The sequence below is a fragment of the Staurois parvus genome, unplaced genomic scaffold (assembly GCF_062004578.1).
Source record: "Staurois parvus isolate SC_StPar_1 unplaced genomic scaffold, SC_StPar_1.0 ptg000897l, whole genome shotgun sequence".
Taxonomy (NCBI): domain Eukaryota; kingdom Metazoa; phylum Chordata; class Amphibia; order Anura; family Ranidae; genus Staurois; species Staurois parvus.
The window spans coordinates 1,654,719-1,725,781 of NW_028318693.1; the positions used below are offsets into that span (position 1 = coordinate 1,654,719).

At 47.1% G+C, this 71,063-nt stretch overlaps 9 protein-coding genes and 2 pseudogenes across 9 annotated transcripts; 4 read left to right on the forward strand and 7 right to left on the reverse strand.

The window, feature by feature from the left end:
* The first annotated feature begins 11,571 nt into the window (after window positions 1-11,571).
* Window positions 11,572-12,406, forward strand: LOC149442317 (histone H1.01-like). The gene has a single exon (XM_089656263.1). The coding sequence runs from the start codon at window positions 11,572-11,574 to the stop codon at window positions 12,241-12,243; it is 672 nt and encodes a 223-aa protein (XP_089512389.1). The 3' UTR covers window positions 12,244-12,406.
* A 5,971-nt stretch (window positions 12,407-18,377) lies between these two features.
* LOC149442318 (histone H3) lies at window positions 18,378-18,788 on the reverse strand. The gene has a single exon (XM_089656293.1). The coding sequence runs from the start codon at window positions 18,786-18,788 to the stop codon at window positions 18,378-18,380; it is 411 nt and encodes a 136-aa protein (XP_089512419.1).
* A 3,732-nt stretch (window positions 18,789-22,520) lies between these two features.
* LOC149442319 (histone H4) lies at window positions 22,521-22,832 on the reverse strand. The gene has a single exon (XM_089656294.1). It carries the CDS (start codon window positions 22,830-22,832, stop codon window positions 22,521-22,523), a length of 312 nt encoding a protein of 103 aa, XP_089512420.1.
* Window positions 22,833-24,754: 1,922 nt separating this feature from the next.
* Window positions 24,755-25,228, reverse strand: LOC149442320 (histone H2A type 2-B-like). The gene has a single exon (XM_089656264.1). It carries the CDS (start codon window positions 25,203-25,205, stop codon window positions 24,813-24,815), a length of 393 nt encoding a protein of 130 aa, XP_089512390.1. The 5' UTR covers window positions 25,206-25,228; the 3' UTR covers window positions 24,755-24,812.
* A 268-nt stretch (window positions 25,229-25,496) lies between these two features.
* LOC149442321 (histone H2B 1.1-like) lies at window positions 25,497-25,902 on the forward strand. The gene has a single exon (XM_089656265.1). The coding sequence runs from the start codon at window positions 25,522-25,524 to the stop codon at window positions 25,900-25,902; it is 381 nt and encodes a 126-aa protein (XP_089512391.1). The 5' UTR covers window positions 25,497-25,521.
* A 1,607-nt stretch (window positions 25,903-27,509) lies between these two features.
* On the forward strand, window positions 27,510-27,920 carry LOC149442322 (histone H3). The gene has a single exon (XM_089656295.1). The coding sequence runs from the start codon at window positions 27,510-27,512 to the stop codon at window positions 27,918-27,920; it is 411 nt and encodes a 136-aa protein (XP_089512421.1).
* Window positions 27,921-28,922: 1,002 nt separating this feature from the next.
* Window positions 28,923-29,667, reverse strand: LOC149442323 (histone H1 pseudogene; annotated as a pseudogene).
* An 18,790-nt stretch (window positions 29,668-48,457) lies between these two features.
* Window positions 48,458-48,801, reverse strand: LOC149442324 (histone H4). The gene has a single exon (XM_089656266.1). It carries the CDS (start codon window positions 48,784-48,786, stop codon window positions 48,475-48,477), a length of 312 nt encoding a protein of 103 aa, XP_089512392.1. The 5' UTR covers window positions 48,787-48,801; the 3' UTR covers window positions 48,458-48,474.
* A 3,613-nt stretch (window positions 48,802-52,414) lies between these two features.
* On the forward strand, window positions 52,415-52,893 carry LOC149442325 (histone H3). The gene has a single exon (XM_089656267.1). It carries the CDS (start codon window positions 52,423-52,425, stop codon window positions 52,831-52,833), a length of 411 nt encoding a protein of 136 aa, XP_089512393.1. The 5' UTR covers window positions 52,415-52,422; the 3' UTR covers window positions 52,834-52,893.
* A 694-nt stretch (window positions 52,894-53,587) lies between these two features.
* LOC149442326 (histone H1.5-like) lies at window positions 53,588-54,318 on the reverse strand. The gene has a single exon (XM_089656268.1). It carries the CDS (start codon window positions 54,309-54,311, stop codon window positions 53,643-53,645), a length of 669 nt encoding a protein of 222 aa, XP_089512394.1. The 5' UTR covers window positions 54,312-54,318; the 3' UTR covers window positions 53,588-53,642.
* A 1,892-nt stretch (window positions 54,319-56,210) lies between these two features.
* Window positions 56,211-56,326, reverse strand: LOC149442327 (U2 spliceosomal RNA; annotated as a pseudogene).
* Between the last annotated feature and the right edge of the window lie 14,737 nt (window positions 56,327-71,063).

Consider the following 71,063-nt stretch of genomic DNA (forward strand, 5'->3'; position numbering starts at 1 on the left):
TTGTTACTCAGGGACAGACACAGAATTGTTACTCAGAGACACAGAATTGTTACTCAGGGACACATAATCATTACTCAGGGACACAAAATCGTTACTGAGGGACACAGAATTGTTACTCAGGGACACAAAATCGTTACTGAGGGACACAGAATCGTTACTCAGGGACACATAATCGTTACTCAGGGACACAGAATCGTTACTCAGGGACACAAAATAGTTACTCAGGGACACAGAATTGTTACTGAGGGACACAGAATAGTTACTCAGGGACACATAATTGTTACTCAGGGACACAGAATAGTTACTCAGGGACAGACACAGAATTGTTACTCAGGGACAGACACAGAATTGTTACTCAGGAACACAAAATTGTTACTCAGGGACACAGAATTGTTACTCATGGAAAGACACAAAATTGTTACTCAGGGACACAGAATCGTTACTCAGGGACACAGAATCGTTACTCAGGGACACATAATTGTTACTCAGGGACACATAATTGTTACTCAGGGACACATAATTGTTACTCAGGGACACAGATTTGTTACTCAGGGAAAGACACAAAATTGTTACTCAGGGACACATAATTGTTACTCAGGGACACAGATTTGTTACTCAGGGAAAGACACAAAATTGTTGCTCAGGGACACGTAATTGTTACTCAGGGACACAGAATTGTTACTCAGGGACACATAATTGTTACTAAGGGACACATAATTGTTACTAAGGGACACAGAATAGTTACTCAGGGACACATAATAGTTACTCAGGGACACAGAATCGTTACTCAGGGACACAGAATCGTTACTCAGGACACATAATCGTTACTCAGGGACACAGAATAGTTACTCAGGGACACATAATTGTTACTCAGGGAAAGACACAAAATTGTCACTCAGGGACACGTAATTGTTACTCAGGGACACGTAATTGTTACTCAGGGACACAGAATTGTTACTCAGGGACACAGAATTGTTACTCAGGGACACAGAATCGTTACTGAGGGACACAGAATCGTTACTCAGGGACACAGAATCGTTACTCAGGGACACATAATTGTTACTCAGGGACAGACACAGAATTGTTACTCAGAGACACAGAATTGTTACTCAGGGACACATAATCGTTACTCAGGGACACAAAATCGTTACTGAGGGACACAGAATTGTTACTCAGGGACACAAAATCGTTACTGAGGGACACAGAATCGTTACTCAGGGACACATAATCGTTACTCAGGGACACCGAATCATTACTCAGGGACACAGAATCGTTACTCAGGGACACAAAATAGTTACTCAGGGACACAGAATTGTTACTGAGGGACACATAATAGTTACTCAGGGACACATAATTGTTACTCAGGGACACAGAATAGTTACTCAGGGACAGACACAGAATTGTTACTCAGGGACAGACACAGAATTGTTACTCAGGGACACAAAATTGTTACTCAGGGACACAGAATTGTTACTCATGGAAAGACACAAAATTGTTACTCAGGGACACGTAATTGTTACTCAGGGACACAGAATTGTTACCCAGGGACACATAATTGTTACTCAGGGACACAGATTTGTTACTCAGGGAAAGACACAAAATTGTTACTCAGGGACACATAATTGTTACTCAGGGACACAGAATTGTTACTCAGGGACACATAATTGTTACTAAGAGACACAGAATAGTTACTCAGGGACACATAATAGTTACTCAGGGACACAGAATCGTTACTGAGGGACACAGAATCGTTACTCAGGGACACAGAATTGTTACTCAGGGACAGACACAGAATTGTTACTCAGAGACACAGAATTGTTACTCAGGGACACATAATTGTTACTCAGGGACACAAAATCGTTACTGAGGGACACAGAATTGTTACTCATTGACAGACACATAATTGTTACTCAGGGACACATAATTGTTACTCATGGACACATAATTGTTACTCAGGGACACATAATTGTTACTCAGGGACACATAATTGTTACTCAGGGAAAGACACAAAATTGTTACTCAGGGACACAGAATTGTTACTGAGGGACACAAAATAGTTACTCAGGGACACAGAATTGTTACTGAGGGACACAAAATAGTTACTCAGGGACACAGAATCGTTACTCAGGGACACAGAATAGTTACTCCGTGACACAAAATAGTTACTCAGGGACACATAATTGTTACTCTGGGACAGACACAAAATTGTTACTCAGGGACACATAATTGTTACTCAGGGAAAGACACAAAATTGTTACTCAGGGACACATAATAGTTACTCAGGGACACAGAATTGTTACTGAGAGACACATAATCGTTACTGAGGGACACAGAATCGTTACTCAGGGACACAGAATAGTTACTCCGGGACACAAAATAGTTACTCAGGGACACAGAATTGTTACTGAGGGACACATAATTGTTACTCTGGGACAGACACAGAATTGTTACTCAGGGACACAAAATTGTTACTCAGGGACACATAATTGTTACTCAGGGACACAGAATTGTTACTCAGGGACACATAATTGTTACTCAGGGACACACAATTGTTACTCAGGGACACAGAATCGTTACTGAGGGACACAGAATCGTTACTCAGGGACACATAATTGTTACTCAGGGACACATAATTGTTACTCAGGGACACATAATCGTTACTCAGGGACACAGAATTGTTACTCAGGGACACATAATTGTTACTGAGGGACACAGAATTGTTACTCAGGGACATACACAGAATTGTTACTCAGAGACACAGAATTGTTACTCAGGGACACATAATTGTTACTCAGGGACACAGAATCGTTGAATTAAAGAGTATGTCAGACAACACGCAGAGGAGTGGCAGAGGAGGCAATGTTTCAGGAGCGAGCAGACGTGGCAGCAGAGGAAGGGGTCGAGGCAGCACTAGTCGCAGCCAGAGGCCAGTGCTCCCAGTGTCATCCAGCGGTCGTGTCTCCACCAACAACCCTGCCATCATCGATTGGTTGGCTCGGTCGTCTTCCTCTTCCCAGATCACCTCTGACACCTACAGCCAATGATCGGTGGGTACGTCAGACACAACCGTTAGTTGGCATGGCCCGGGAGCAAGTCCACTGAAATCACGTGTCCTCTACCTGCCCCTGTCCTTTGGTGTTCCCTCACCAAGCGAAGTATTGCATGCTGTGGGCTCAGCCCCACTGTACAGTGAGGAAGAGCTAACAGAGGGCGGTCAGGAACGGGGGGAGACATCCGCCTCTTCAGCAGCCAGGCGAAGAAGTACTGGCGAGGAGAGTGGCTCGGTAGCCGGTCTAGAGACAGGTCTGTCTCCTGACCCACACGCAGCCGAGGGGGCTAGTAGTGAGGCGGAGACCCTAATTGATGATGATGAGGCTGATCGCACTTGGCAGCCTCGTCGTCATCAGGCTATTGCTTCCGCATCATCAGGAGAAGAGGGTGGCCGCTTGGCAGCGAGCAAAACAGTCGGTGGATTGCCCAGGAGGCAGCAGGGTCGCAGCAGTGTCAGTGGAGGCAAACGGCCATGGAGTAGAGCACCAGCTCCACTGCAGCCTACCACCACGGCCAGTAGTGGTGCCTGTGTGCACGGAGGAAGTAGCAGTCAGCCAGTGAGGAGTAGCGGGGGCAAAGTTTCCTACTCGGCGGTGTGGCAATTTTTCGTCAAGCCGCCCGAGGAAGTAAACGTAGCCGTATGTCGACTATGTGGCCAGAAAGTCAAGCGTGGCCAGGGGGCCCATGGTGGGACTACAGCGTTGCGTCAGTATATGCAGCGTCGCCATTCGGTGGCCTGGGAAAACCGTGATAAAGATACGGCGGTTCTGCCTGCCACAGCCATGTCATAGGGTGCTGGCAGATTACGGGCCTCCCATTGCTGCTGCCAGGCCCGTAATCTGCCATGGGCCCCCGTACCGACTCCTCATGCTGCTGCCAGGCCCGTAATCTGTCATGGGCCCCTGTACCGCCTCCTCATGCTGCTGCCAGGTCCAGAGTGTCTCATGGGTCCCTGTACGGCCTCCCATTGCTGCTGTCTCCATCGCCACACTCTGCCATGTGCCACTTTCAGGTCTCCTCACACTGCTGGTGGGTTCCATTTTGTCATAGAGTGCTGGCAGATTACGGGCCTCCCATTGCTGCTGCCAGGCCTGTAATCTGCCATGGGCCCCTGTACCGCCTTCTCATGCTGCTGCCAGGTCCAGAGTGTGTCATGGGTCCCTGTACGGCCTCCCATTGCTGCTGTCTCCATAGCCACACTCTGCCATGTGCCACTTTCAGGTCTCCTCACACTGCTGGTGGGTTCCATTTTGTCATAGGGTGCTGGCAGATTACGGGCCTCCCATTGCTGCTGCCAGGCCCGTAATCTGCCATGGGCCCCTGTACCGACTCCTCATGCTGCTGCCAGGCCCGTAATCTGTCATGGGCCCCTGTACCGCCTCCTCATGCTGCTGCCTGGTCCAGAGTGTGTCATGGGTCCCTGTACGGCCTCCCATTGCTGCTGTCTCCATCGCCACACTCTGCCATGTGCCACTTTCAGGTCTCCTCACACTGCTGGTGGGTTCCATTTTGTCATAGGGTGCTGGCAGATTACGGGCCTCCCATTGCTGCTGTCAGGCCCGTAATCTGCCATGGGCCCTCGTACCGACTCCTCATGCTGCTGCCAGGCCCGTAATCTGTCATGGGCCCCTGTACCGCCTCCTCATGCTGCTGCCAGGTCCAGAGTGTGTCATGGGTCCCTGTACGGCCTCCCATTGCTGCTGTCTCCATCGCCACACTCTGCCATGTGCCACTTTCAGGTCTCCTCACACTGCTGGTGGGTTCCATTTTGTCATAGGGTGCTGGCAGATTACGGGCCTCCCATTGCTGCTGCCAGGCTCGTAATCTGTCATGGGCCCCCGTACCGACTCCTCATGCTGCTGCCAGGCCCGTAATCTGTCATGGGCCCCTGTACCGCCTCCTCATGCTGCTGCCAGGTCCAGAGTGTGTCATGGGTCCCTGTACGGCCTCCCATTGCTGCTGTCTCCATCGCCACACTCTGCCATGTGCCACTTTCAGGTCTCCTCACACTGCTGGTGGGTTCCATTTTGTCATAGGGTGCTGGCAGATTACGGGCCTCCCATTGCTGCTGCCAGGCCTGTAATCTGCCATGGGCCCCCGTACCGACTCCTCATGCTGCTGCCAGGCCCGTAATCTGTCATGGGCCCCTGTACCGCCTCCTCATGCTGCTGCCAGGTCCAGAGTTTGTCATGGGTCCCTGTACGGCCTCCCATTGCTGCTGTCTCCATCGCCACACTCTGCCATGTGCCACTTTCAGGTCTCCTCACACTGCTGGTGGGTTCCATTTTGTCATAGGGTGCTGGCAGATTACGGGCCTCCCATTGCTGCTGCCAGGCCCGTAATCTGCCATGGGCCCCCGTACCGACTCCTCATGCTGCTACCAGGCCCGTAATCTGTCATGGGCCCCTGTACCGCCTCCTCATGCTGCTGCCAGGTCCAGAGTGTGTCATGGGTCCCTGTACAGCCTCCCATTGCTGCTGTCTCCATCGCCACACTCTGCCATGTGCCACTTTCAGGTCTCCTCACACTGCTGGTGGGTTCCATTTTGTCATAGGGTGCTGTATGGCCTCCCATTGCTGCTGCCTCCACCGCCACACTGTGGCTCCATACTCTGGTTTTGGCCCCGTGACTGCCCAAATGAGTGAAGTGTGCGGTGATTCTAAGATCGACGGCACTCATCTGCATGTCATACTGACTGACAGTATTATTTCTCTTCCCCAGCAGACTCCAATTGCATTTAAATTAAAGGAACAGTGTTCTGCACTAATATAAAGGCTCTCTGAAGCCTAGAAACACCCTTTTTATAAGTTAAATTTGCAGCGAATATATTCGCCTCGAATCAAATGTATTCCTCGAATTTGCCGAATCAAATTTTTGAATACTTCGCTCATCTCTAATTGCCACCAAATATCTAACAGGGAGCCCTCAGCTGATTCACAGCACCAACATAGGCCTGACGTCTAGGGGAAGCACCTCTTTAACCGACCCGGTGTAGCATAACATCTTGTTAACAATTTATAGGAGGTTTCTTAAGTCCTAGTGCTGATGGAGCATTTGTGAGAAAAATTCAGGCTTTTCTCCATTGGCACTTATTGATCTGCCATCCTGGATGAGCTGGACTGCCTATGGAACCTCTGTAGGGTCCAGGTATCGCTTCATGCCATGTCCTCATATCAGTAGTGACACTGACCCTAGCCAAGTGCAAAACTAGTGGCAAACAGAAAAGATGCCAGTGGCCTCCACCTGCAACACCATTTCTGTTTTGGGGATCACCTCATTGTTGCCCATCTAGTGCACCTGTTGTTAATTTTATTATCACAAAAACAACTGAAACTGATTAGCAACCCTCTCAGCTACTTAACTGACCAGATCAATATCCCAGGAGTTTAAATTACTTGAGTTTATACTTTGATTAAAAAAGTTTTCCCTGTTTTGAGCAGTGTATATCATTATACACACACACACTATATTGCTGAAAGTATTGGAACACCCCTCCAAATAATTTGATTCAAATGGCCACAGGTGTATATAATCAAACACCTAGGCATACAGACTGCTTCTACAAACATTTGTGAATTATTATTATTCAGGATTTATATAGCACAGACAGTTTTCTTAGCAGTTTACAATATAAAGGGAGACAATACAGCAAGGATAGAGTTTAATACATTAGGGTTAGCAGGGCCCTGCTCCTTAGAGTGACCCATTCTTTCACAAATCTTTTAGACTGTAAGCTCTAAGGAGCTCAGTGAATTCAAATCAGGCGTGTTACCGTGATAAGTTGCCACCTGTGCAATAAGTCCATCTGTGACATTTCCTGGCTACTAAATATTCCACGCTCAACTGTTAGTGGGATTATAAGTGGAAGCAATGCAGGGGCGGACTGACCATTTGGAAACTCAGGCACTGCCCCAGGGCCCAAGGTCAGTAGGGGGCCCCATGAGATGCCCCTGGTACCTTTTTCATAGGCTTTTTTGAGTTTGGGCAAGGACACAGGGGCCCCGTGATCCCCTATTCCCCGGGGGGGGGGGGGGCAATGAGTTGTCAGTCCGCCCCTGAGCAACTGGGAACAACAGCAACTCAGCCACCAAGTGGTAGGCCACCTAAAATGACAGAGCTGGGTCAGCACATGCTGAAGCACACAGTGCGTAGAAGTCACCAACTGTCTGCACAGTCAATCGGTAAGGACCTCCAAACTTTTTGTGGCCTTCAGATTAGCACAACAACAGAGACGTCTCTGAGTTTGGAAGTTGCCAGGAGTACGGTACTTGCCTGATTGTTTTGTGTCAAGTTTAATGTTTGGTGGAGGGGGGATTATGGTGGGGGTTGTTTTTAAGGGGTTGGGCTTGGCCCCCTAGTCCCAGTGAAGGAAACTTTTAAGGCGTCGGCATACCAAGACATTTTGGACAATTTCATGCAGCTGCAGGCATCATCCTGGTATAACCATTCAAAGTCCAGTGATGTACCAGTACGTCTCTGGTCCAAGATTGTACAAATGTCTAAATAGTGGCACGTTTGAATAAATATTTTCCATGTGTAAGTGGTACCCCATATGGAAAAATTATGACACCAAGTCCCAAACTATCTTGCCACTGCTCTCCATTTAGTCTGGGCATTCGGGGGGCTCCACATGTTTTTTTCCCTCTTAAATCCAAAACTTATATGTATAGTATGCTGCCCTCTCACAGGTCTTCTACATCTTGAGCCCTTATCTGGCACGCTTGCTGGGGAGAAATTGTTTGAATGCAAGGCGGCCAGAAAAATTAATGAGGACTCATAAACGCAGATGTTTTGCTGGGGAGTATAGACATCTGCAAATTTTTGGTTAAGATGATTCACAAGTTATTTCTACTATAGGATGGCGTAGAAGCAGTTCAACATGTCCAGTAAAATAAATAAATACAAATAAAATTTTGTCATAAATGTAGGCCAAAATGTATTCTGCTCCATGTCTTTTCCAAAAAAAAATCCTAATACATGTAAAATAACTGGTTTATGGGAAAGTTATGGCGTTTACAAATGGCGGTATAGATACTGGAATTTTTTTGTTTTTGATTTAACAATAATGTTGGTGATCAGCGACATATAGCGGTACTGCGGTGGACATTCTAAAAATGGGGGGGGGGGGGGGACTGACTTGGTGTCACTGACCTCCCCAGTGACAACAATACAGTGATCAGTGCTAAACAAAACCCCACTGATACTGTACTAATGGCACTGGAAAGGAGGGGGTTAACATTTGGGGGCAATCAAAGGGTTAACTGTGTGCTGGATGATTTTTTTTTCTCTAGGTGGTGGGGAGGGGGGTGCTTCACTGTAAAGCACACTGCTCTAGATCGCTCTGCTCAGCCATCCAGTGAAGTGTGCCCAAGCTGACAGGGAGGAGGGATGTTGGTAAACAAAGCAGCCCTCCTCTCCGTCAGTGATCCTCGGCAATCAACATGCACTGGCAGGTAATCACCAGCCGGGACCAGGTGACTGACACCCGGGCTGCGATCAGCGGAGCGGGTAGGGCGGTCGCACGCCTCACACGCCCCCCACCCGGAAATGCAAAAAAAGTATATTTACATAATTTTGCGCACCTGTACCGCCATGTAGCAGTATATCAGTTATATGGCAGTGGGTATTAAGACTTGTCAAAAACTGTTGTTTTGTATTCAATTAAAGATGCTAATGAGCCTGCCTGCCCGCAAACCCCCATAATCACCGGCCCAGGGTTGTGTGGAAGAGTCCCTTGTCTCCCCCCCCCCCCCCCAAAGCTGATGGCTCATGGCCTGGTAAGATGCAGGGGAGGTCGCTCAATTCCCCTCACCCTCCCCCCTTTCCTGCCCATCCAGGCCTGTGCCCGGATCAAGGGTCCAGTCGGAATTTAGGAGGGACCCCACACGTTTTCCTCCCATTTGTGTTTTTTTTTTTTCATGGAGAGTATTCTCCCCTCTGTCTTTGGCTGTGTCAAGCAACACATTGCATAAGGAATACATGTGATACAGAGGAGCTGTGATGCAGATGAGAACTGACATATTTAGAGGGCATGAGCCTCCCAGGATTCTGGTGACAACCCAAAACTGGGCAAATTCCTTCACTTTCACTCTGCCTGATAACAGTAAACAGGAAAAAAGAGAAGGTGAACCTAATGGGGCACAGGGAGCAGGAAAAACTGTTTACCCTTTCTCCTCTTTATCCAAAACTGATTTTAATTTTGTACAATAGTTTGTCGATTGTTCCTATTATTCTATTCATTTCTTACAAAGGCCGAGTGTGCAGGGGGGGTGGGGGTGGGGGGGGGGTCTTGGTGTCTGTGAGCTTATGAAAATGCAACACTAGCTGAGGTACATCTGGGGATGGGGGGGGGGGGATATGCCAAAGCAATTTCCAGGTAAAGCTTTTGATGAATTCTTTATTTTCTCCAATCAGTTTATTCCTCGCAGTTATTACCTTTTGTCCCACCAGCCCCTCTGTACTAGATTGTAAGCTCCCTGGAGCAGGGCCTCCTAACCCTCTTGTATTGAATTGTATTGTTGCTGTATTGTCTCCATTTATATTTTTTATAGCACTGCACAAAGTGTTGCACTTTTATTTTGTAAATAATATTAATAATACGATTCCCTTCTTCTTGGTCTGAGTAAAAGAGGGACACCCCGATCCACCACATGGCAGATAATATTAGGATTTCCAGCAAAGGTCTCATTACTGAAATGATCTCTGGGGGAATCGAATGTTGATAGATTGCAACAATGTATCAAGCAGAGAAGAAAAGTGAAACATATTTAAAGTAACAAGAAAATCCTTCCCGTCTATGTGTGTAAAATATAGTGACACCTAATGGGAGTGTTGAGCATTGCAACCAATCATCCCATCCCCCCAATGTGCAGGTTAGTCCGTCCCGGATAGAGAGGAGCCGTGCTTTGTGGATAGAGAGGAGCGGTGCTCTTGGGGGGGGGGGGGGGTGGATGGCGGGGGGAGGAGCGTTGCATGACAGCTGACATATTCATCAAAGGGGTGAAGTCTCCCAGGTGATGTATTTAACTCTTTATGGTCATATTCTGGTGACAACTCAACATTTGGCAATATTCCTTTACTTTCCCTCTACCTGAGAACACTAAACAGGACAAAGACCGAAGATGGAGCGCAGAGAGCAGAAAAAACGCTGCAATCCTCTTCTTTTACGAAAAAGAAATTGTTTTTTGTCTGTTTTGTTTTTGCTTTGTGCGTTTATTTTTTTTTTTTTTTTGTGTACTTCACACAATTTGTACACTTTTATTTCTGTCCTCAATGCCACATGAAAACAAAACAAAACAGTCTTTTAGGTATGGGGGGGGGGGGTACATGTCTCCCTGTCACTTATAGGGCACTAGGCCATGGCTTATCTGGGGAGGGGATTGTATCCGGATTGGAATCATTGTAACAAGTGATTCCTGTCGGCGATACTTTGTTGTTTTCAGGTCCATCGTTTGGTGTATTCCCTTCTTGTCGGTGCAATTCTTTCTCCTTGGACTGAGGAGAAGGGAACACCCTGGAGGCTTTTACATGTTAGTACAAAGAAAAGAAGTGTCAGGGTCAGTAGACATGTGTTGGTCTTAGAGGAACCCCACCGCTCATTCCCCTCCAAATAGCCGACATTTCCTCTCCACATTCCCCACATGATAGACAAGAATGGGATTTGCAGCAAACTTCCTATTCCTGAAATGATCTCTCAGGAAATCCAAATGTGATGGATTGACTTCCATCACTGAAAGCATCAAATCCTATTGTAGATCCGAGGATTCCGAGCAAACCTCCCCCCTGAGCAGTCTATGGAGCTGTGGAGTGAAATGCGGCAATCAAGTCATTGGCAGGATTTGGCTCTCAATGTCCATTTGTGATGATCATCCAATAATGACCCCTAGGCCATGACACCTGACACCCTGTAATGGGCGGAGCCCTTTGTATGTCTCCCAATGTCTGCCATGACAGGACACAAGGATCTCCTGTGATCGGCCGATGTTTTTGTTCCCGGCTCCTTGTAGTCAGCTAGAGATGAGCCGAGTTGTGTATTAGAGGGAAATGTTTGGCGATCTCCCCTCTTCCCTCGTGTAATGTGAAGCGGATTGTAGTGGGGGATGGGAGCAGATTGTTTTGTGGGTAGAATGTGTCCCCCCCAAGCAGGTAGAAGGCAGAATGGGCCCCCCACTCCGGAGGATGGTTGTGTTTGCAGCCTCTGTGTTCAGCCTCGTGAGCAGCTCCTGACAGCTGGAAGTGACCCCCGATAAGTGACAGTCCAGGGAGCAGATCGGCTCCCCGGTGCACATCGGACATCGTTCTATTTCGGAATAAAATCGGTTTTATATCTACCGGGAAACACATGAAGGGAGAGAATATACTCCAACACTGGAATGACAGCCAGTGGGCGTGTCTGATGTGTAACCAATAGCAGGACAGAGTGGAGTTGTGTGTCAACCAATCGCAGTGTTAGAAGGTCTGTATATAAGGCGGAGCGCCGTGTGATTTGTAATGAACTATTGTGGAAACATTTCCTGAGTCATGACGGAGACTGAGAGCGCCCCAGCCGCCGCTCCTCCAGCGGAGGCCACCGCCAAGAAGCCGGCCAAGAAGGCGTCAGCCGGAGGAGGAGGAGCCAAGAAAGGCATCAAGAAGGCGTCCGGTCCCGCCGTGTCCGAGCTCCTCGTCCAAGCCGTGTCCGCTTCCAAGGAGCGCAGCGGGGTGTCCCTGGCCGCCCTGAAGAAGGTCCTGTCCGCCGGAGGATACGATGTGGACAAGAACAAGAGCCGCCTGAAGATCGCCCTCTTGGCGCTGGTGACTAAGGGGAGCCTCGTCCAGGTCAAAGGCCATGGGGCCTCCGGATCGTTCAAGATCAACAAGAAGCAGCCCGACGGCGCCAAGGCGAAGCCCAACAAACCGGCCGCCGCCAAGAAGAGCAACAAGAAGCCATCGGCTGCGGCCAAGCCCAAGAAACCGGCCGCCAAGTCCCCCAAGAAGAAGGCGGCCAGCAAAGCCCCCACCGCAGCCAAGAGCCCCAAGAAGAAGCCGGCCGCCAAGAGACCAGCAAAGGCTGCAGCCAAGAAGGTGACCAAGAGCCCCAAGAAGAGCAAAGCTGCAGCCAAGCCGAAAAAAGGCGCCAAGAGTCCCGCTAAGGCCAAGCCGGCGGCTAAGAAGGCGGCTAAGCCCAAGAAGGCCGCCCCGAAGAAGAAATAATGGGCGGCGACCTCCTTCATCTCCACCCCCCAAAGGCTCTTCTCAGTGCCCCCCACCTCCTCCCAACAGAGCTCTCCATACATACACCGACATCGCTGAGTTCTCCACATGTCATCTGTTCCAAATTTTAGAAGATTTGATAGAAATAAATCCAATTCCCAAACACTGCCCGAGAGATCTCGGGGGGACTAAACATTCATATTTCCTCTTCTAGTCGATCATTTTAGGATTTCATGCGGCCATTCTGAACATTCTAAGGAGAATCCTTCCAATGATTGGGAGACACATCATCCTCTAGACGGGTTAGAATGATCAGCAACAAGCTGTGTGAGCTCAGTTTCTGATTGAGTTTGAGGAAGTGGAGTGACATCCATGCCAATGTCACTTAGTAGGTTAGTAATGCGAGAGGAGACTGAAGGGGTGAGGTGAGGGGTAGAAAGATAGATTTTTGTGTCATCAGCATAGAGATGGTACCTAAAACCATGGGAGTTTATCAAGTGACCAAGGGAGGAGGTGTAGATGGAGAAGAGAAGGGGTTCAAGGACAGAACCTTGAGGGACCCCTACAGAAAGAGGAAGTGGAGAGGAGGAGCCAGAGTTATAGGTAATGCTAAAGGAGCGTTGCGATAGGAGAACCAGGAGAAATCAGAGTCCTTTGAGGAGGAGGGGATGGTCAACTGTATCAAAAGCCGCAGAGAGGTCAAGTAGTAAGAGAACGGAATAGTGGCCATTGGTTTTAGCAGTTAGTAGATTATTAGTGAGTTTTAGTTGGGCAGTTTCAGTGGAGTGAGCGAAAGCCAGACTAAAGGGTCAAGAAGGTTGTTGTCAGTCTACAATCGCCTGAGCTCCTTCCTCACTATTATTATTACCGTATTTGCCGGTGTATAAGAAGACTTTTTACCCCTTAAAAATCTTCTCAAAAGTCGGGGGTCGTCTTATACGCCGGTATACGGCATACTGACACTTTTTAGGGGGGCGGTGCCGCCGCCCTCCCCCTTCCCCTAACGGAAGGGACACTAAGTACAGGGGTGGGCAGGGGCTATTTCTTACCTGGTTCTGGTCCCACGACGATCCGGTCCAGGAAGCGCGGCTGCGCCTTCAGTTCGGCCACTGGATGTTCGCGCGGCTGCTCGGCTCCGCCTCCTCACCAGCAATTGGCCGCCAGAACTGTAGCTCAGGAAATGCACACAGGCAGCCAATCACCGGCGAGGGGGTGGAGCCGAGCGGCCCCGCGAAAATCGAGTGCAGGACCAGCAGGTAAGTGGTCAGTGTAGAGGTGCTGCTGCAACCACATATGCTGGCTGCAGCAGCACCATACGAGAACAGAGTCAGCAAGTGTCAGTGGGAAGAATAGTGCCCCATCATTGGTGTCACTGATACCAATGATGGGGCACTATTCCTCCCACTGATACCTATGATGGGGCACTATTCCTCCCCCCCACTGACACCAACGATGGGGCACTATTCCTCCCCCCACTGACATCAACGATGGGGCACTATTCCCCCCCCCACTGACACCAATGATGGGGCACTATTCCACCCCCCACTGACACCTATGATGGGGCACTATTCCACCCCCACTGACACCAATGATGGGGCACTATTCCACCCCCCACTGACACCAATGATGGGACACCATTCCTCCCACTGACACCAATGTTGGGACACTATTCCTCCCACTGACACCAATGATGGGGCACCATTCCCCCCACTGATACTAATGATGGGACACTATTCCTCCCACTGACACCAATGATGGGGCACTATTCCTCCCACTGATACCAATGATGGGACACTATTCCTGCCACTGATACCAATGATGGGGCACTATTCCCCCCACTGATACCAATGATGGGGCACTATTCCTCCCACTGGTGTGCATTGGAAGAGGGGTAGTCTTATACGGCGAGTATAGCCCAAACACTACATTTTAGCAGGAAAAGTAGGGGGGTCGTCTTATACGCCGGCAAATACGGTATTATACAGTATTTATAAAGCACCAATAGTTTGCTCAGCGCTGTACATTACAAAGGGGGACAGAACATGTGACAGAACAATACCAACACAATGCAAAACATGAGGGGATCGAGGGCCCTGCTCTTTCAAGCTTACAATCTAGGAGGGAGGGGATAGTGGTACAGGAGGAGATTGCTGTGGGGGATGGAGTGGTAGGAAGAGTGGAGGAGGTTGGCAGGTTAGCAGGGGGTGGGGTAGGCTTCCCTGAAGAGATGGGTTTTCAGGGTGCGCCTAAAGGAGAGGAGAGTAGGTGATAATCTGATGGGTTGGGGCAGGAAGTTCCAGAGGATGGGTGACACCCTGGAGAAGTCCTGGAGGAGACCAGGGAACTAGAGAGAAGGAGGTCTTGTGAGGAGCGGAGTGTGCGTGCTGGGTGGTACTTGGATATTAGGTCAGTGATGTAGTTCGGGGCAGTATGGTGGACAGCTGTGTACGTCAGTGTTAGGATTTTGAATTTGATCCGTTGCGCAATCGGAAGCCAGTGGAGGGATTGGCAGAGGGGGGTGGCAGAGATGGAGCTGTTGGAAAGGTGAATGAGTCTGGCAGCCTTATTCAGGATGGACTGAAGCGGGGATAGCCAGCGGCGAGGCAGGCCAGTGAGGAGGGAGTTGCAGTAGTCAAGTCGTGATATGATGAGGGAGTGGATGAGCTGTTTAGTGGTTTCTGGGGTTAGGAACGTGCATATTTTGGTGATGTTGCGGAGGTGGAGTCTGCATGAGTTTGTTAAAGATTGGACTTGGGGCTGGAAGGATAGGTTGGAGTCCAGAATGACACCCAGTACTCTGGCCTGCGAGGCGGGTTTGATGTGACAGAGAAGTCAATGGGGGGTGGTGTGCAGGCTGGGGGGGAAGACAAGAATCTCGGTTTTGGAGAGGTTCAGTTTAAGGAAGTGGAGCGACATCCAGTCTGATATGTCGCTCAGCAGGTGTGTGATTCGGGCGGAGACCGAGGGGGTGAGGTGGGGGGTTGAGAGATAGATTTGTGTGTCGTCGGCATAGAGGTGGTAGTTGAAGCCGTGACAGTGTATGAGTTGGCCAAGGGAGGAGGTGTAGATGGAGAAGAGAAGGGGCCCGAGGACAGAGCCTTGAGGGGGAGGTGGTAGCATTGTAGGTAATGCTGAAAGAGCGTTGTGACAGGTAGGATGAGAGCCAGGAGAGAGCAGAATCTCTGAGGCCGAGGGAGTGTAGTTTTTTGAGGAGGAGGGGGTGGTCTACTGTGTCGAAGGCCACAGAGAGGTCAAGAAGTAGGAGCACTAAATAATGGACATTAGCTTTGGCGGTTAGCAGGTCGTTGGAGAGTTTGAGTACGGCAGTTTCGGTGGAGTGTAGGGGACGGAAGCCGGATTGTAGGGGATTGAGGAGGTCGTTTAGGTGAGAGCTTAGGCGGGTGTAGACTCAGCACTCGAGGAGTTTAGATGTAAATGGGAGCAGGGAGATGGGTCTGAGGTTGTTCGGGACATTGGGGTCCACTAAGCGTTCTATGAGTTTAGAGGGAAATGGGTCTTAAGTTCAGGTTTGTGAGGTCCAGGGAAGGCTTTTTAAGCATGGGAGTAAGGATGTGCCCATGCTTCAGAGGGATGGGGAAGGCACCGTTAGAGAGGGAGAGATTGAAGATGTGAGGGAACATAGGATGGAAGAAGAGGGTGATCGTAGTAGTTGTGAGGGGACAGGATCCAGGGGGCAGGTAGTGAGACGGACTGAGAAAACTTTAGTGACCTACGGTAGTAGCAACGTCAAAAGTGGAAAGTGTTGAGGGAGGTTTAGTATAAGGTATGTTAAGGGGGATGGATGTCTGTGTAGTGGAGACGCCCCTACAAATTGCATCAATCTTGTTTTTGAAATGATTTGCAATCTCGTAAGCAGTGAGTAAGGTACTGGGTAGAGAAAGTAGAGTTAAAAGTAGAGAAGAGACGAGGACTGGATGACAAGGTATTAATAAAAGTGACAAAGTAGGCTTGTTTGGCAGCATGGAGGGAGGCATTGTATGTTAGGAAAGCAGATTTATATCCGGTGAATGCTTGCTGAGATTTGGTTTTATGACACAATCGCTCCAGTGCACAACTATGTCGCTTCAGATTTCTGGTGTCAGTCTGCTCGGTTGTAATGGTGCAGCCTGATGCTTCATGTTGTTAGGGGAGCAAGTGAGTCTAGTGTGGATGAAAGCAAACTGTTGTGTAAAGCAGTGGCCAGGTCACGGCTGGACAGGGGAGAGATTCTGTCATAGAGTCGGTCAGTTGCAGAGTGGAAAAGAGAAGGGGTAAAGTTGTGAAGGTTTCTGCAGGTAATTGCTGTTCAGAGGGATAGGTGTTTGAAGATGAGGACACTGAAGGTGATGAGAGAGAGGAAAGGGGGTGTTTGTGAGGTTGTAGGGAGTGCAAAGATGGGAGAAAACAAGGTCTGTAATCCCATCAGAGTGAGTGGAGGACCGTGTCCATTGTATTAAGGTAAAAGATGAGGTTGGGTTGAAGAGTTGGGATGCAGCCGGGTTGTTCACATTAATGGGGATGGTACAATCTCCAAGAATGATAGTGAGTATTTCAGAGAAGAGAAAGTAGGGTAGCCAGGCAGAGAAGTCATCAAGAAAGCAGGAAACCGGTCCAGATCGTCGGTAGATCATTGCAATCCTCAGAGAAATAGGAGAAAACAGCTGAAAGCAGAGAGTCTCAAAAGAGAAGCATAGAGGGAGGATTAGGGAGGACTTGAAAGGTGCTCAGTGGGGATTGAAGCAAATTAACTCCACTATCTTTCCTACCACTGGGTCTGGGTGAGTGAGCCCAGAGAAGGCCTCCATAGGAAAGTGCTGCTGGAGAATCAGAATCTGTTGCTTGAAGTCAGGTTTCTGCAATTGTTTGGAGGTTAAGGGAGTGGGAGACACAAAGGTCATGGACAGAGGTGAGCTTATTACAGACAGAGCGGGCATTCCAGAGTGCACATGGAAAAAGGGAGGGTGGTTTCTAGGAGCATGGGGATTGAGATTAAATGGAGTGGATTGCAGCTATTTCTGGAGGAAGGAGGGTGCCTGGTGTGGGGGTGAGATACTAGAGGACCAGGATTTGGGGACGTATCCCCAGAGGTTAGGAGAAGCAGGGTGAGGAAAGTAAATTGGGAGCTGGATGTATATCAGTGCACATGCCTTCCTGTCCTGGTGTTTGGGTCAGCTGGTGAGTAAAGTAAAGCAGGAGATGAGAGCAGTACTAGGGAGATGGTAGAAGGGAGGGTGAGATGTATAAATCGAGGTGGAGAAGAGGGATAAAGGAAGGAGATTTTGAGAGCAAAGGATAGTAATATGAGTAGAGGTGGCATATTAAACAGGTACATGGAGTGGGAATCAGACTTGTAGACGTTTCTCAGGGTGTCTGTTTGCAGCCCATCCAGCGTGCAGTAGAGTTCTTCCTGCTGCGTTCAACTGAAAATGCCCTCACAGGACAGAGCCATCTGTGACTTCCCCCATAAACTGGTCTATATTTATAGGGAGATGATCAAATGTGCAACTCTACTCCGCCCCAATTAGGAATTGATAAGGATCATAGTAATTTTTTTGGGAGATTATATAATCCAGACCAGACAGGCCAAAGTCAAACGATGGATTGATTCTCTGATCACAGAAAAGGCAAAAATAGGTGAGAATCAATCACCACAAATAGATATAGACTAATTATCCTGAGATTTGCAGGAAGTCAATGCATTGCAGGGAGACAGCTTAAGGTGGAGATGAGACAGCAGCATTTACCCCAATTTACTAGCTGCTGGCAAAAGAACCACCCATGACGTCATTGATAAGGACATGGGGCCCCTGCACAGCATCCTTGCCTGCTCGTCAGCAGTGAGGTCACATTAGCCGAGACAGAAACCCGGCAAGTGAAGGAGAACAGAAAATATTTGCTTTGGAAGGAAAAAAAAATCCCCCCCCATCGGGCGCCCCCCATGTACAGACGGCGCTGCGTTGTGTAAACCGGTTTGGTTCCTTACATGTTGTAATGGGCGCCTCCAGATTGCGTTGAATTGTAAAAGGCGCCATGAGGGGGAAAGGCGGAGAAGTCCCGGTACAGAGCTCTGTGTGGGGGGAGGTTGTGGCTCTGAGAAGAGCCGTTGGTTGTGTGGAATGTCTGTTGCGGGGGGTCTAGGCCCTCTCTCCGCGGATGCGGCGTGCCAGCTGGATGTCTTTGGGCATGATGGTGACCCTCTTGGCGTGGATGGCGCAGAGGTTGGTGTCCTCGAAGAGTCCGACGAGATACGCCTCTGCGGCCTCCTGCAGAGCCATGACGGCGGAGCTCTGGAAGCGCAGGTCGGTCTTGAAGTCCTGGGCGATCTCTCGGACGAGGCGCTGGAAGGGCAGCTTGCGGATGAGCAGCTCGGTGGATTTCTGGTAGCGGCGGATCTCTCGGAGAGCCACGGTGCCGGGCCTGTAGCGGTGAGGCTTCTTCACTCCGCCGGTGGCCGGGGCGCTCTTGCGGGCGGCTTTGGTGGCCAGCTGCTTGCGGGGAGCTTTCCCTCCGGTGGACTTGCGGGCGGTCTGCTTGGTACGAGCCATCTCTACTCCTCTCTTGCCGGGAACTGCGAATGTAATGCGCCTCCGCTCTGCACAGCTATTTATACACATCCCTGCCCTCTGATTGGACAATGAACACACGCCTCTGATTGGTTTACTTAAAAAGCTGCAGTTTTTACAATCTCCGCCCAGACAGGCACAATATCTTTGTTAGATCGGCCATGGTTCTCTGGGATCTCCTCACCACCAAATGAGGAAACATCGATAAGAATTATGTGTCTAATGAAAGATTACAATTCCTTATTGATGAAAGAATTAGAAGCTCCGAGAGTGGACTATTCTGTCCATAATTCAGTAAATTACATGAAGGAGGGGGAGGGGATAAAACGGGACAATGCTGTCACGTGTTTGTAATGACAATTCTAAACGGTAGAAACAATAGAAAGGCTTTCAGGGTGAGATTCTGGGGAAATGATTATCTACAATCTTTATCATCCACTTTCTGATGATCAGATCATTTCTTCCCAAAAAGATACAAAAATATTTATTTTATCTGAAAGAAAAGTATAACTGTCATTGCTTCATCTGTAATTACATTCTAATCTCCCGCCGGAATTCTATGTGACGTCACAGACAATCCGCCCTCTTACCGCCAAATCCGATACGGAGAACAAAGGAGATCATCAGATGAGACATTTATCGGCGAACAATCACCAACACTTTCATTCCAAGCAGATTTATCGATTAATCAGGAATGTCTGATGATTACTGAATCGCGTGAAACATTTCTATAAAACATTATATATTTCACCCTCAGATCTGTATACGATCATGTCACAATGACCGATGTGTGCTTCTCTCTCTTTTAGCCATGTAGCAGTCACTGACCCCCCCCCCCCCATATATCACATTCAGAATATTGATAATACGAAATGTGAAATGACTGGCAGAAATAAGAAGTGATCATGACACCGCCAGATAAATATGTACAATGAATCGGTAGAGAAAATCTGACATGTCTGAAGAACCAAATCGGTTTCCTCTTTGTACCTAGAAATCAGCAACATGTTTACAGAATAATACACCTATCATTGCAACAATTCTGTGTTGCTATTCTGTCTCAGTGTTACAATACACATAACATTCGATTTTTAGACCGATAATTTCTTTGTGAGGGGCGAACATTCAACATCAGCCGGGGAGCAAATACTTATTCCCTTCACTGTATCCTCTGTCCCGCTCTGCATCCAGAACCACCAGATTCTAGCAAAGATTCTGCCTTGTTCTTGGCATTGAATGGGACATTGTGAATACCTCGTGTTCTACAAAGACTCCATTGTGCCATGCATCGGTCCAGTTGGGGGCTTTTTGTTCCTTTTTGCCCACCTTATCATAACCGGTTGGGTTATGTCTTTCTAAACCTTTTGATGAAATCTCCCACCATCCCTTCCAAATAGAAATATGAATATAAGGATCAACATCAAATGGAAACCTTTATAGGGCTCTTAAAATCCCAACCTTCCTGCTGGACTGAATCTCTTTCTCTGTTAGACGTCTAGCCTTTCCATTAACAAAGGAGTCTCTTTATTTAAATGCTTGAGACTATCGCACATCATATATATTTTTTTTACTCAGTTGTCATGATTTTTCCAATATTTTACATAATATGTTTATTTCCTGTGTCAGCCCTATCTAGTGGCCACGATGTGGTATTTTCTTGATAGATGTAATTCGGGAAAATTCTGCTTTATGGCCACTAGATGGAGCTGATGATCAAAGGAGATAAATGCATTAGACCAACATGTGTTTATTTATGACAGCTGAACAAATGTCTGAGACATTCTCACAGCACATTTACTATAAGTAGGCTCATAGGCTGTGTGTCTCAAGCATTCCCTCAGCTGTCATGAATTATCCCGCATTTTGCTTTCCACCAGTGTATTAAGGTTTGAAAATGAGCCCAAAAAAGGAGTTTGTTTTGAGATGTTTGGGTTTTTGCCCACAAATGGAGGAATGTGCATTCCGTCAAGGCTCCTCCTGGGGAAGATGTTGCTGTTGAGGTAGAGTATGTGGGTGTGGACTCTGGAAGCTCATGTCCGGGCCGGTCACCTTTGATAAGACAACAATCATTTTTGGAACAACAATTCTCAACAAATTACAATTGTATCCATGATGTCATATATAGACCCCAGATGGTTTAGTCAGATCAGGGAAAGCTGCATCCCAACATATGCTTTGGAAACTAACACAATTGGCAGATGTGTTGATATCGTTCAACTTAATCCAGAACTCCAGGTTCCTTTTCCCCGTTAAGTGATACTAAACCCCCCACTGTTCAATTTGCGTTATTCCTTCTCTTCCTGCATATGGATGGCGGCAACTCCAACGCTTTTGGGATACAGAGTACAAATAAATATCAATAAACGGTTTTAAGATTGAGTCATAACAGCTTTGCATTATTGTGATCACATGATCACCGGGTCCTGATTACCGGGATCGCACAGCGTCCCCTTGTGTTGGTACAGTCACATCGGCATACCGGTACTTTGCTGTACAAGACAGACGGGAGGACGAGAAGTGCTTAAAGGAGTGAAAATAACAAAGCAAACTAAAAAAAGTTATAATTTTTAATACAATAATTTATAAAAAAAGAAAAAAATAATCATGAAGATAATTAAATGGGGAAAGATAAAAAGGAGTTAACTAGGACCGATTACAGTAAATTAAGAGTTAATGAGTTAAACAGAGGAACAGTTCATTAAAAATTACATATTTGACAGGTTGCTGTTAACTGACTCCAACTGCATATTGAAGTTCATCCCTTTGACCTGTAGATGAATAAACAGAAAGATACAAAATTAAACAATGTTTATTTTTATCTGTTTTAGGGCTGAGCAATGCTGATTATAAACATCGTTAGGCAGTTTTTTTTTTTTTTTTTTTTTTTGAGCTGAAGGATTAACGTTTTGGGCGGAAGAAAACTAATAGAATGATTTATCAAAAATCTTCCTGATCAGATAATTTCCTCCCAAACTATTTGGGTGTTTTATATGAATGAAAAACCTATAACTGTCATTGCTTAATAAATTCCAATTTCCCACCGGAGTTCTATGGAACGTTAGACAATCCGCCCTCTACCTCCAAATCCGATAAGGAAAATCGATCGATTAATCATTCCAGGCTCTGCAATTAGACAAATCATAAGAGCATTGCAAATGTACACAAAATGCGACAAGATGGAGTTCTCAGTTTATTGATTTTGTTGAACTTCCTGCACTATGAATAAAAATCGCCGAATACATGTTTTTTTCCTCGCAAGAAAAGCAATACTGGATGATGGAGACAACGCCTTTCATTCAAAGCAGATTTATCGATTAGTCAGCAATATCCACTAATAGATCCTGATGATTACTGAATCACGTAAAACATTTCTATAAGAAATTGTACATTTCTAGATCAGATCTGTGAGAATTATATATTGTAGACTCGCATCTATTACAGATATAACACTGCCAGATACATATGTACAATAAATCGAGAAAACATGACATGTCTGAAGAACCAAATCGGTTTCCTCTTTGTAACAAAGCTTCTAAATAAGTGATATTCGGTTAGCGGGTTACATCACCCCCCCCTTACTGGAATGAGCGGCAATCCTACCCCAAGGAGCAGATAGAACCCTGGAAAATATCAATCAATAGCCCTTTGTATGAGAAGGTGGGCGGCCCTGAGAAGGGCCTTTGTGACGATGAAGGGAGGGGCGGTTATGAGGATTTATCCTCCGAATCCGTAGAGAGTGCGTCCCTGCCGTTTGAGAGCATAGACGACATCCATGGCGGTGACGGTCTTCCTCTTGGCGTGCTCGGTGTAGGTGACGGCATCGCGGATGACATTCTCCAGGAAGACTTTCAGCACTCCGCGGGTCTCCTCATAGATGAGGCCGGAGATGCGCTTGACTCCCCCTCTGCGGGCCAAACGTCGGATGGCGGGTTTGGTGATGCCCTGGATGTTGTCCCGGAGCACCTTTCTGTGGCGCTTGGCGCCGCCTTTCCCCAGACCCTTCCCTCCTTTACCGCGACCAGACATGACGACTCTTCTCTGCTGCAAACACCGACTGAGCTCTGGGCTGGGCCCGCCTTCCTTTTATACAGCCTGAGCGGACCTGATGGGAACCTTCCTGGGAAGAGGCGGAGTCATGCCCATTCATTACATAGAATAGAATTGTATTCATTTGGAAGCTTTCTCCACGTTCCGCCCTTTTCAGATCCCTTAATGACGATAGAAATCCATCTCCAGGAGAGAAATCTCTTCATTCTTCTCAATGGTTTTCTATTTCTTCCTCGGAGATTACACAGAAACATTCATCTTTCACATTTCAGAACACAAACCATCATCACCGGTTACTATTGTTAGCAGCAATTTAATTTTGATAAATATGACTTGGGAAATAAACAACACAAACATTTATACCGATGCCCCACGTTCCTGGTTATAATTCCGAGCGGACCTGAAGGGAGACTGATGGAAAGGGGCGGAGTCACAGCCATTCATTCCTCTGCAGATAATTTCATTGATTTAGACCCTTGTAAACATTTGGATGATTTTTAGTTTCTGATTTGGAGGAGGAAACCGATTTGGTTCCTCAGACATGTCATATGTTCTCTCTGGATACATTGTCCGGATTTCTCCGGCAGTCTCCTTATTTCTACCAGTCATTTCACATTTGTTTTTATTAATATTCTGGATGTGATATGGGGGGAGGGGGATCTGTAACTGCTACATGTCTGAAGGAGGGACACAAATATCGGTCAGTGACATGATCGTATACAGATCTGATCATGGAATCTACAATACTTGTATTCACAATGTGTTACATGATTCGGTAAATATAGAAATCCATCTCCAGACTCATCAATACATCTACTTGGGGTGAAAGCGATGATAATACTTCTCGGATAAATGTCTCATCTGATGATCTCCTTTGTTCTCCGGCTCGGATTTGGCGGTATAATCGGGCGGGATATTTGTAACGATCAACACAATAACGGCGGTCAAACTTTGATGACAGAAATTTAAAATATGAGCCAATCACAGCTGTGGGCGGTTCCTTCATCAGCCAGTAATGTTCTCTTTACGAGGAATCCCTAGAAATGTATCCGGAATTTGTATTCTGGGAGGGAAAGAAAACATTGCAATGGACTTGATGTTCCGGAACTCGCAGAGCCTGGAATGAATGGAAGGATTGATCGATCTTCCCGGATAAAACGGTCAATGGATGCATATTGTCTGTAACGGTCCATAGAATTCCGGCGGGAAAGCTGAAGTAGAAAGTGGAGCCAACGGACAGTTCTGGGCGATTCCTTCAAATAAAACGTTTCTCTACTCGGGAGTTTGAAGAGATCTGTTCCCTCAGTCGGGAGGATCGTTGTTCGGTATATATCGAATATATAGACTTGATTGATCTCTCCTCTAAGAAAACAATCAACAAACGAAAAACTCCATTTTGTCGGGTTTTGTATTATGAGGAATTGGAGTGAAAATAAAACATTTCATATTTGGAGATTTGAATGAAGCAATTAGAAAGTTGATCCAATGACAGTTATAGACGTTTCCTTCAGACAGTAAAACATCTTTTTTTTCTACGTGGAGTGTGAAGGAGGCGATGAGATCTGTTCCCTCAGTCGGGAGGATCGTTGTTCGGTATATATTGAACGATCTCTGATCTTCAGGAGAAACTCATCACAACTAAAGGAAGGCGGATAAGATCAGTCCCTGGAATAAGATGTCATTTCCCCAGAGTCTCACACTGAAAGCATTTTCTATTACTCTTTATTATTATAAAATTCGTTTATAACGTGATTTAATATAATCAGTTACTTTACATCTTGTGACAATGTAAGCAAATGATCTACTTCTCCCCGAATCTCCATCCCATAGAAGCGGGAGATAGAGAGGAGTGTGGGATTGGTGTCCATAGAAGCCGTATGTCCGCCCTTTGTATGGAGATGTGGGGGGCTCTGAGAAGAGCCGTTGTGTTGGCGGATAGAAGGGAATCCTGTGGGGGGATTACTTGCTCTTGGCGGCCTTGTGGCTCTCGGTCTTCTTGGGCAGCAGCACGGCCTGGATGTTGGGCAGGACTCCTCCCTGGGCGATGGTGACGCCGCCCAGCAGCTTGTTGAGCTCCTCGTCGTTGCGGACAGCCAGCTGGAGGTGTCGGGGGATGATGCGGGTCTTCTTGTTGTCTCGGGCGGCGTTGCCGGCCAGCTCCAGGATCTCAGCCGTCAGATACTCCAGGACGGCGGCCAGATAGACGGGAGCACCGGCCCCGACCCGCTGGGCATAGTTGCCCTTACGGAGAATACGGTGAACACGACCGACGGGGAACTGCAGACCAGCCCGGGACGATCGGGTCTTGGCCTTAGCCCGAGCCTTGCCTCCTTGTTTGCCGCGACCAGACATGATTGGATGACTGACGAATCACACACAGATAGGCCCCAGCAGCCGCTTCCTCTCCTTTATACACTCCATGCTCTGACGTCACACGCTGCGATTGGTTGCTTTTGAATTCAGCCAATAGAGGTAAGACTCGTTTCCCTTCCAATCTGTACTAGAGAAAAGAAAGCATGACGTCACATTCCATCACATGACTTATTCCTCCAATAGAAGAGTGAGGAGGGATGAGACTCATTTGCATAGGCCGCCTATAAAAGTAGCACATGAGGGCGGCTCCAGCACATTTTCTCCTCAGCCAGCCAAGCAGTGGTGAACTGTTATCATGCCTGAACCAGCCAAGTCTGCGCCGGCGCCCAAGAAGGGCTCCAAGAAAGCCGTGACTAAGAGCCAGAAGAAGGACGGCAAGAAGCGGAGGAAGACTAGGAAGGAGAGTTATGCCATCTACGTGTACAAGGTGCTCAAGCAGGTCCACCCCGACACCGGCATCTCGTCCAAGGCCATGAGCATCATGAACTCCTTCGTCAATGACATCTTCGAGCGCATCGCCGGCGAAGCTTCCCGCCTGGCTCATTACAACAAGCGCTCCACCATCACCTCCCGGGAGATCCAGACCGCCGTCCGCCTCCTCCTGCCCGGAGAGCTGGCCAAGCACGCCGTCTCCGAGGGCACCAAGGCCGTCACCAAGTACACCAGCGCCAAGTAATCCCCCGCCCCCCGGGGCCCCATCACCCCAACAAGGACACAAAGGCTCTTCTAAGAGCCGCCCACCATTCCAATCACTGAGCTGTCATCACATTGTATTGCCGCTAGAGGTCCCCCACACGTCACACTTACACGGGGTTTCTAGATTTCTTCTCGCTATCAGAATACCAGCCAGTCTTCTAGATCCCATTTATTGTGGAATTCCTGATTGTTCCATTTGGAGGATCTCATTTGTACAGAATATTGTCTTTTAGTGGATCCGAAAACAACCCGCATTGTAGATCTTCCCCGATCCCCGGACAGAAGGCAGAGATTTGTCCCCATTAGCTATCAGCGTTCCGTTCTTTCACAAATGTTCGTGAAGCGGTCTGCATGCCTCGGGGCTTGATGGGAACACCGGAACCCAATGATATGGAGGGCCGGCCCAATAATACTGGTAATATAGTGTGTATCTATATGTATCTATACTTTCCATTAGCGCATTAGGTGAATTTCAGGTGCATCAGATTAATACACAGAATGGAAAGTGGAGGTTATAAATTGTAATACGGATATCATTAATATGGGGGGGGGGGGGGGGGGGGATACATTGGGACGATTAACCCCCCCCCCCCCTTTACTTTGTCATCTAATTTACTGAATTATGGACCGAAATAGTCCTCTCTCGGGGTTTACAATTCTTACATTGATAAGAAGTTATAATTTTTATTTATAAACATCTCTCATATCAATGTTTTCCCATCTGGCAGTAAGGAGCTCCCAGAGAGATCGGGATATTCTACTAACAAAGAACCTGCAGATCTTGGCGGGAAATAAAAAAAAAAACATTCTTAAAATATAAGACACAAAATGTTTGTTACAAATAAACTCGTAAATGTGAAATGAATGGGATGAATTGCTGCAGACTAGATGTCCGCCTCCTCACATCCTCAGCGATAGATTGTCATTGTGCCATCAAAGTCCACACTGTCATCGCCGGGATCGGATTGTCCTTGGAAGTGGGATTCGGAGAGAAAAGGCAGAAATCACATTGTATCTCCTCCCAGATCCGCACACAAGTCATGTCTCTTGTCATCTCGCTCTTCTATAGACAATACATTGCAGCCCTTCTGACTGTCCCTGTTAGTCCACAATTGTGCTGGATGGACCGAGATGGGCGACAAACGTTCTGCTTCTTAGTCCCGAACAGAGGAATCATCGGATCCGTGAGATCGGAGGAGGATCTTCTGTCATCCCATTCACTGTATTATGGAGGAATCCAGTCCGATGTCAGTGGATGTAATTGTTACATTGTACAGGGAGTCTCTGATCTCTGATTATTAGCAGATCTCTGATTAATCTTCTCTTCTTTGGTAGTAAGGAGAGCTCCGAGCATTGTATAATGTGGAGGACCTCCCCTCCCCCACCCCTGACACAGCGGGCTTCTCTACCTACAGAGATAACGTGCAGATCCTGGCGGGCATTTTGAAAATCCCGCTCTTTTTAAGTAACCCAATCATTAGAAGGGGCGTGACGTAGTTCTCCAATCAGAGGGCAGGGATGTGTATAAATAGCTGTGCAGAGCGGAGGCGCATTACATTCGCAGTTCCCGGCAAGAGAGGAGTAGAGATGGCTCGTACCAAGCAGACCGCCCGTAAGTCCACCGGAGGGAAAGCTCCCCGCAAGCAGCTGGCCACCAAAGCCGCCCGCAAGAGCGCCCCGGCCACCGGCGGAGTGAAGAAGCCTCACCGCTACAGGCCCGGCACCGTGGCTCTCCGAGAGATCCGCCGCTACCAGAAATCCACCGAGCTGCTCATCCGCAAGCTGCCCTTCCAGCGCCTCGTCCGAGAGATCGCCCAGGACTTCAAGACCGACCTGCGCTTCCAGAGCTCCGCCGTCATGGCTCTGCAGGAGGCCGCAGAGGCTTATCTCGTCGGACTCTTCGAGGACACCAACCTCTGCGCCATCCACGCCAAGAGGGTCACCATCATGCCCAAAGACATCCAGCTGGCACGCCGCATCCGCGGAGAGAGGGCCTAGACCCCCCGCAACAGACATTCCACACAACCCGCCAACCAACGGCTCTTCTCAGAGCCACAACCTCCCCCCACACAGAGCTCTGTACCGGGACTTCTCCGCCTTTCCCCCTCATGGCGCCTTTTACATTTCAGCGCAATCTGGAGGCGCCCATTACAACATGTAAGGAACCAAACCGGTTTACACAACGCAGCGCCGTCTGTACATGGGGGGCGCCCGATGGGGGAGGGGACTTGGTGCTGAGCACTAGAAGAATCTTCAATTCGTCTCTAACAATTGATTCTCCTGATCGACACATTTCCTCTTGTAGATCTATTCCATAACTCGCTACAATGTATCATCCGCCGATGAACACATCTTCCACACACACACGATTATTTATCGGATCGTTTAGATACATAACTGTTACCCCAAGCACTCAGATAATCTTTGATAAATCATTAGGAAGAGAGATCTGAGGATCGATCACATGATTAGAATATATGGGGGGGGGGGTAAACCTTCCACACGGAGATGTCACTTTTGGGGAGTCAGTCATGTCCTCTATTCCCTCCTCCGGTATTACATTTATTCTTCGAGGGAGAACTCTGTAATGATCTCGGAAGATGAGAAGAATCCACATGGGGGGGGGGCTGGTTGCTGATCATTCTAACCCGTCCAGAGGATGATGTCTCCCGATCATTGGGATTAGAACGTTCAGAATGGCCGCATGAGATCCTGAAATTAAGGAATGATCGCCTATTATTATACAGGATTTATGGCGCCGACAGTATACTGAGCGCTGTACAATATAACGGGAGACAATACAAGAGGGATAGGAGGGCCGGCTGCTTGGAGTTCACAATGTAGGAGGAAATGGGGACATTTAGTGCCCCCCCCCCAGAGATCAGGCAGTGTGTGGGAATTGTCTTCTATTAGATCTTCTATATCGGGAACAGATGACATGCGGAGCAGTGCGCACTCAGCGGCGTCGGTGTATGTATGGAGAGCTCTGTTGGGGGGAGGTGGGGGGCTCTGAGAAGAGCCTTTGGGGGGTGGAGATGAAGGAGGTCGCCGCCCATTATTTCTTCTTCGGAGCGGCCTTCTTGGGCTTAGCCGCCTTCTTAGCTGCCGGCTTGGCCTTAGCGGGACTCTTTGCGCCTTTTTTCGGCTTGGCTGCAGCTTTGCTCTTCTTGGGGCTCTTGGTAACCTTCTTGGCTGCAGACTTTGCTGGTCTCTTGGCGGCCGGCTTCTTCTTGGGGCTCTTGGCTGCAGTGTATGATTTGCTGGCCGCCTTCTTCTTGGGGGACTTGGCGGCCTTCTTGGGGCTCTTGGCTACGGTGGTTATTTTTCTGACCGCCTTCTTTTTGGGGGACTTTGCAGCCTTCTTAGCAGCCAGTTTCTTTGGCTTCGCCTTGGCGCCGTCGGGCTGCTTCTTGTTGATCTTGAACGATCCGGAGGCCCCATGGCCTTTGACCTGGACGAGGCTCCCCTTAGTCACCAGCGCCTTGAGGGCGATCTTCAGGCGGCTCTTGTTCTTGTCCACATCGTATCCTCCGGCGGACAGGACCTTCTTCAGGGCGGCCAGGGACACCCCGCTGCGCTCCTTGGAAGCGGACACGGCTTGGACGAGGAGCTCGGACACAGCGGGACCGGACACCTTCTTGATGCCTTTCTTGGCTCCTCCGGCTGACGCCCTCTTAGCCGGCTTCTTCTTGGCGGCGACCTCCGCTGGAGGAGCGGCGGCTGGGGCGCTCTCAGTCTCCGTCATGACTCGGGAAATGTTTCCACAATAGTTCATTACAAATCACACGGCGCTCCGCCTTATATACAGACCTTCTAACACTGTGATTGGTTGACACACAACTCCACTCTGTCCTGCTATTGGTTACATATCAGACACGCCCACTGGATGTCTCTCCACAGTCGGGGAATCTTCTCTCTCTCGTTGTGTTTTCCAGGCAGAGAGAAAAACGTTTTTATTCCGAAAGAGAACGATGTCCGATGTGCACCGGGGAGCCGATCTGCTCCCTGGACTGTCACTTATCGGGGGTCACTTCCAGCTGTCAGGAGCTGCTCACGAGGCTGAACACAGAGGCTGCAAACACAACCATCCTCCGAGTGGGGGGCCCATTCTGCCTTCTACCTGCTTGGGGGGACACATTCTACCCACAAAACAATCTGCTCCCATCCCCCACTACAATCCGCTTCACATTACACGAGGGAAGAGGGGAGATCGCCAAACATTTCGCTCTAATACACAACTCGGCTCATCTCTAGCTGACTACAAGGAGCCGGGAACAAAAACATCGGCCGATCACAGGAGATCCTTGTGTCATGTCATGGCAGACATTGGGAGACATACAATTACAGGGTGACACCAATTACAGGGTGTCACGTGTCATGGCCTAGGGGTCATTATTGGATCATCATCACAAATGGACATTGAGAGCCAAATCCTGCCAATGACTTGATTGCCGCATTTCACTCCACAGCTCCATAGACTGCTCAGGGGGGAGGTTTGCTCGGAATCCTCGGATCTACAATAGGATTTGATGCTTTCAGTGATGGAAGTCAATCCATCACATTTGGATTCCCTGAGAGATCATTTCAGGAATAGGAAGTTCGCTGCAAATCCCATTCTTGTCTATCATGTGGGGAATGTGGAGAGGAAATGTCGGCTATTTGGAGGGGAATGAGCGGTGGGGTTCCTCTAAGACCAACACATGTCTACTGACCCTGACACTTCTTTTCTTTGTACTAACATGTAAAAGCCTCCAGGGTGTTCCCTTCTCCTCAGTCCAAGGAGAAAGAATTGCCCCGACAAGAAGGGAATACACCAAACGATGGACCTGAAAACAACAAAGTGTCGCCGACAGGAATCACTTGTTACAATGATTCTAATCCGGATACAATCCCCTCCCCAGATAAGCCATGGCCTAGTGCCCTAGAAGTCACAGGGAAGACATGTACCCCCCTCCCCCACACACCTATATGACTGTTTTGTTTTTTTTCATGATTGGGCAAGATTGAAAATGCAGAAAATATTTAAAGTACAGAAAACACAAATAAATAATCAAGAAAGGTTTTCCATTTTGGACAAGAAGAGCAGAGAGCAGAAAAAACGTTGCAATCCTCCATCTTCGGTCTTTGTCCTGTTTAGTGTTATCAGGTAGAGTGAAAGTAAAGGAATATTGCCAAATGTTGAGTTGTCACCAGAATATTTATTTATTTCAGGTACTTATATAGCGCCATCAATTTACGCAGCACTTTACATAAATATTGTACATTCACATCAGTCCCTAACCCTCAAGGGGTGTACAATCTAAGGTCCCTAACTTACATTCATACATACACATACTAGGGACAATTTAGACAGGAGACAATTCACCTACCAGCATGTCTTTGGAGTGTGGGAGGAAACCAGAGTACCCGGAGGAAATTCACGCAGGCACAGGGAGAACATGCAAACTCCAGGCAGGTGGTGCCGTGGTTGGGATTCGAACCAATGACCCGAGTACTGCCAGGCAGAAGGGCTAACAATTTAGCACTGTGACCATAACGAGTTAAATACATCACCTGGGAGACTTCACCCCTTTGATGAATATGTCAGCTGTCATGCAACACTCCTCCCTCCCTCCCCCCCACGAGAACCGCTCCTCTCTATCCAGGATGGACTAATCTACGAGGATGACACGCAAATTTACCTCTCCACCCCTCACCTCACCCCTCCAGTCTCCGCCCGTATTACCCACCTGCTGAATGACATATCAGACTGGATGTTGCTCCATTTCCTCAAATTGAACCTTTCCAAAACCAAGCTCCTAATATTCCCCCCAGCCCATGCACCCCCCCACCCACCCTCTCCATTATGACCAACAACGCCACCATCAGTCCCACCCCGCAAGCCAAAGTCCTAGGTGTCACTCTAGACTCAAACCTGTCCTTCCAACCCCATGTCCACAACATCTCCAAAATACGTACAGTATGTTCCTAACCCCAGACACTTCTAAACGACTCGTACACTCCCTCGTTATTTCACGTCTGGACTACTGCAACTCCCTCCTCACCGGCCTATCTCATCACAGACTATCCCCGCTTCAGTCTATCCTGAACTCAGCGGACAAACTCATCCACCTTACCAACCGTTCCTCTTCTGCCACCCCCCTCTGTCATTCTCTCCACTGGCTCCCGATTTCCCAACACATTCAATTCAAACTACAAACACAGACATACAAAGCCATTCACAACGCTGCCCCAAACTACCTCACTGACCTGATACCCAAATACCACCCAACCAGTACTCTTCGCTCCTCACAAGACCTCCTACTTTCTAGCTCCCTCTGGAATTCACTACCCCAATCCATCAGACTGTCACCTACCCTCCTCCCCTTTAGGCGCACCCTGAAAACCCATCTCTTCAGGGAAGCCTACCCTACCCTCACCTAACAGCCGATCTCCTCCACTCCTCCTACCACTCCATCCCCCACAGCCACTTCCTCCTGTACCACTATCCCCTCCCTCCTAGATTGTAAGCTCGAAAGAGCAGGGCCCTCGTTCCCCTCATGTATTGTTTTGTTACTGTATTGTCTCATGCTCTGTCCCCCACTATAATGTACAGCGCTGAGCAAACCTTTCTAGAGCTATATAAATACTGTATAATAATAATATAATAATATTGGGGGGATGGGATAATTGGCTGCAATGCTCAAAACTCCCATTAGGTGTCAGTATATTTTACACACATATACGGGAAGAATTGTGTTGTTACTTAAAATATGTTTCAGCTTTTTTGCTCTGCTTGATACATTGTTGCAATCCATCAACATTTGGTTCCCCCAGAGATCATTTCAGTAATGAGACCTTTGATAGAAATCCTAATATTATCTGCCATGTGGTGGATCAGTGTGCCCCCCTTTTGCTCAGACCAAGAAGAAGGGAATAGTATTATTATTATCTGTTGATGATGATTATTATTATTATTATTATTGTTATTATTCAGGATTTATATAGTGCCAACAATTTGTGCAGTGCTGTAAAAAAATATAAATAGAGTCAATACAACAATACAATTCAATACAAGAGGGTTAGGAGGGCCGGCTCCAGGGAACTTACAATCTAGTATAGAGGGGCTGGTGGGACAAAAGGTAATAACTGGGAGGATTAAACTGATTGGAGAAAATGAAGCTTTTCCTGGAAATTGCTTTGGAATATCTCCCCCCCCCCCCCCCCCAGATGTTTTGATTCCTTTTTGATACATTTTGTCCTAAATGTATGACAACATTTGAGTTTTGTGGATATTAAATATGACAGAAATGAGAAAATATTTTTTTCTAAATTTTCAGTCTTTTTTTTTGTTTATTGTGTAAAAAAAATAATAAATGCACAGAGGTGATCATATACTTCCAAAATAAAAATGTATGTTTCTTTTTAAAAAAGGACAGAAATGTAATTTATGGACAGCATTGCATGACCACGCAATTGTCAGTTAAACTGGCTTCTTTGTGACAACGCTGGACCCCGTGATTGACAATAAATTACAATGATGGAGATTTTTTTATTTTTGTTTTGAATTATTATTTTTTTTTGTTTACAAACGATTTTATTGTACATGAGTAGACAGTAAAACAACAGCACACTTTAAAAGTGATATTGTCAGCAAAAACAAGGCACTTTTGAAAAGTACAATACATAAAAGTATATTAACATAACAAAGAAGATAAGAAAAAAAGAGGAAGTTACAAGTGCATGAAGTACGTAAACGACAAAATAGGTTAGGTGATACACCTGTCAATAGTACATGCCAGCCAACTTTTACTGGGGATGTTATTAAGCATGTAATAAGTGTCTGCAATCTCTCCATGACTCCCATTTTTTATCGTATAAGTGCATCTTATCCAGTAGGGTATAATGAATGCGTTCCATAAGCATTACAGTGTCAATTCTGTGTAAAACGGAGTCCAAGGGTACAACATTGGACCTCCAATGTAGGGCAATAGACCATAAAGTGGCAATACATAATGTGTGTATCAATCTCAGATTGGCATCAGAGACCCCTGGGATATGGGCCCCCAATAAACAGGTCTGCATGGACAATCGTATCGGGGCACCCGACAATAAGGCAGCGACCTCAGAAATCCTACTCCAGATCAAAGATATGGTCGAGCAATCCCAAAATATATGAACCAAAGTACCTGTGCAGTCACAGCCCCGAAAACATAGAGGGGACGTTTGTGGAAACAGTACATGTAGTCTTGACGGGGTATAATACCATCTGGTTAGAACTTTAAGGGCCGTCTCACGAACCAAAAGAGATCTAGAGCTCTTGCATATATTATCCACCATGGAATCCCAATCCTCATCTGAAAAAGTGATGCCACAATCCTCCTCCCATTTTCGTCTGTACAAAGGGGGAGCATGAAAAAGACAGATCAAAAATTGGTGATAAAGATTTGAGATAAGACCCCTACCCCTGGGAGAGTCACGGCTGATACGTTCAAAAAAGGAAATCGGAGAGGATGGGGTAAGGCCAAAGTGCGCCTTAAAAAAGTGCCTAATCTGTCTATAATGAAGGTACTCACGAAGAGGAACATCAAATAACACGCGCAGCATATCAAAGGTAATGTAAGATCCTCCTCTTTGGAAATCAGATAATCTGATAAAAGATCGATCATACCACCAACGAAACATATGAGGGGAAGAAAAGGCTACAACAAAAGTAGGATCACCAAAAAATGACACACCTGGGGGAATAGGAGAGACTAAACCCAATTTAGATTTGTGTTTGGACCAAAGCGTCAGTGAGTGAGTCACTATGGAGTTATGAAAAACAGTCGATCGGGGGGAGATGTTAGACCATAAAATTCCCGGTAAATAAAAAGGACGTATCGACTGAGACTCAAACTTGATCCACGGGATTTGAGAGTTAATAGTAGCCCATTGTGACAATTGCGCAAAACGAGCCGAGAGATAATATAGCCAAAAGTTAGGAAGACCGAGACCTCCCGACCGTTGTGAACGATACAAAATGGATGAGGCAAAACGTGGATGCTTATTTCCCCAAATTAAATTATTAATAGTCCGCTGAAAATGATCCAAAAACGTTTTTGAGACCGGAACTGGAAGTGCTCTAAAAAGATAAAGCAATTTGGGCAAAATATTCATTTTAACCGCCGTGACTCTACCCAGAAAGGAGATATGATAACCGTGCCAGATCTTCAGTAGAGTAGAGAGACGTGACACACATGGTGGATAATTAGCTGCAAATATATCCGAGTATCTGGGAGTGAGGTTAATCCCCAGATAGGATATCCTGTCCTTGACCCAGCGAAATGGGAAAGAACTACGGAGAGATGCACTTAGGGAGTCAGGAACATTAACAGGCATGACCACAGATTTGGTAAAATTAACGGTGAGACCTGACACTTTGGCAAAATCGTTCAATACAGCACACAAGTTAGGTAAAGAAGTCAGCGGGTTAGTAATAAAAAGCATAACATCATCAGCATACATGCTCAGCTTAAAATGTGAAACTAATAATGAATAGCCAGAAATATCCGAATGTGATTTAATCGCCAATGCCAAAGGTTCCAACACCAGCGCAAATAAAAGGGGTGAAAGAGGACAGCCCTGGCGGGTACCTCTACCCATTGTAAAGAAGTCAGAGTTACAGCCAGGAAGCCTAATTCTTGTTTTAGGAGAGTCATACAGGGCATGCATGCCTGCCAAAAACCCATCACTGAAGCCCATTTTCTGTAGCAAGGAGAACAAGTAGGGCCAAAGAACACTATCAAAGGCCTTGTTTATATCCAAACTCATCAACAGAACCTCTTTGGAATGTAAATTGGCATCTTGAATAACATTTAGAGTGAGACGAATGTTATTAGTAATAAATCTGTCGGGAATAAAACCCTACTGGTCTGGAGAAACCAAAGAGGAGATGATAGGAGCCAACCGGTCCGCCAAAATACGGCTAAATATCTTTAGATCATTATTCATGACTGAGATTGGTCTATAGTTTTGTGGCAAACAGTGGTCCTTCTGTGGCTTGGGTATTAGAGACATGTTAGCCAACAACATCTCCTCAGGGAACTTACCCCCCTGCAAAACATCATTAAATAAAGTTATCAAGTATGGAGCCAATGTAGAGGCAAAATGTTTATAATAGCTAGCGGTAAATCCGTCAGGACCCGGCGCAGTAGAGCGCTTGAGCGCGCCTATCGCACATGTTATTTCCTCTAAAGTACAGGGGGCATTAAGAGTGACAATCTGAGAGGGTGTAAGGGCAGGGAGGGGTATAGAGTCCAGCCAAGAGTCTGACAGAGGGACAGAATCCGACTGCGGAGGAGCTAGTAGTTTAGAATAAAAATTTTCAAAAATACCCAAGACTTCCTGAGGTAGAGATGAGATAGCACCTGAATTTGTGCATAATTTATACACGTGTGGGGGGCGCAGAGAGTGGTTCAACTTCCTTGCAAACATGGTAGATGCCGAGTTACTATGTAATAGGAATGAGGCCTTCGACCAGCGAAGGGCCTTTTCAGTTTTTTGGGAAAGCAGGGCATTCAGTTCCAAGCGCTTTTGGGACAGTAGCTGTTTATTAAGTAGAGATGGATTAGCGACATGGCTTCTATAGTGTGCTTCTAATTCTCGGGTTAGAAGTAGTATTTGCTGCCAACGTTTTCTATTTCTGGATGAGGCCATGGAGATAAGTCGGCCTCGTAGGACCGCATTGTGGGCTACCCAGAGTGTGGCTGGGGAAATATCAGGGGTTAAATTAGATTGAAAATATTCCTGAATAGATGTAACCACTTCCTGGCGAGAGTCAATATCGGTTAGCATAGAGTCATTAAGTCTCCAAGAGTAGGTGCCAATCCCAAAAATGTGATAGATAAGGCCACAATACTGTGATCCGACCAGGGGCTCAAATGAATGCAAGCTACCCTAGAATTAGCTAGTAAAATCGGGGTACAATATATATAGTCTATTCTAGCATAAGAGTCATGTGGGTGGAAATAAAATGTGTAATCCCTAGCTCCGGTGTTGTGCGCTCTCCAGGCATCCACCAACTGGAGGGTATCTAATTTCTTAGCAAGGGATTTTGGGAAAGCCTGGGAAGAATGCGAGGGGGAACTACGGTCCAAAAGAGGATTTGCCACCAGATTAAAATCCCCACCCACCAAGAGATGAGGGGACAAAAACCTATCCAGAGTACCAAAAAATTTTGAAAAAAAGGTAGCTTGTGCTGAATTTGGTGCATATACATTAGCAATAGTAAGTTCTCAACCTGAAAGGGTGCCTTTAAGAATGATAAACCTACTGTCCGGATCACGATACACATGTTGAACCTCAAAGGGGAATGAGTTATGTAGAAAGATGGCTACGCCCCTACTCTTGGAGGAATGCAGGGTATAATACCCCTGCCTATAAGATCTATGAAAATATGTCGGGTGTTTTGCAGCTGCAAAATGTGTTTCCTGTAATAAGATAATCTTGGCTCCCAGTCGTTTATATTGAAGAAAGGACGTTTTGCGCTTGTTTGGCGAATTGAAACCCTGGACATTATGCGAAATACATTGAATTACCATAGTAAACAGAGCTTATTACTATCTTCATAAAAGTACACATTCCAAGGATATCCCCCAAAATTAATTGGCTAGACATAGAAATCCGCAGGTCTATAGCAGACAGACGTACAGGTGGCAGAACCAGCCCAGGGGACCCCCCGGCCCCAACATGGGGGCCATGATGTCCACAGACCGACACAACACCATCCTCATGCACTAAAGTTTTGAAAAAAAAGAAGACAAAAAACAATAGAGAGGAGATTTGAAGAGCTCCTACAAATAAGAGGGTAACTGAAGAACATGGATCAGGCTGAAAATTTGTCATACCTGATAAAACAAAAAGTTCAAATATTAAGGGGCCAAATGGGCCCAAACCCTGTCTCCCTAAAACATGGAAAATGGAACTGCCACCCCTCAATCGGGCGGCGACACCTCCGGCCATGTCAGGAGGCAGGGTGGGGTAACGTGTCAAAGAGTTGTGAAACCATAAACCAATGGGCGCAATTAAGAGGGACCAAAGACCCTTGTTATACCTTGACTCGTCCAGCTATCAATGCAAGGCACACACATTACTCAGGATTATAAAATTAACATAGCAGTATCCATAGAAATACACATCCTGACAGCGTAAGATATAAGAAACAAAATCCCTGTGGCTCAATTCTCGGTAAAGTCATAAAAGACAATAGGCAAGACCAAGGATTGTCAAACAATAGGTAATAGGCAAGTGAGAATGGACCTGTCAACCCGGATCCTGTCTGACTCTCCTTCTATCTCTCCGTGGAGATGGGGTATGCCAAATGGGAGAGACACGAGGGGTGGAGGGTGGACGTTGAGGTGATGGGGCATCCGCTAGGCCCAGTTTGGCCAAGATTGCTCTACCTTCAGAAGGGGATGTAGCTATATATGTGCTCCCATTATGTGGAACAATCAACTTAAAAGGAAAGCCCCATTTGTAGCGGATACGAGCTGAGAACAGGACCGTTGTGACTTCTTTCATTTTTCTACGCTTCTCCAACGTGGCCGGGGAAACATCCGGAAAGATTTGTAAGACCGAGCCTTCAAAGGAGATCGTAGGGGTATTGCGAGCAGCTCTGAGTATTTCCTCTTTGGTCAAAAAGTCCCTCATTCACAGGACAATATCCCTAGGTGGCTTGTCAGTAGGAGGTTTAGGGCGCAGGGCTCTATGGATGCGGTCACAGGCAAAAGACCCAGGGTCACGATCCGGGAGGAGTGATTGAAATAATTTGGTCACGATTAAGGAGAGGTCAGACATAGACTCCGGGATTCCCCTGATTCGCAGATTATTCCTGCGATTGCGATTATCAAGGTCCTCCACCTGCGCCTGTAGTTGAAAAAAGGCCGTTTGTAAATGATCATGCTCTCTGGAAAGTTCACCATAGGCCAGGCTAAGTTCATCGTGTTTGGTTTCTAAGCGGTCTGTCCTGGAGCCCAATGTGGCTATTTCCTGAGAGAGAACATTAGTGCTTTTATGCAATTCTGATTGAAATTTGGCGGCTAGTTTGGCGTACATAGATTCCAAGCAGGACTCCAAGTCCCCTTTTGTAAGTTGCTGTGTATTTTCACTGACCAAGGCCGATAAGGGAGCAGTGGTATCCTGTGTGGGATCGGACAGGGATGCTCGTTCTGTATTGACTGGAGACATGTTACAAAGCTCATGTGCCTTAAGTAGGTATGTCGTGAGGGACTTCTGGGCTTGTCCCTTATTTTTCTTTGTGGACGGCATACAGGGAGTCTCCTGGGGATGATCAACTGAAAATAGGATAATGAATGGAGATTATAACCCCAGGGGACCTATAACGCCCAAAATAGGTTTAGGATTGTAGTTACATGAATGCGGTTAGATTCATCTGCGAGAACATTATATTATAAAGATATTTAGCAAGCCATGGAAGGGTAGAGAGGACATAGATCACAGTAACACGCAGAGATAGCACACCGGAGCAGGATGATGGCACCAGATCCCAACCTAGGACACAAGAGGGACAAGTGGGAAGCAGAGGACCTCCAACACCAAGCACAGGGCCCTCCAGGGAGACACTCCACGGGGCAATATTAAGGCCCCAGTAGGCCTCTGAGCCCAACAGGGGCCGTGGTTACGGGAGATCGCAGGCTCCGGGGTCAGCAACGTGAGGCCCACTCCCCAAGTCACTGTGGGGGGAGCTAATGATAATAGGGCACCCGCACCCCCCACTCACTGCGACCAGATGGAGGCTCCAGACAGATGATGTAGGCCGCAGATGCCGCCGCCACCGCAGGAAGCAGCAAGGCTCAGCGGCGTCTCTCCCCCAGTCCCAGCAATGCAGAGGGCGCCGCGGATGTCCCCAGGCGATCTCCCACAGCCCGGATGGCAGCAGGTACGGATGGGAGAGCTGATGGGTGGCGCCAAAGCCCCGGCCCACGCGGCCGCACCAGGCCACGGACGTCAGCCGCCACGAGGGGCGGAAATATCACCCGGGTTCCGACTCCCCGGGATCGGGGATACTACCCGGGTCCTCCGCCGTCACTCCGTGATCCGCTGCCGCACGGATGGCAGCGGATTTAGAAGCTTGGCACCGGAGCTCCGGATTATGCGGCCGCTCCGGTCGCCATCTTGGACACGCCCCCCGTTTTGAATTATTATTAAAGGACTTGTTAAAATCTGTTTTGTTTTTGTTTAAATTAGAGGAATTTTTCAAAAGATTAGTCTTTTTTTTTTTTTTTTTTTACTGCATTTAACCCTTTAATGAAAGGTTAGATGTACAAAAACCCCTTACTCATGCACAAATATTCAGGGTGACCCCTTATTTAAATGGCCACCCTGATAACAAGCTTCCTTTGCCCGCAGTCCCCCACATCCACTGGGCCAATGTTTTGGGGAAGGCCCTTGTTCCTCCCTCCCTGCCAGGCCTGTGCTCAGATGAAAGGTCTGGTAAGAACTTAGGGGGGACCACACATTTTTTAACCCTGTTTTTGAGGGGAGGGGTACCACTTTAAAGTCCTACCAGCCTTTTAGGATGGACCCCACACCTTTTTTGTTTTATTACTGTGGGGTGCCTCCTAACCTTCCTACCAGACGTAAAGGGTCTGGTAAGAGTTAGGGGGGACCGCACACTTTTAATTAATTTTTTTAAATATAAATTTAATTTTAAAAAAAATTCAGTCCTGCTGCAGCAGGTTCTATACATTGCACAGATGTGCAGCTTTGCAGGTAAAGAGACCCCAAAGAATGATATTTAAAGTAATTATTATTAATTAGTTTACTTTAAACAATGAAAAATTACTGCCCCTTTAAAACTGTACTTTTTGAAAAAATGTTTTCACTGATTCATGTCTCCATACCCCTTTTATGGCAAACAACCTGCACACAAGCCTTCAAAATGGGCACGTTTGAATTTACAAGTGAGTCCCATAGACTTTCATTGAGCTTAAAGTTGGTCATCGGACTTCCGGTTCCGGCGCCGGATGCTGTAACACGCGGGACCCACGGCTCCCGTGATCCCGGCTATACAAAACCCGCTAGCTGCCTCGGGGTCCCCGCTCTTCAGCCCTCGGGTGTCCCTTACCTTCTGGCAGTGGCCCCGACATGGAGCGGTACCTTCTGCCGGCGCAGTCCGGCCACGAGTCGGCGGCTAGAGCGGAGGGGTGCGGCTCTCCCCCTCCTGCAGCCAAGATGGCCGACGATGCCTGTCACAGTATGGACACAGGCAAGGAGCGAGATCACACTCAGGGAGCAGATATAATGGAATCTCCCTCCAACCTCCTCACTGCCTCTCCACTCCCTTTGGGCACTGACTGCCTTAATGAGCAGTATAATATGATAGCACAGGCAGTGTCTTCTATCTTGCTCCCTAATATCACTCAGGCTGTAGATAGAGCTGTCACAATGGGCATTGAACAGCTGAGAAAGGATCTACACGATCATTCTAAACGATTATCTGAGGCTGAACAGCGTTTATCTGATTTAGAAGATGAAGTCCATTCAATGCAAGCGGGTACATCACAATCCAATAGTATACAGCAAAGTATTTTGGATAAAATCGAAGATTTGGAAAATCGATCACGTAGGAATAACCTACGCATTGTGGGTCTTCCAGAATCTTTCAATACTGGATTTCTCCCCGATTTATGCTCAACACGGATCCCGGCGGCGTTAGGCCTATCCTCCTCCTGCCAGGTCGAGAGAGCTCACCGCCTGGGGCCTCCGTCTACCGAGCGCCGAACGCCACGCTCAGTGATTGTCCGCTATCTCAATTATGCTGACCGCGTAGCGATCCTCACCTCTTTCCGTAACTCACGCTCTTTGCAGATTGAGGGTCACAAATTACTGCTATTTGAGGACTACTCGCAGGAAGTGTCGCGTAAACGGAAAGCATTCCAGCAAGTATGTGCCACTCTTTATCAGAAAGGAATAAAGTTCACATTGGCGTATCCGGCCACGTTACGATTCACTGCACCATCTGGGGTCTCTAAATCTTTTGTCCATCCTGAAGAAGCCCACCAATATCTCCGAGATCACCTAGCCGAAGGGGATCCGGCAACACAGCAGGCGGGTAGAAATTTTGGGCCCAGAGATCAACGCAGTCCCCGCAAAGACCCACCTAAATGTCAACGCATCATTCCATCGTCCTCTAAAGCTCGTCCGCCTTGAAGGTTTAGAAGGCCATTGGTCTCTACATTAAAGCTTCAAGCTTTTCTCTTGATCCGATTGGCTCTGATGAAAGAGCTCTCTATTGGTATTTTTTATTTTTGAATGGTATTTTTTTGCATACTGAAAGCTCACACGTTCTAAAGTCTGAGCCTGTTCGGTTGTTCAGCGCTAGATGTTTTATGTATTATTTGTTTGGCACAAGGCCTTTGCATTGTCACCTACGTCAATGTCATGTTTTATTTACATATATGCCTGAATTTTACTCCTTCCTTCCTGCATTTGCCTTGCTCCATACATCAGCGGTGCTGCGGGGGAGGGGTGCTGGAGCCGCTGTCGGGAGTTCATTTGAGGGACGCCCTCACGTATCCTTAGCAATTATAATCTGGTCCCAGGGGCAGGCTCCTCTCACTGCTACTCCCGGTCACGCTGATGTTGGTGGATACAGCATGCGGAATGACGTGAAGTCCTTTATACTGTTTTGGTATATTATATGTTTGGTATTTTTGTTGGGCTTTACTAGGGCCCCTGCTCTTGTCTTCGCTTTCTCTCCTCTTTTTTCTCTCCAATCCCACTTTTTCTTCTTTGGAGATCTCCGTCGTCTTCTGAGACCAGATTTACACCACCCACATCCGCCTAATGAAGCAGCGCTAATTGTTACTACATCTCTAATTGGTAAGTCCCGTATCTTCTTATCACATACCTTATCCCAGCTAGAATGACACATATTTTTTCCTGGAATGTTAAAGGCCTCAGATCCCCTCACAAACGCATGGCAGTACTAAGACATTTGCGGCGCTTACGCGTGGATATAGCTCTACTCCAAGAGACTCATCTTACACAGCCTGACTTTGTCCGTATGCGAAAACTCTGGGTGGGTCACGTCTTCGGCTCCTCCTCCCTTAATAATAAAGCAGGGGTACTTATTCTTATTCACAAGAGACTTAATCCTGAATTGGTCTCTGTGGATGCAGATGCCGAAGGCCGTTTCATAGCAGCACATGTCAAAATAGGACCCCAAGAGTTGGTCCTTGCCAACATATATGCACCTAACTCCCCGACGAGGCAGGTTTTTCAGGGCCTGTCTTCACGGCTGGCACCCTATATCCACAAGCCGCTTATCATGGGAGGTGATTTTAATTCTGTTATGCAGGAGCAGGAGGATAAATCGCAGAGTGTTGACCGAGACTCTCGCTCTACTCAGCCTCCCCGTCCAACGCCCACTTTACTTGGTAGTTTCGTTGAAGCTATGCAATTTACTGATATATGGCGCTTGACACACCCAGATGGTAGAGATTATACTTTCTATTCTCCCGTTCACCACTCTTTATCACGAATCGATTATATTTTTTGCAACCCCACAACGTTGCAACATGTTGTATCATCTACCATACATGACATAGCCATATCGGATCACTCTCCAATTTCTATCATTATAAATTTCTTAGATCCTACACCGCACCCTAGGATATGGCGCTTCCCCTCGTTTTTGGCAAATAATCAGGAGCTTTCCCGGCAGCTACAAGACACCTGGGCAGATTTCCAATCTACTAATGCGGCTCATGTTTCTAATCCAAATTTATTTTGGGATACGGGGAAGGCGGTATTACGTGGTAAAATTATTGCTTTTAGGTCCGCATATAAAAAAAGAATTCTGCACCATTTCACGGAGGCTAGTAACCTTCTTAGACTGACTCAGCGCAGGATGACGGACTCAAATACGCAGGACAATAGGACAGCTTGGGCGGACGCTAAAAATCAGTTCAACACTTGGGCGGCAGCACAGGAAACACTTCATCACTCATACCTTGACCTACAGTATCACAGGTTTGGTAACAAACCAGGCAGACTTCTGGCGCGCATGTGTAGGAAGCCTTTTACCCCCACGCAATTCACCTCTTTAAAGGATTCTCAGGGGATACTTAAACAATCTTCGGAAGAGATTATATCTATTCTGGAAAGTTTTTACGCAAATTTATATGGGCCGGACCCTATAGACCAGGCACAGGCACACTCCTTTCTTGACAGCGTACATCTACCACAAATAGATCCAATAGCACTGCAATCTCTAAATGCCCCGATTTCACAGGCGGATATTTGTCTAGCTATTAGTTCCTTAGCCAATGGTAAAGCTCCAGGTCCGGACGGGTACACTTCTGAATTTTATAAACTTATGGATAAAACCCTCTCTCCTACTCTACAGCTGGTATATCAGTCTATTCAGGAGAGCGGGGTATATCTGCCATCAGCTTCGCAGGCCCACATTAAATTAATAGCCAAAAAAGGCAAGGACCCCTCGGACCCTGGTTCTTATCGACCGATTTCTCTCCTTAATCTAGATGCAAAGATTCTCTCCAAAATAGTAGCTAACCGTTTGGCCATCATTTTGCCCACCCTTATTCATCCTTCTCAAGCTGGCTTTATAAAGGGGCGCTCGGCCACCTCAAATATCCGCAAAGTGCTCACAGTTTTACATCAGGCTAAACATAACCCATTACAGGATCTAGCGATTGTTTCCCTCGACGCTGAAAAAGCGTTTGACAGTGTAAGTTTTCAATGGATTTATTCGGTCCTCACTAAATTTGGCTTTTCCGGACCGTTCACGCGTTTAATTCAGGCTATGTATTCCGCCCCGACAGCTCAGGTAGTGGCGGCGGGGAAAATATCCAATCCCATTCCATTACATAAGGGTACAAGACAAGGCTGCCCATTGTCCCCCCTGCTTTTCAACTTAGCTTTAGAACCCTTAGCCCGCTTCCTGTTGTTTCAATCACAACTTCATGGCATTCAAATTGCCCAACAGGATCTTTGTTTAGCTTTATTTGCGGACGCATACTAATATTCACCTCCAACCCGACTCTAGACTTACCGTACATTCAGTCCATTTTCACAGATTTTCGGTGCTGCTCGGGCCTCCGTATTAATTTTGCGAAAAGTGAGGTTCTGCCGTTATATCACGCTCGACTCCCTGAGTGGGCTGGCAACTCACTCTTTAAAATTAATACGAACCATATCACTTATCTGGGTATTAAAATTGGGAAATTAGCCTCGTCCCTTTTTTCTCTTAACTATTCACCAGTAATTCAAAAAATTTTAGGGGAATTGGAAATGTGGAAAGAACTGCCATTATCACTTATGGGTAGAGCCCACCTCTTCAAGATGACGAGTTTTCCGAAGCTTCTGTATCCTCTTCAAACTATTCCTCTCTTGCTCAAACATACGGATATAGTCAGGCTGAATAAAGCGATTTCTAGTTTCTTATGGAGGGGGCGCCGTCCGCGAATAGCTATACATAAGTTGTTTCTTCCTAGATGTGAGGGAGGTCTGGGCCTTCCCAACATTAGGCTCTACAATCTATCTTGTATTTTACGGGTATGTGTAGATTGGATCTCCCGTTCGTCCGTGTTTTCTAATTACCGACTCGAATCTGCCATGGTGAGCCCATATGATCTGTCGGCCCTTTTACATTCTAATTCTGCCTCACTTCCTCCACATCTTAAGCACAATCCACTCATACGGGACACCCTCTTCACATGGAGGGAGGTCAGACGTAGACTAGGAGTTTCTCCCTGGCTGTCTCGATATCTCCCTATTCATCACAATCCTTCCTTTTCTGTCTCTCAACATTATGCAGCTTATGAAAAGTGGTATGACCAGGGTCTTAGACTTGTAAGTCAGTTGTATGACTCAGCAACAGGATCCCCCCCTTCCGTTCCAACAAATTCTTAGCTCGTTTGACTTACCTTCCCATCATTTTTTGTATATTTTGCAAGTTAGGAATTATGTGAATTCCATAGTACAAAACAAGTCTACTCGCTTTTGCTCTACTATGATAGAAGTCCTTGTAAGGAATCAAAAATACAACATATCCAATATCTATGGTCAACTATCTATGCACTATGCAAAACCGCTGGATTCTTATACTTCCATCAAAACGTGGATACGAGACTTTGACAATGCCTTCACTGTGGAGCAATTGCTCACAGGTTTTAATACTACCTGTGCGTTCAATACGAACAAATTTTGGAGGGAGCAGCAATTCAAAATTATGCACCATGCCTATATGCCTTGCCTGTACTCCCGAGCAGACTCATTGATCTCTACATGCCCGCTCTGTGGTTCATATAAACCGTCACTTCACCACAGATTCTGGAATTGTCCACGGGTCTGTGTCTTCTGGAACCAACTTTTGAACTTTGTGCTTTTCGTCACTACTCTCCAGTTACCTAGGGACCCGCTGCTTCTTCTCTTTGGAAATCTGGAAATATCAGTGTCTGCTGCCCTACACCGCCATCTTGCTTTGTTCAGAGCAACTAAACCATGGCTATCCATTTGCTTGATGGCGGCGAGAAGGTCTATTTTGAAAAAAATGGGTCTCCAACTGTCCGCCTACCATCTCAGACGTCAAATTAGAACTCAACTTTCTACTTCGATTGGATCGGCTTGGTCTGCATATAGCTCCTTCTACAACAGGAGTGGAAAAGTTCAACCGCAAGTGGGGTCAATATGTTTCAAAAGTTCTCCCAAGTCCTGAGCCCCAGCACCCTCCTCATGGTTCTCTAAGCTAGATTTAAGCTAGTTTCCAGGGTATTCCTGATGCATGGTGTTACTATTGCTCAAGGGGTCAAATGATTGCAACATTATAAATGCTGTGTTCCTCTCAGAAATCTCCTTTGCTCTCCTCCCACTTCGCCAATCTGGCTTATTACTCTCTCTCTTATTTTCCTTGCTGACCTATATGAAGTGGTCCCCTACTAGCACATCTTTATACATACTGATGCGCTGCTTCTCACTATACTTTACTATCTTATTACTTTATCAGTCTATTACTTCTTTATCCTCATCTCTTTATCCTGGCATGTTTTCATGGTCCTCTGGCCTCAGACTTTTGGTACATAACTTCTTGTACTCCAGTTCTCCCTTTTTCCTTCCCTTTTGGCATATTCTTTATATGCTGGCTTTTCCAACTCCTTGGTCTTATGTTCCTACTGTTATATCTCTATCCTATATTTTCACTTTCCCTTCACTTTTTACTCTCATGCACGATGACCTCCCTATCGGTCGATATGACAAATGGTTAACATTGCTCACGTCGCTTATTCTTTTGCTTTACGTATGATTATATATATATATATATATATATATATATGTGATTTTTCGAAATACTGCATACTTTAACTTCAAGCCCTTGTACCCTGATATATTACATGTTCTATATTTTCCCATAGATACTCTTCTTTCCAAACCTGTCTATTCCCTCTCGGATTCTTTTGGGGCTTCTGTAATATGTTTATGAGTAAATTGTTATCCTGGAATTTATTCATCTGATATGGCATGTTGCCACGCTATGAATACTGACAAACCTCATCGTTGGTTATTTTGTGTGTACAATAAAAGCCAATAAAGTTTCTTTAAAAAAAAAAAAGTTGGTCATCGAACATCTATTCGGTTCGAACGTTTGACCACAAACCGAACAGAGGGGTGTTCGGCCCATCACAATTAACTTCTATTACCCAACAAAACAGCTCTTCTCAGAGCCACCCACATCTCCATACACAATTCTATAAACCTCTTTATCAACCGATTCCGTCTCAGGGAGGAAAATCAGGAGATAGGAAAAAGGAGGAAAGCGGTAACTGACCATTGTAGGTGTATGGCGTGGCTCCTCCCCCAAGTCCATTATCCTCAAATTATGCTGTTGCAAAATCTAAAATAACTTTTTTGTATGCGTTGTTATAATTTAAATGAAACAATGGTATACATATTTTATAATATATTATACATGTTAATTATGACAATTATACATTCATAGAAAATGCTTTCAGTGTGAGACTCTGAGGAAATGACATCTTATTCCAGGGACGGATCTTATCCGCCTTCCTTTAGTTGTGATGAGTTTCTCCTGAAGATCAGAGATCGTTCAATATTTACCGAACAACGATCCTCCCGACTGAGGGAACAGATCTCATCACCTCCTTCACACTCCACCTAGAAAAAAAAGATGTTTTACTATCTGAAGGAAACGTCTATAACTGTCATTGGATCAACTTTCTAATTGCTTCATTCAAATATCCCGCCGGAATTCTATGTGACGTCACAGACAATCCGCCCTCTTACCGTTTTATCTTAAGACTTGCAGCTGTTACAGATCTCACATCTAGAATATTGATGAAATGATTGGTAGAAATAACTCCTAACACTGCCAAATAAATATGTACAATGAAAAGAATGTTTGAGTTTCTAAATATTCCCCGAGATTGATGATCTCGAGGTTTCTATTAATAGCCCTTTGTATGAGAAGGTGGGCGGCCCTGAGAAGGGCCTTTGTGACGATAAAGGGGGGGGGGGGGGCGGTTATGAGGATTTATCCTCCGAATCCGTAGAGGGTGCGTCCCTGTCGTTTGAGAGCATAGACGACATCCATGGCGGTGACGGTCTTCCTCTTGGCGTGCTCGGTGTAGGTGACGGCATCGCGGATGACATTCTCCAGGAAGACTTTCAGCACTCCGCGGGTCTCCTCATAGATGAGGCCGGAGATGCGCTTGACTCCCCCTCTGCGGGCCAAACGTCGGATGGCGGGTTTGGTGATGCCCTGGATGTTGTCCCGGAGCACCTTCCTGTGGCGCTTGGCGCCGCCTTTCCCCAGACCCTTCCCTCCTTTACCGCGACCAGACATGACGATTCTTCTCTGCTGCAAACATCGACTGAGCTCTGGGCTGGGCCCGCCTTCCTTTTATAGAGCCTGGGCGGACCTGATGGGAACCTTTCTGGGAAGAGGCGGAGTCACACCCATTCTTTACACACAATACAATGTTCTTCGTGTATATGGTGTCAGAAACTTTGAGGCAAAAACAATACATCTGCAGAAGGCAATTCTATTTTTCCTTCTCAGTGGTCTTCTGTTTAGTCCTCGAAAATGACACAGAAAACATTCATCTTTCACATTTCATAACTGAGACTACAATCACTAATTACTGTGTTTATTAATTTCATGTTTTTTAAAAATTTCTGTGAAAAGGAAAAAAAACGATATAATATTTTCCTGTTTATATGTCCTAGCAGAACGGGACGGGTCACAGCAATTTAATATTCTGCATAGAATTTCTTTGACTTTGAACCTTGTAAACATTGTGTTGATTTCTAGATACAAAGAGGTAAAAGGACTGTTTATTTGCTTTATCTATCACTATTGTCCAGACATGAAATATTTGCTGTATGAATGTATTGTATTTATATATATCTGGCAGTGTCAGGATTATTATCGGTCAGTGACATGAACATGTACAGATCTGATCATGAAATGTACAATACTTTATTTCCCATCATATAGAGAGGAGGAGATCTACAATATAAATCATCTCCCTATCATGTTCTATATATAGCAGTGGGGGATCCTGGACTTGAGGACTTGGAATAAATAGAACCTACAGAAGTGTTTACATGATTCAGTAATCATCAGAATCCATTCGTAGTCATTCCGGAATGATCGATGAATCTGCTTGGAATTAAAGTGTTGATATTTCTCGCAGAAACGTCTCATCTGATGATCTCCTTTGTTCTCCGGGTCGGATTTGGCGGTATAATAATTATGAACGTTTAACTGTAACGATCTACACCATTCTGGCGGGCAAATTTGAAAGCAGATATTTGAAATCTGAGCCAATCACAGTTGTGGGCGTTCCCTTCACCAGCCAATAATAACAACCTGTTTTGTAGTCCAAATAAATGTATCCTGAGATCTGTCTCCGTCTTCAGCCCAGAAAATACTTGTTCCGTAGACTCTCCATTGATCTCTATAGCGGGGCGGATTCTGTATTCTGAATTACAAATCGAAGCCGGAACCGATCTGACATGAAGATGTCCAACGGATTTCCTATTCTTGGTCCATTAAACTGCCCGAGATGAAGGGGCCGATGATCGATGTTCTCCAGTAGAAGGGGGGTTAATGTCGGTATTTTCAGTATCGGGTCGGAGGATCGGAGAAGATTCCATAGAATTCCGGCGGGACATTTGAATTCAGGAATTTGAATGTTGAGCCAATCACAGATCCGGGAGATTCCTTCAAATTGTAACATTTCTGATTTCTTCTGATGACTGAAGAAGGTGATGATGAGATCCGCGTTCCTCCGAGAGTCGGGAAGATGATTGTTTGGTATATATTGATCTCCAGAAGAAATGTATCAGAAGTAAAGGATGGAGGACAATGAAGATCCGTCCCTGTCATCAGATCACATTGTTCTATTATTATTATTATTATACAGTATTTATATAGCGCCAAAAGGTTTGCTCAGCGCTGTACAGTATAGTGGGGGACAGAACATGAGACAATACAGTAACAATACAATACATGAGGGGCTCTAGGGCCCTGCTCTTTGGAGCTTACAATCTAGGAGATAAAGTCACATCAATAAATGATAACATACAATCCTCCCCCCAACAATGTATGTCAGGCTCTGTGTATGGAGATGTGGGGGCTGGGCGCCTCCTCCCAGACATTGGCTGAAGTAAGATAAATATTAATCCTGGTCATTGGAATCTCCGTGCATTATATTGTGGAAAGAAACTTCTTCCAGGAGCAGATGGGAGAAATCAAACACCCAACGTAAGGAACCCTGAACATACAAAACCATCAGATCCCGGCCCACTGAGGAGGTGAATGCTGGGGTACCCAAGTAACCCTGACAGCCTCTCCATCCTAATATACAGTATTCTCCTACAGGCTCTACTAAGAACCCCCCCCCCCCCCCCCCCATCCATCCTCCCATTCCTATCACAGGTAGAAGACCTCTGCAGTTTGTGACCAATTGTGTATGACAAAAGGACGGACTGACCATTCGAACACTCGGCACTGCCCGAGGGCCCGGGGTCAGTAGGGGGCCCCATGAGATGCCCCTGGTATCTTTCATTGGCTTTTTCATAGGCTTTTCTGGGTGTTGGCGAGGACACAGGGGCCCCATGATCTTATTGCCCGGGGCCCTATGAGTTGTCAGTCCGCCCCTGGTATGACATATAAAGTCACTGATTGTACACAGAACTGTCGGATCCCTTCATGTCTAGCACAATGTTTCTCAACCTTTTTCAGTCAAAGACCCCTTCAAAATTATGGACAGTCCCGAGGCACCCCATTCTAAAATGTGAAAAACTATTCAATCAGTTTTATATAACACAGCAACACCCACACATGTAGAACACCCCACATTAGAGGTGATTTATTCTTCCAAAGCAAATACACTTGTGCACACTGGTACCGACTAGTATTCCAATGTTTCTCTTCTCCCTCAGTTTTTCGCTATCACTGAGCTAATGTGACCCCAGCACTAATGGAGAGAGGCGGGGGAGGGTCAAACTAGGATGATGTGCATGCAGCTGACATCCTCCTTATCAATCAATTATGTTATAAAATAAATGATGTTATTGGTTTTCCTGACTGCAAGGCCATAATGGAGCACAATGAAAATCTGCGGATTTCTGTAACTAAAAGGCAGGCTAGTTCCACCCGCTGGCTTGTATACAAGTTTTGGATAATTTGCAGACATTTTGCAAAGTCACCCCTGAAGAAGCCCCAGGGCACCCCAGGATGCCGGGGCACCCTGATTTAGAATGATTGGTGTAGCAGACTAAGACAGCGATGTCCTCTATTAGTTCTGCCACAAGCACCTCATTCATGATATAGAAGGTGAGAGAACACATCCTGCCAGACTTCCTCCAATCACGTGTATGGTGTCATTGAGTCCCCATAACATGGAGAAGATTGCAGTGGCAGTGATCCTATGGGCTCTATAATGGAGATGGGACCTTCATCCACAGAGAACAGTGAGGGATTCATTGATTACTAGGAGGACCCCCACAATCCCCCCGATCCCCAATATAGATGAAGACATTCGGGGCTTCTAGAAAGTGTTCTTTATAAGTCAGATCCATACCGAGACCAATAGGAAGTGAGCATGCGCGGCTCCCACTGAGACTGATCGCTGGGCTGTGTATTTGGAGAACAGACAACAGCTGGTCAGTGTGGAAGCCCCGCCCACACTGTATCATCTGATAGAAATCCCCATCGAAGGGCATCGGCGATCTCCGAGCATTGTGTGATGGGCGGAGACTTCACTGTGCATGTGAGAACAAAGCGCGGGCTCTTCTAACAATGGAACGAGCAGATCTAGGCGGGAAGTTATAACAAGGCGCTTTTTAAGTTAACCATTGAGGAGGAAGAGGTGTGCGTTCACTGTCCAATCAGAGGGCAGGGATGTGTATAAATAGCACTGCAGAGCGGAGGCGCATTACATTCGCAGTTCCAGACAAGAGAGGAGTAGAGATGGCTCGTACCAAGCAGACCGCCCGTAAGTCCACCGGAGGGAAAGCTCCCCGCAAGCAGCTGGCCACCAAAGCCGCCCGCAAGAGCGCCCCGGCCACCGGCGGAGTGAAGAAGCCTCACCGGTACAGACCCGGCACCGTGGCTCTCCGAGAGATCCGCCGCTACCAGAAATCCACCGAGCTGCTCATCCGCAAGCTGCCCTTCCAGCGCCTCGTCCGAGAGATCGCCCAGGACTTCAAGACCGACCTGCGCTTCCAGAGCTCCGCCGTCATGGCTCTGCAGGAGGCCGCAGAGGCTTATCTCGTCGGACTCTTCGAGGACACCAACCTCTGCGCCATCCACGCCAAGAGGGTCACCATCATGCCCAAAGACATCCAGCTGGCACGCCGCATCCGCGGAGAGAGGGCCTAGACCCCCCGCAACAGACATTCCACACAACCCGCCAACCAACGGCTCTTCTCAGAGCCACCACCTCCCCCCACACAGAGCTCTACACTACCAAACTACAATGACTACAACACCCGGGCACAGGCTTCTGTTGTCGGGGAAATCTCCGCACTTCCTCCCCTCAGCCCCCCCCCCCGGGACCGCCATTCCTTTATTTCTAAAACGCTCATAACTCCAGACATGGAATGTAAGTGATTCGTACAATGAGATCCATCCTCCAAATGGCACCTGGAAAGCCGCTCCCCGTGTTGTATTGTGTTGTAGAGGCGATCCATCCATAGGAAGGAGTCCATTGTCCGCACAACACGATGTTCTCGGTGCGATCATTAGATCCCGTCCAGAGGATGATGTGTCCCCGATCATTACATGGCGTTTCCGTACAACTTCCACAATGGCCGCAATAATAATGAAGGCTGGGAATTCCTTGTAGAGATTATCGGGAAATGTTCATTGTTACCCCTCCCCCCATCCCACAGTGTGCGGGAAATGACAGATCTCCAATCCGCATATGACCGATGTCGGTGTGTGTGTGGAGGGGGGTCGGGCCTGTGAAATATATCGGGAGGGATCTCTCCTTTGGCCAAGCAGTAATCATTTTGTAGGATCGGAGGAATCATTGGATGACCTATGAGGGACAAGTGTACAATGTGAGGAGAATGGAGGAGGGAGAATGCGGCTCGTGGTCGGTGTGTGTATGGAGAGCTCTGTTGGGAGGAGGTGGGGGGCTCTGAGAAGAGCCTTTGGGGGGTGGAGATGAAGGAGGTCGCCGCCCATTATTTCTTCTTCGGAGCGGCCTTCTTGGGCTTAGCCGCCTTCTTAGCTGCCGGCTTGGCCTTAGCGGGACTCTTGGCGCCTTTTTTCGGCTTGGCTGCAGCTTTGCTCTTCTTGGGGCTCTTGGTCACCTTCTTGGCTGCAGCCTTTGCCGGTCTCTTGGCGGCCGGCTTCTTCTTGGGGCTCTTGGCTGCGGTGGGGGCTTTGCCGGCCGCCTTCTTCTTGGGGGACTTGGCGGCAGGTTTCTTGGGCTTGGCCGCCGCCGATGGCTTCTTGTTGCTCTTCTTGGCGGCGGCCGGTCTCTTGGGCTTCACCTTGTCGCCGTCGGGCTGCTTCTTGTTGATCTTGAACGATCCGGAGGCCCCATGGCCTTTGACCTGGACGAGGCTCCCCTTAGTCACCAGCGCCTTGAGGGCGATCTTCAGGCGGCTCTTGTTCTTGTCCACATCGTATCCTCCGGCGGACAGGACCTTCTTGAGGGCGGCCAGGGACACCCCGCTGCGCTCCTTGGAAGCGGACACGGCTTGGACGAGGAGCTCGGACACGGCGGGACCGGACGCCTTCTTGATGCCTTTCTTGGCTCCTCCGGCTGACGCCTTCTTAGCCGGCTTCTTCTTGGTGGCGGCCTCCGCTGGAGGAGCGGCGGCTGGGGCGCTCTCAGTCTCCGTCATGACTCGGGAAATGTTTCCACAATAGTTCATTACAAATCACACGGCGCTCCGCCTTATATACAGACCTTCTAACACTGCGATTGGTTGACACACAACTCCACTCTGTCCTGCTATTGGTTACACCTCAGACACGCCCACTCTGTCATCCCAGTGTTGGAGTATATTCTCTCCCTTCATGTGTTTCCCGTTAGATATAAAACCGATTTTATTCCGAAATAGAACGATGTCCGATGTGCACCGGGGAGCCGATCTGCTCCCTGGACTGTCACTTATCGGGGGTCTCTTCCAGCTGTCAGGAGCTGCTCACGAGGCTGAACACAGAGGCTGCAAACACAACCATCCTCCGGATTGGGGGGCCCATTCTGCCTTCTACCTGCTTGGGGGGACACATTCTACCCACAAAACAATCTGCTCCCATCCCCCACTACAATCCGCTTCACATTACACGAGGGAAGAGGGGAGATCGCCAAACATTTCCCTCTAATACACAACTCGGCTCATCTCTAGCTGACTACAAGGAGCCGGGAACAAAAACATCGGCCGATCACAGAAGATCCTTGTGTCATGTCATGGCAGACATTGGGACAGATACAAAGGGCTCCGCCCATTACAGGGTGTCACGTGTCATGGCCTAGGTGTCATTATTGGATCATCATCACTAATGGACATTGACAGCCAAATCCTGCCAATGACTTGATTGCCGCATTTCACTCCACAGCTCCATAGACTGCTCAGGGGGGAGGTTTGCTCGGAATCCTCGGATCTACAATAGGATTTGAGGCTTTTAGTGATGGAAGTCAATCCATCACATTTGGATTCCCTGAGAGATCATTTCAGGAATAGGAAGTTTGCTGCAAATCCCATTATTGTCTATCATGTGGGGAATGTGGAGAGGAAATGTCCACACACACACACCTCTAACCCCCAAACATACCTATAAGATTGTTTTGTTGTGTTTGTTTTCATGTGGCATTGAGGGCAAGATTGAAAATGCACACTTTTTAAAATACAAAATAAATACAAAAAGCAAAACAATTTTTTTTTTTTTTTTTTTTTAAGTCCGCAAATGTGCAACTATAACGAAAAAAACCCATAAGTGTTCACAAAAAATGTGCAAGTGCAAAACACCACACGAAAAAGTGCACTTAGGGGTGTGCTGTGTCCTACTCCTAAAGGGGCTTGGACCGCTTACCCTGATCCCCCGGGGCACGAAGCTCCTGACGGGGACAAGGTTCCCAATTGGTCCTCCTGGCCAAAAGGCCTGGTGGACCACCGTTCCTTGTGTCCAGCCGAAGCCAGACACCCAGTACTTGGTCAGGGGGCTCTCCCGAAGAAAAGCCCCCTAGGGATCAGGGGAGGAAGGAACCAAAAGGCCACACATCCTCCCCCTAGACTTCAGGGTAGGCCCGAGGACCCACACCCTCCATCCGTGAAACACACACATAAGCGAAAGAAAAAGTGACAAACGTGGGAGGTGTAAATAAATTAAATAAATAAATAAATAGAAAATTAAAAAAAAGGTACCGTGCCAAATTGTGCACAGACCAGGCCCTGAGGCCTGTAGCAAAAATTGCCCTGGTCCTAGCCAAAAGACCTGGTCCTTAGGGCGCTGTGCAAAAAGAGTGAAAAACAGTGGCCATGTGCCATCTTCACACCGTGGGGTCCCACACCCAAGTGTTACTAGTGACACCCCTGAGGCAACTACTCAGGGGGCACTGAGTTTGCAGACTTTTTGCGTCCTCAGCCCCTGGCCAGACCAAGGTAGATCCGTCCAAATCAGGAGGTACTGGGTCTTTCCAGTCTTCTCGGAGGAATTACTCCCGGGGCCCCAGCATAACTCGTGGCGCTCCCCGGTTTCTGTCCCTCCGGTACTAGCCTTCCGGACCCCCATCATACCAGTGAGGGTACTATACAACAGCCATCCCCGCAAAGCTAGAATGGCCGGGAGCACCCCCACTGGACACTGATAAGAACAGATACTACACTTGATCTTAGCCAAAAGGCCGAGAAGCGAACAAAAAGCAAAACAAATAACAAACAATAAAGGTTTCCCATGTTGGACAATGAGGATTGCAGCGTTGTTTCTGCTCTCTGCGCTCCATCTTCGGTTTTCTTTGTACTAACATGTAAAAGCCTCCAGGGTGTTCCCTTCTCCTCAGTCCAAGGAGAAAGAATTGCCCCGACAAGAAGGGAATACACCAAACGATGGACCTGAAAACAACAAAGTATCGCCGACAGGATTCACTTGTTACAATGATTCCAATCCGGATACAATCCCCTCCCCAGATAAGCCATGGCCTAGGGCCCTAGAAGTGACAGGGAGACATGTACCCCTCCCCCCCCAACACACACACTCACCTTCGTCCTCAAACTGACCTATACGACTGTTTTGTGTTTTTTTTTTTCATGATTGGACACGATTGAAAATGTACAAATTATTTAATGTACAGAAAACACAAATAAACAAACAATAAAGGTTTTCCATTTTGAACAATGAGTATTGCAGCGTTTTTTCTGCTCTCTGCGCTCCGTCTTCGGTCTTTGTCCTGTTTAGTGTTATCAGGTAGAGGGAAAGTAAAGGAATATTGCCAAATGTTGAGTTGTCACCAGAATATGACCATAAAGAGTTAAATACATCACCTGGGAGACTTCACCCCTTTGATGAATATGTCAGCTGTCATGCAACGCTCCTCCCCCCCCCCCCCCCCCCCCCCCCCCAAGAGCACCGCTCCTCTCTATCCACAAAGCACGGCTCCTCTCTATCCGGGACGGACTAACCTGCACATTGGGGGGATGGGATGATTGGCTGCAATGCTCAACACTCCCATTAGGTGTCAGTATATTTTACACACATAGACGGGAAGGATTTTGTTGTTACTTAAAATGTTTCTCTTTTCTGCTCTTCTTGATACATTGTTGCAATCCAGCAACATTCGATTCCCCAAGAGATCATTTCAGTAATGAGACCTTTATTATCTACCGTGTGGTGGATCGGGGTGTCCCCCTTTTGCTCAGAGCAAGAAGGGAATCGTATTATTAATATTTTCTGATGATTATTATTATTATTATTATTATTATTATTATTATTATTCAGGATTTATATAGAGCCAACACTTTGTGCAGTGCTATAAAAAATATAAATGGAGACAATACAGCAACAATACAATTCAATACAAGAGGGTTAGGAGGCCCTGTTCCAGGGAGCTTACAATCTAGTACAGAGGGGCTGGTGGGACAAAAGGTAATAACTGCGAGGAATAAACTGATTGGAGAAAATAAAGAATACATCAAAAGCTTTACCTGGTAATTGCTTTGGCACAACCCCCCCCCCCCCCCCCCCCATCCCCAGATGTTTTAAGATGTACCTCAACTAGTGTTACATTGTCATAAGCTCACAGACACCAAGACAACCCCCCCTTTTCCCTCTTCCCCCCCCCCCCCTTCCCTCTGCACACTCTGCCTTTGTAAGAAATAAATAGAATAATAGGAACAATTGGCAAACTATTGTAAGAAAATAAAAATCAGTTTTGGATAGGAGAAGAGGAGAAAGGGTCAACAGTTTTTTCCTGCTCCCTGTGCCCCATTACATTCACCTTCTCTTTTTTCCCTTTTTACTGTTATCAGGTAGAGTGAAAGTGAAGGAATTTGCCCAGTTTTGGGTTGTCACCAGAATCCTGGGAGACTCACGCCTTCTGAATATGTCAGTTCTTATCTGCATCACATTTATCCCTTATGCAGGATGTTGCTTGACACAGCAGAAGACAGAGGGGAGAATACTCTCCCTGAAAAAAAAAAAAAAAAAAAAAAACAAATGGGGGAAAACCTGTGAAGTCCCTCCCAGCGGCGGACTGACCATTTGGAAACTCAGCCACTGCCCGAGGGCCCGGGGTCAATAGGGGGCCCCATGAGATGCCCCTGGTATTTTTTTCATAGGCTTTTTTGAGTTTGGGCAAGGACACAGGGGCCCCATGATCCTCTATTGCCCGGAGGCCCCATAAGTTGTCAGTCCACCCCTACTCCCTCCTAAATTCCAACTGGACCCTTGATCCGAGCACAGGTCTGGCAGGGCAAGAAAGGGGGGGTAGAATTGAGCGACCTCCCCTGCACCTTACCAGGCCATGTGCCATCAGCTTTGGGGGGAACAAGGGCCTCTTCCACACAACCCTGGCCCGGTGGTTATGGGGGTTTGCTGGCAGACAGGCTCATTAGTATCTTTAATTGAACACAAAACAACAGTTTTTGACAAATCTTTTAATACCCACCGCCGTATAACAGATATACTGCTACATAGCGGTACAGGTGCGAAAAATTATGTATATTTACTTTTTTGCATTTCCAGGTGGGAGGGAGCGCATGAGGCGTGTGACCGCCCTACCCGCTCCACAGATCGCAGCCCCGGGTGTCAATCACCTGGTCCCGGCCGGTGATTACCTTCCGGTGCATGGTGATTGCCGAGGATCACCGATGGGGAGGAGGGCTGCTTTGTTTACCAACATCCCTCCTCCCTGTCAGCTTGGGCACACTTCACTGGATGGCTGAGCAGAGCCATCCAGAGAAGTGTGCTTTTACAGTGAAGCACCCCCCGTCTTTCACGTAAAACAATTAATTTACATGTATTGGGATTTTTTTTTTAGCAAAGACATGTTGCAGCATACATTTTGGCCTAAATTTATGACAAAATTTTATTTTTTTTTTTTTTTCTGTACATGTTGAACTGCTTCTGCACCACCCTATAGTAGAAATACCTAGTAATCACCTTAACTAAACATTTGCAGATGTCTATACTCCCCAGCAAAACATCTGCGTTGATGAGTCCCTCATTAATTTTTTCTGGCCGCCTTACATTCAAACAATTTCTCCCCAGCAAGCGTGCCAGATATGGGGCCAAGATGTGGAAGACCTGTGAGAGGGTAACAGGCTATACCTATAAGTTTCGTATTTATGAGGGAAAGATCACGTGGAGCCCTCCGTATGCCCAGACTACATGGAGAGCAGTGGCAAGATAGTTTGGGACTTGGTGTCATCCTTTTTCCATGTGGGGAACCACTGATAAATGGACAATTTGTATTCAAGCGTGCCACTATTTAGACATTTGTACAATCTTGGACCAGCGACGTACTTGTACATCAATAGACTTTGAATGGTTATATGAGGATGATGCAAGCAGCTTCATGAAATTGTCCAAACTGACTTGGTATGCTGACGCCTTAAAAATTCCCTTCACTGGAACTAGGGGGCCAAGCCCAACCCCTTAAAAACAACCCCCCACCATAATCCCCCCTCCACCAACATTAAACTTGTCACAATGCAGTCAGGAAAGTACCATTCTCCTGGCAACTTCCAGACCCAGAGACGTCTATCAGATTACCACACAGAGAAGCATGATTGGTCACTCCAGAGAACACATCTCCACTGCTCTAGAGTCCAGTTGTGGCGTGCTTTACACCACTGCGTCTGACATTTTGCATTGCACTTGGTGATGGAAGGCTCGGATGCAGCTGCTCGGCCATGGAAACCCATTCCATGAAGCTCTCTATGCACAGTTATTGTGCTAATCTGAAGGCCACAAAAAGTTTGGAGGTCTTTAGCTATTGACTGTGCAGACAGTTGGCGACTTCTGAGCACTGTGCGCTTAAGCATGCCCCGACCCCTAAGAAACATGCCTAAGAACACAGAGAGTTCCAGAGAATGGGGGAAGCTCTGGAGAAGTCCCTGAGATGAGCATGGGAGGAGGAGACAAGGGAGTTAGAGAGTAGGAGGTCTTGCGAGGAGTGGAGAGTACGGTTTAGGTGATATTTAGAGACAAGATCGGTGATGTAATTTGGGGCAGAGGTATAAATGGCTTTATACATTATTGTTAGTGTTTTTAATTTTATCCATTGGGCAACGGGAAGCCAGTGGAGGGATTGGCAGAGAGGGGTGGAGGACACTGAGTGGAGGCCAGTGGAGGGATTGGCAGAGAGGGGTGGAGGACACTGAGTGGAGGCCAGTGGAGGGATTGGCAGAGAGGGGTGGAGGACACTGAGTGGAGGCCACTGGAGGGATTGGCAGAGAGGGGTGGAGGACACTGAGTGGAAGCCAGTGGAGGGATTGGTAGAGAGGGGTGGAGGACACTGAGTGGAGGCCAGTGGAGGGATTGGCAGAGAGGGGTGGAGGACACTGAGTGGAAGCCAGTGGAGGGATTGGCAGATAGGGGTGGCAGATTCAGAATGGTTAGTAAGGTGGATGATTCTGGCAGCAGCATTCATGATAGACTGAAGAGGGGATAGCCTGCGATGAGGTCAGCCAATGAGGAGGGAGTTACAATAGTCAAGGCGAGATATAACAAGGGAGTGAATAAGTTGCTTAGTAGTTTCCGAGGTTAAGAACGGGCGTATCTTGGAGATGTTGAGGAGGTGAAGTCACAAGATTTGGACAGTGATTGGATTTGGGGCTGAAAGGACAGATGGGGTCTAGGATTACACCTAGTACCCTGGCATGAGGGGAGGGACTGATTATTGTGTTATTGATCTTGATGGAGAAGTCAGGGGAGGGGGCACGGGCTGGGGGGAATACTAAGAGCTCAGTTTTGGAAAGATTAAATTTGAGGAAGTGGAGTGACATCCATGCCGATATGTCACTTAGTAGGTTAGTAATGCGAGAGGAGACTGAAGGGGCGAGGTGAGGAGTAGAAAGATAGATTTGTGTGTCATCAGCATAGAGATTGTACTTAAAGCCATGGGAGTTTATCAAGTGACTAAGGGAGGAGGTGTAGATGGAGAAGAGAAGGGGTCCAAGGACAAAATCTTGAGGGACCCCTACAGAGAGAGGGAGTGAAGAGGAGGAGGCAGCGTTATAGGTAATGCTGAAGGAGCGCTGTGATAGGTAGGAGGAGAACCAGGAGAGAGCAGAGTCTCTGAGGCCAAGAGAGTGGAGTTTTTTGAGGAGGAGGGGATGGCCAACCGTATCAAAAGCCTCAGAGAGGTCAAGTAGTAAGAGTGCAGAGTAGTGGCCATTGGTTTTAGCAGTTAGTAGATCATTAGTGAGTTTTAGTAGAGCAGTTTCAGTGGAGTGTAGTGAGCCAAAGCCCGACTGTAAAGGGTTAAGAAGGTTGTTATCCATGAGGTGGGAGCTCAGGTGATTGTAGACTAAGCGTTCTAGGAGTTTAGAGGTAAATGGCAGCAGGGAGATGGGTCTTAAGTTGTTAAGTTGGTGGGGTCCAGGGAGGGCTTTTTAAGTATGGGAGTGATGTGCACATGCTTTAGAGGGGAGGGGAAGGCACCAGTAGAGAGAGAAAGATTGAAGATGTGAGTGAGGGAGCATAGGATGGAAGAAGAGGGTGACTGTAGTAGTTGTGAGGAGACAGGATCCAGGGGGCAGGTAGTGAGACGGGCTTCTGAGAAAATCTTAGTGACCTCTTTGGTAGTAGCAAGGTCAAAAGAGGAAAGTGTTGAGGGAGTTTTAGTATAAGGTATGCTAAGTGGGATGGATGCCTGTGCAGTGGTGATGCCCCTACGAATTGCGTCAGCACCTAACACACAGCACAGCAGCCCCAGCTGTTCTTCCCAGCTGGCTAATATGGAGACAGAACAGGAGCCAGCTCCAGGACCAGGTAGGAGAAAGGCACAGCCGACCCACACTCTCCTGACAGGGCATGCTGAGTGCAGTAGTCCCACAGATCATTATGAGAAAATTGCACAGGCTGTTGCTTCTCTGTTGCTGCCAACTATTACAAAGCAGTAGACAGAGCAGTAAATCAGGGCATAGAGCAACTCAGAAGAGATCTGTGAGAAAATGCCAAACGCATAACCAAAGCTGAACACCGCCTCTCAGATTTAGAGGATGAGTTCCAAGCTATGTAGGTGAGGTCTACACAATCCAAACGTAAGCAACAGACTATCCTAGAAAAACTGAATGACTTAGAAAACCGCTCACGCAGGAACAATCTACGGGTTGTGGACCTCCCAGAATCCTACAACTCAGGTCAATTATCTGAAATCTGCTCTAAACATATACCCACAGCACTGGGAATTACGACACATTGCCAGGTCGAAAGGGCACACTGTTTAGGCGCCCCCTCAAATGATCGCCGCACGCCGCGGTCTACAATTATTAAATACCTTAACTACGCTGACCGGGTAGCCATTCTTTATTTGTTTTATGACTCACGTTCCCTGCAACTCGATGGTCATAAGCTTTTACTGTTTGCTGACTATTTGCCAGAAGTCTCCCGCAAACGCAAGTCGTTCCAACAAATTTGTGCTACACTATTTTAGAAAGGGGTAAAATTCACCCTTGCATACCCCACTACACTTTGCTTCACTACGCCTGCAGGGGAACTCAGTGTATGTGTGTGTTAAAAAATGTCACAGGAGGGTCATAGGAGCTGTAAAGGACTCCCCAGGGAGCCGTGGCCTAGCTGTCCTAGAGCCTGTGCCATTTCACACCTCAGAAGAGATAAGGCAAGCTTTCCCAAAAAGTTTCCCAAAAGCAGATAATAGGGTGAGTTGATCCCTTTTTTTCACTAGTGGCCTATGCCTCTATCTGGGGCTCTCCCTTCCTCCTACCTGACAATGCAATTCCTCGGTACATGATCCACACCTAATCATATCCGATAACGCAGGCTAAAGAAAGGAGATGACATGCGGAATAATGTGAAGTCCAGGTTGACTATGCAGTTTATTGTCATTTTCAGTTTTTCAATAGACCCCTGTTGGGTCTGTCTGATTTGTGTATGTTTTCCCCCCTCTTCTCTTCACTTCTCTGCTTTATCTTCTTCTTACCCGGAGACCCCACAACGCCCCTTCTTCTCATACAGAGCCGAGAGTATGCAGACCATAAGACTGAGTCCGCAGATCTGCTACCCAACAAGGACGATACTGATACCTTTCAAATCATCCTTGCACTTACTTTCCTATGATTCGTGTGATTTCATGGAATGTTAAGGGCTTGAGATCGCCCCATAAACGCATGGCCATTCTTTGCCATCTAAAACGCATGAAAACAGACATTGCGTTCCTCCAAGAAACTCACCTAACCCAAACAGACTTTATGCATAGGACAAGTGCTGGGGTCGCCATCACCCTCTGGCAAAGCAGGGGTAATCATCCTCTTACATAAGCGCCTCACACCCGACATTATAACACTAGCCACAGATGAGGAGGGTCGCTACGTTGCTGCCCATGTCATATTAGACCCCTCCCCTTTGGTACTGGCTTATATATACGCACCAAACTCCTCGCCCAAACCTTTCTTCCAAGATCTGTCCTCGAAATTATCAAATTTTATACACCTCCCTGTACTGTTGGGAGGGGATTTCAATCAATGTATGAACATGCGGGAAGACAAACAAAAACCTTTCACTCCAAATTGTCCAGCTAACCCCACCTCCACATCAACACACACGCTATTGAACAACTTCACAGAGTCGTTAGAGCTCACGGATGTGTGGCGACTAACACACCCAGAGGGAAGGGAATTCACTTTCTTCTCTCCCGTACATCATACCCTATCCAGAATTGATTATTTCTTTGTAAACCACATGCTCTTACAAAACATCAAAGATTCTGATATACATGATATAGCGATCTCCGATCATTCCCTGATTTCCATACCCATAGAACACGCGCAAAATAACCACCACTCACGCACTTGGCGTTTCCCTTCCTTTCTGGCTCACAATCGGAACTTGCTCTGGGTATTGAATAATGCCTGGAGCGAGTTCTGTGAAAGAAATGCGGAACATCAAATAAACCCCAATCTCTTTTGGGAGACAGTCAAAGCGGTCCTCCGTGGTAGAATAATAGCGTTCACTTCCACCTACAAGAAAAACCTTCTCCAAAGTTATTCAGCAGCAAGCTTTCGTTTAAGACAAGCACAGCAAGATCTAGCAAATCTTAATTCCCACAAAAACAGGAAAGCATGGTCAGAGGCCAAGCATCACTTTGATACATGGGCAGCTGCCCAAGGGGCCACACATCAATCACATACCGACCTGCACTTTCATAAATTAGGCAACAAGCTGGGCAAGTTGTTAGCAAGGCTAGGTAAAAAGCCATTCACACCTACTCTTTTTACGTCTCTGAGAGACGCACAGGGAACACTAAAAAGCGACCCTCTAGACATTATATCTAGAGATGAGCGAATCGAAGTAGGCGAAGTGGAATTCGTTTTGAATATTAGGAAAATTTCGATTCGCGTCGAATCCGAAAATAAGCAGACTTCGGATGCGCGAATCAAAATTTTTCCTAAAATGGCGGCGACATGTGCGGCGACGGAGCGGGGATGTCTGGGAAGGCGCGCAGACAAGGCGCGCTGACCCATAATGCATTCATTCATGACATGTGATCGCATTAGCCAATCAGCAGCCAGCCAGCCAGCACAGTGTAATGGTCGAGCTATAAATGGCGGCCATTTTAGAATTCTCCATTTGCATCCAGTCATTCAACAGAGGCAGACCTGGCTGTATTGAGGGAGAGAGTTAGGGACACAGAAACGTTACTTAGGGACACAGAATCGTTAGTTAGGGCCACAGAAACGTTACTTAGGGACACAGAATTGTTACTCAGGGACAGACAGAATTGTTACTGAGGGATACAGAATTGTTACTGAGGGCCACAGAATCGTTACTTAGGGCCACAGAAACGTTACTTAGGGCCACAGAATTGTTACTTAGGGACAGACACAGATTTGTTACTGAGGGACACAGATTTGTTACTGAGGGACACAGATTTGTTACTGAGGGCCACAGAATTGTTACTTAGGGCCACAGAATTGTTACTTAGGGACAGACACAGAATTGTTAGTGAGGGACACAGATTTGTTACTGAGGGCCACAGAATCATTACTTAGGGCCACAGAAACGTTACTTAGGGCCACAGAATTGTTACTTAGGGACAGACACAGAATTGTTACTGAGGGACACAGATTTGTTACTGAGGGCCACAGAATCGTTACTTAGGGCCACAGAAACGTTACTTAGGGCCACAGAATTGTTACTTAGGGACAGACACAGAATTGTTATTGAGGGACACAGAATTGTTACTAAGGGCCACAGAAATGTTACTTAGGGCCACAGAAACGTTACTTAGGGCCACAGAATCGTTACTTAGGGCCACAGAAACGTTACTTAGGGCCACAGAAACATTACTTAGGGACACAGAATTGTTACTCAGGGACAGACAGAATTGTTACTGAGGGATACAGAATTGTTACTGAGGGCCACAGAATTGTTACTTAGGGCCACAGAAACGTTACTTAGGGCAACAGAATCGTTACTTAGGGCCACAGAAACGTTACTTAGGGCCAAAGAAACGTTACTTAGGGACACAGAATTGTTACTCAGGGACAGACAGAATTGTTACTGAGGGATACAGAATTGTTACTGAGGGCCACAGAATCGTTACTTAGGGCCACAGAAACGTTACTTAGGGCCACAGAATTGTTACTTAGGGACAGACAGAATTGTTACTGAGGGACACAGATTTGTTACTGAGGGCCACAGAATCGTTACTTAGGGCCACAGAAACGTTACTTAGGGCCACAGAATTGTTACTTAGGGCCACATAATCGTTACTTAGAGCCACAGAATTGTTACTTAGGGACAGACAAAGAATTGTTATTGAGGGACACAGAATTGTTACTGAGGGCCACAGAACCGTTACTTAGGGCCACAGAAACGTTACTTAGGGCCACAGAATTGTTACTTAGGGACAGACACAGAATTGTTACTGAGGGACACAGATTTGTTACTGAGGGCCACAGAAACGTTACTTAGGGCCACAGAAACATTACTTAGGGCCACAGAATCGTTAGTTAGGGCCACAGAAACGTTACTTAGGGACACAGAATTGTTACTCAGGGACAGACACAGAATTGTTACTGAGGGACAGACACAGAATTGTTACTGAGGGCCACAGAATTGTTACTTAGGGCCACAGAAACGTTACTTAGGGCCACAGAAACGTTACTTAGGGCCACAAAATTGTTACTTAGGGACAGACACAGAATTGTTATTGAGGGACACAGAATTGTTACTGAGGGCCACAGAACCGTTACTTAGGGCCACAGAAACGTTACTTAGGGCCACAGAATTGTTACTTAGGGACAGACACAGAATTGTTACTGAGGGACACAGATTTGTTACTGAGGGCCACAGAAACGTTACTTAGGGCCACAGAAACGTTACTTAGGGCCACATAATCGTTACTTAGGGCCACAGAAACGTTACTTAGGGCCACAGAATTGTTATTTAGGGACAGACACAGAATTGTTACTGAGGGACACAGAAACGTTACTTAGGGCCACAGAATTGTTATTTAGGGACAGACACAGAATTGTTACTGAGGGACACAGATTTGTTACTGAGGGCCACAGAAACGTTACTTAGGGCCATAGAATCGTTACTTAGGGCCACAGAAACGTTACTTAGGGCCACATAAACGTTACTTAGGGCCACAGAATTGTTACTCAGGGACAGACACTGAATTGTTACTGAGGGATACAGAATTGTTACTGAGGGAAACAGAACCGTTACTTAGGGCCACAGAAACGTTACTTAGGGCCACAGAATTGTTACTTAGGAACAGGCACAGAATTGTTACTGAGGGACACATATTTGTTACTGAGAGCCACAGAAACATTACTTAGGGCCACAGAAATGTTACTTAGGGCCACAGAATTGTTATTTAGGGACAGACACAGAATTGTTACTGAGGGACACAGATTTGTTACTGAGGGCCACAGAAACATTACTTAGGGCCACAGAATCGTTACTTAGGGCCACAGAAACGTTACTTAGGGCCACATAAACGTTACTTAGGGCCACAGAATTGTTACTCAGGGACAGACACTGAATTGTTACTGAGGGATACAGAATTGTTACTGAGGGAAACAGAACCGTTACTTAGGGCCACAGAAACGTTACTTAGGGCCACAGAATTGTTACTTAGGAACAGGCACAGAATTGTTACTGAGGGACACATATTTGTTACTGAGGGCCACAGAAACGTTACTTAGGGCCACAGAAATGTTACTTAGGGCCACAGAATCGTTACTTAGGGCCACAGAAACGTTACTTATGGCCACAGAAACTTTACTTAGGGACACAGAATTGTTACTTAGGGACACAGAATTGTTACTCAGGGACAGACACAGAATTGTTACTGAGGGATACAGAATTGTTACTGAGGGCCACAGAAACGTTACTTAGGGCCACAGAAACGTTACTTAGGGCCACAGAAACGTAACTTAGAGCCACAGAATTGTTACTTAGGGACAGACACAGAATTGTTACTGAGGGACACAGAATTGTTACTGAGGGCCACAGAACCGTTACTTAGGGCCACATAAACGTTACTTAGGGACACAGAATTGTTACTCAGGGACAGACACAGAATTGTTACTGAGGGACACAGAATTGTTACTGAGGGCCACAGAACTGTTACTGAGGGCCACAGAACTGTAACTTAGGGCCACATAAACGTTACTTAGGGCCACAGAATCGTTACTTAGGGCCACAGAAACGTTACTTAGGGCCACAGAAACGTTACTTAGGGACACAGAATTGTTACTCAGGGACAGACAGAATTGTTACTGAGGGATACAGAATTGTTACTGAGGGCCACAGAATTGTTAATTAGGGCCACAGAAACGTTACTTAGGGCAACAGAATTGTTACTTAGGGCCACAGAAACGTTACTTAGGGCCAAAGAAACGTTACTTAGGGACACAGAATTGTTACTCAGGGACAGACAGAATTGTTACTGAGGGATACAGAATTGTTACTGAGGGCCACAGAATCGTTACTTAGGGCCACAGAAACGTTACTTAGGGCCACAGAATTGTTACTTAGGGACAGACAGAATTGTTACTGAGGGACACAGATTTGTTACTGAGGGCCACAGAATCGTTACTTAGGGCCACAGAAACGTTACTTAGGGCCACAAAATTGTTACTTAGGGCCACATAATCGTTACTTAGAGCCACAGAATTGTTACTTAGGGACAGACACAGAATTGTTATTGAGGGACACAGAATCGTTACTTAGGGCCACAGAAACGTTACTTAGGGCCACAGAATTGTTACTTAGGGACAGACACAGAATTGTTACTGAGGGACACAGATTTGTTACTGAGGGCCAGAGAAACGTTACTTAGGGCCACAGAAACATTACTTAGGGCCACAGAATCGTTAGTTAGGGCTACAGAAACGTTACTTAGGGACACAGAATTGTTACTCAGGGACAGACACAGAATTGTTACTGAGGGACAGACACAGAATTGTTACTGAGGGCCACAGAATTGTTACTTAGGGCCACAGAAACGTTACTTAGGGCCACAGAAACGTTACTTAGGGCCACAAAATTGTTACTTAGGGACAGACACAGAATTGTTATTGAGGGACACAGAATTGTTACTGAGGGCCACAGAACCGTTACTTAGGGCCACAGAAACGTTACTTAGGGCCACAGAATTGTTACTTAGGGACAGACACAGAATTGTTACTGAGGGACACAGATTTGTTACTGAGGGCCACAGAAACGTTACTTAGGGCCGCAGAAACGTTACTTAGGGCCACATAATCGTTACTTAGGGCCACAGAAACATTACTTAGGGCCACAGAATTGTTATTTAGGGACAGACACAGAATTGTTACTGAGGGACACAGATTTGTTACTGAGGGCCACAGAAACGTTACTTAGGGCCACAGAATCGTTACTTAGGGCCACAGAAACGTTACTTAGGGCCACATAAACGTTACTTAGGGCCACAGAATTGTTACTCAGGGACAGACACTGAATTGTTACTGAGGGATACAGAATTGTTACTGAGGGAAACAGAACCGTTACTTAGGGCCACAGAAACGTTACTTAGGGCCACAGAATTGTTACTTAGGAACAGGCACAGAATTGTTACTGAGGGACACATATTTGTTACTGAGGGCCACAGAAACGTTACTTAGGGCCACAGAAATGTTACTTAGGGCCACAGAATCGTTACTTAGGGCCACAGAAACGTTACTTATGGCCACAGAAACTTTACTTAGGGACACAGAATTGTTACTTAGGGACACAGAATTGTTACTCAGGGACAGACACAGAATTGTTACTGAGGAATACAGAATTGTTACTGAGGGCCACAGAAACGTTACTTAGGGCCACAGAAACGTTACTTAGGGCCACAGAAATGTTACTTAGGGCTACAGAAACGTTACTTAGGGCCACAGAATTGTTACTTAGGGCCACAGAATCATTACTTAGGGCCACAGAAACGTTACTTAGGGACACAGAAACGTTACTTAGGGACACAGAATTGTTACTCAGGGACAGACACAGAATTGTTACTGAGGGACACAGATTTGTTACTGAGGGCCACAGAACCGTTACTTAGGGCCACAGAAACGTTACTTAGGGACACAGAATTGTTACTCAGGGACAGACACAGAATTGTTACTCAGGGACACAGAATTGTTACTGAGGGACACAGAATTGTTACTCAGGGACACATAATTGTTACTCAGGGACACAAAATTGTTACTCATGGACAGGCACATAATTGTTACTGAGGGACACAGAATTGTTACTGAGGGACACAGAATTGTTACTGAGGGCCACAGAACTGTTACTTAGGGCCACAAAAACGTTACTCAGGGACACAGAATTGTTACTCAGGGACAGACACATAATTGTTACTCAGGGACACAGAATCGTTTAATTAAAGAGTATGTCAGACAACACGCAGAGGAGTGGCAGAGGAGGCAATGTTTTAGGAGCGAGCAGACGTGGCAGCAGAGGAAGGGGTCGAGGCAGCACTATTCGCAGCCAGAGGCCAGTGCTCCCGGTGTCATCCAGATGTCGTGTCTCCACCGACAACCCTGCCATCATCGATTGGTTGGCTCGCTCGTCTTCCTCTTCCCAGGTCACCTCTGACACCTACAGCCAACGGTCGGTGGGTACGTCAGACACAACCGTTAGTTGGCATGGCCCGGGACCAAGCCCACTGAAATCACGTGTCCTCTACCTGCCCCTGTCCTTTGGTGTTCCCTTACCAAGCGAAGTATCGCATGCTGTGGGCTCAGCCCCACTGTACAGTGAGGAAGAGCAAACAGAGGGCGGTCAGGAACGGGGGGAGACATCCGCCTCTTCAGCAGCCAGGCAAAGAAGTACTGGCGAGGAGAGTGGCTCGGTAGCCGGTCTAGGGACAGGTCTGTCTCCTGACCCACACGCAGCCGAGGGGGCTAGTAGTGACGCGGAGACCCTAATTGATGATGATGAGGCTGATCGCACTTGGCAGCCTCGTCGTCATCAGGCTATTGCTTCCGCATCATCAGGAGAAGAGGGTGGCAGCTTGGCAGCGAGCAAAACAGTCGGTGGGTTGCCCAGGAGGCAGCAGGGTCGCAGCAGTGTCAGTGGAGGCAAACGGCCACGGAGTACAGCACCAGCTCCACTGCAGCCTACCACCACGGCCAGTAGTGGTGCCGGTGTGCACGGAGGAAGCAGCAGTCAGCCAGTGAGGAGTATCGGGGGCAAAGTTTCCTACTCGGCGGTGTGGCAATTTTTTGTCAAGCCGCCCGAGGAAGTAAACGTAGCCGTATGTCGACTATGTGGCCAGAAAGTCAAGCGTGGCCAGGGGGCCCATGTTGGGACTACAGCGTTGCGGCAGCATATGCAGCGTCGCCATTTGGTGGCCTGGGAAAACCGTGATAAAGATACGGCGGTTCTGCCCGCCCCAGCCCCCTCTCCATCACCCGCTCCGTTACTTGCTCCGTCACCCG

Coding starts and splice junctions, on each gene's coding strand:
- LOC149442319 (XM_089656294.1), bottom strand. CDS start 22,832: ATGTCTGGTCGCGGTAAAGGAGGGAAGGGTCTGGGGAAAGGCGGCGCC.
- LOC149442317 (XM_089656263.1), top strand. CDS start 11,572: ATGACGGAGACTGAGAGCGCCCCAGCCGCCGCTCCTCCAGCGGAGGCC.
- LOC149442320 (XM_089656264.1), bottom strand. CDS start 25,205: ATGTCTGGTCGCGGCAAACAAGGAGGCAAGGCTCGGGCTAAGGCCAAG.
- LOC149442318 (XM_089656293.1), bottom strand. CDS start 18,788: ATGGCTCGTACCAAGCAGACCGCCCGCAAGTCCACCGGAGGGAAAGCT.
- LOC149442325 (XM_089656267.1), top strand. CDS start 52,423: ATGGCTCGTACCAAGCAGACCGCCCGTAAGTCCACCGGAGGGAAAGCT.
- LOC149442322 (XM_089656295.1), top strand. CDS start 27,510: ATGGCTCGTACCAAGCAGACCGCCCGTAAGTCCACCGGAGGGAAAGCT.
- LOC149442321 (XM_089656265.1), top strand. CDS start 25,522: ATGCCTGAACCAGCCAAGTCTGCGCCGGCGCCCAAGAAGGGCTCCAAG.
- LOC149442324 (XM_089656266.1), bottom strand. CDS start 48,786: ATGTCTGGTCGCGGTAAAGGAGGGAAGGGTCTGGGGAAAGGCGGCGCC.
- LOC149442326 (XM_089656268.1), bottom strand. CDS start 54,311: ATGACGGAGACTGAGAGCGCCCCAGCCGCCGCTCCTCCAGCGGAGGCC.